Here is a 72,089-nt window from a genome sequence, read left to right as displayed (position 1 = left end):
ACGCGTGACCCCTACAAATAGCCCTACGTTAACAGTATGGGGATATGACTAGTTAACGTCGCTGTGTGAAAAATAACCGGCCAATATTAAAAGTACTCTTCTAAAGTTCTAGAAAATATAGTTTTTAACATGTCCTAAATTTTTAGCTAATTTAGATGTTTGGAAATATTCGTACTTTGGTGTTTTAGTTAATGTTATAGGTAATAGTACATTGCCTAGTTAACAGTAGGGGGTCGTAACAGGTTAGCGTCGCTGTGTGGAAAATAACTGGCCGGTAGTAGAAGCACTCTTCTAAAGTTCTAGAAAATATATTTTTTAACATGTCCTAAATTTTTAGCTAATTTAGATGTTTGGAAATATTCGTACTTTGGTGTTTTAGTTAATGTTATAGGTAATAGTACATTGCCTAGTTAACGTCGCTGTGTGAAAAATAACCGGCCAATATTAAAAGTACTCTTCTAAAATTCTAGACAATATAGTTTTGTAACATGTCCTAAATTTTTAGCTAATTTAGGTGTTTGGAGAGGGTCGTACTTTTGTGTTTTAGGAAGGATATGTAAACGACAGATAACACTAAAAATATGAAGAAATTATTTCCAAACCGTGTTAAGTCAACAATCATTATGTTGCTCATTTTCAAGAATGCTGGTTTACAAAAAGCACGCCATTGTCTCATTTCGTGAACAATGGTACACATACCATTGTTTCCTTTCGTTTCCTTTATAATCGGTTACCCAACTGAAGCTTTAATACAAACTTTATTGCGATATCGCACATGAAAACAGTCACATGTGCACAGCCAGAGAAGATCCGATTTAATCAGTTGAGCTGTTTCAATGAGTGTTATCTTGGTTTAATAGCTTTTAATGGGGTTAAGTCCTGCAAAGGTCGAGATGAATTCTACTGTAGACATGACTGCATCATGCAGGATCCGGAAGACCACGAACTGCTAGATCACAAGTGAATGGTAATAGAGTTAGGCATGTGTTGCATATAAACCCAAAAATCAGCAGCTCAAGACGCAACACCTACCCTTTGCAACATTTCCCAAGCAGGTTGTACTCGAACCATCCGGAAGACAGTTGATTAGACGAATTATAAGAGTTACCATGATTATAAGAGGATGTATCCATACAAACTGCAGCACTGTTATAGAGTTTGCATTTGTATATAGGGCCATACCAATCGAAACACTGCGTGTATGGTAAGTGAAACCGTGTGCAGCTACAAAAATGGGTGGTTTTATTCAAACGAGTATAACTCGAGTTTTGCATAAGCAAATGTACCAATTTGTTTTTTTAATTCAGACTTGCGGATTCATTCCAGTGATATTTTAATTGACATCGGATTCCTTACAGATTTAGCACGAAATCACCACAAGTGTACGTGTACCAAAAGTGTACACATTACGTTTCACTACCTGGAGAGAATTGACCAAAATTGAATCCCCTCCTGAGGTGCGTATCTGTCAATGAGTTGACCAGATCACAATGATGTCATTATAGCTAGAGGCAGCATATAACACAAATGGGTCAATGAGTTTCATAAAAATGACCGTGTGTGGTATTTGGTTCCCAGGAAGTGAGTTTTGCCTGATTCAGTTTGTGGTTAAATGCTGATCCCTCACTACAAGAGTTATTACCATCGCTTTGGTTGAAAAGGGAGGTGAGACATGATCAAATCTCTCCAGGTAACAAAACGTAATGCATGTACCTCGTTTGGAATCAGCCTGTATTTCATTGGACATTCTGCACAATTGAATGAAGTCAAAGTTGTACACCTCGCTGTAGCTTTATTTTAATGTTTCTTACAAACAAACTGGATCATATAGTTAGACTTTCCTTCATATGGTCAATATCCTAGATTCTATTCAATTCATTGTAAAACAGACATTTACATTTTTGTCTGCGCGTTCATTTCGTACGGGCAAAGTATTAACTAGAGCTGCTGTGACTCAAGAGCCACGAATGTAGGTGGTGGCTTCTGATTTTGATGACCTTTGCATGACATTTGGCCCCAACCATTAAAAACAATGCATTACTCTTAATTATGTGCTTGTCCTGATCTATTATAGTAAAGTTTTAAGACCGAATGGGGGACATTTCAACATATGACCCATAACTGACCTCAGATGACCTCAGTTCCATTTTTTATGTTCCACTCATATCCACGAATGTAGGTGGTGGCTTCTGAATTTGATGACCTCTGCATGATTTTTGACATCAACCATTAAAAACAATGCATTACTCTCTATTATGTGTTTGTCCTCATCTATTATGGTTTACTTTTAAGCCCAAAATGGCGGAGATTTCAACATTTGAACCATAACTGACCGTCGACCACAGATGAACTCAGTTCCATTTTTATGTTCCACTCATATCGAGGATTATCTTCACAAAGTTTAAGCCCATTTGGGGCAGGCTTCAACACTTGACCCTCGACCTCAGTGGACCTCAGATTGATTTTTTCATATTCCCCTCATAAATATCAAACCAATCGGCTAATGTTTACCACGTATATGACCTTTGTGATCTTTGACCTTTGATTTTGTTCATGCTCCCCTCATATCAAGGATGATTTGAACCAACTTTAAGCCAAATTGGGCTCAGTTTAACGTTTGACCTCATTTGAGCTTTGACCTCAGGTGACATCAGGTTGACTTTTTCATGTTCTATCACCAATGATGCTTTGAACTAAGCTAAAGCCAAATCGGGCAAAATTTACCCGTGACCTCATCTGACTTTTGGCCTTTCGGCGGGTTTTTTGACTAAATCTAGTGGTCATAGCATGCAATTCAAAGGAGGAGTAGCATTTTTAAGATTTTCACAAAATTACCCCTATTAACCTCTATACGACCTTTGACTCCTATCTCTGTATAACATATATTAAACTTGGTTCTTATAGCCACGTTTAGTCGAAAAGCGCCAGGCACTAGTAGCATTTTGAAGACTTTCACTTAATGACCCCTAACAACCACTGCATGACCTTACACCCCTAACTGTGTATAAATTAGAAGGAGCTTGGGTCATTACTGCTTATGGTCAAGTTTGGTCCATATTGGTACAAGCGTCTTGAACTAAAGTATGTTCAGCTTATATAAGACGGTAAAATAAGACTCATAACATTCATGTATTCACATAGAATGGCATGCACGCAGTTGGGCGCAAGGTTTACGCTAGTTGTGCGTTGCGTAATGCATGACTGGCGCACGCTTATGTCAATTTACGCGTGCCTGATTTGGGACTCGCGTAGTAACAAAAGCCGAATAATTTCCGCCTTATATAAGCCGAAAAAACTTTAGTAGCATTTTAAAAGGTGCTTCGAGGTCTCCACAATATATAGGTGGCTAAATAAGCGACCATAACACGGCACCAGCACACGGCTCTGATTTGGTAACATGATTTTAATAACTTCAAATTTGGATATTTTGAGATAAATCCATATCTTGGGTATAATGTGAGGATGCTCTATCCGTTGGTGACATCGTCAAGTTACCACCGTACTTCGTTTTGAAGATAGCAGAGCTTGCCCGTGTACTTACTATTGTAAAATACCTCCTCAGCCAAGACCCCCTAGAGAGCGAAAGACGAACTCTAACGCATTAATGATAACACGCCAAAACAATCTATAGTCTCAACCCAGAGTTTTTCGGAACTAGAGATAGATGCCGTTGGTGGTGGCGTCTGGCCAGATGAAGAGGGCTATACCCGGCTATCTGTACATATACGGTATTTAGTAGATCCATTAAATTAGAGTTCTGGAACAACATGTATCTGTACATGTATGTATAGACCCGTGACGTCACGCAGACGTCACGGGTCTATTAGATCTGTCGATTAAATGCACTTTTTTGGCCAAGATCTATGCTGTTTCGTATATTTATTAGCGTTTCCAACCCTTTAACCATTCTAAGGCATTCCATGCGCTACAATGTCAAAATTGTGGCTACATCATAGATATCTCGGACATCTCAGAGCATTACCTGGTTTTTCCATATGAAAGTAATTAAAGTGTTCCATCAAAGCTTTCTTCGTGTGCTGCCACCTAGCAGTGGTTCCGGGAACGTTGCGTCCAGCAAACACAAAAACGTTTTAAAAACATTTAAAAAAAGTTATATTTTGGCTTTTGGTTTAGGTAAAAACGTTTTAATAACATTAAAATGTCGGGTTATATAAAGGTCATGAAAACGTTTTAAAACATTTTTATGAAAATACACTACAACAATATTTTTAAAATGTTTTCAAAATTTTATTGTAAACTATTTTTGCAAACATTTTTTGCCAAATATTTTGTCAACACTTAAATAAATTTATGTTAAAATGTTTGCACCCAGCAAACACAGAAATGTTCTTAAAATGTTTTTTTCAAAACGCTTGAATAACTTTTAAATGTCGGGTTATATAAAGGTTATGAAAACGTTTTTAAAACGTTATTGCAAATATTTTGGGCAAACATTTTTGGCAAAATATTTTTTCAACCCCAAAATTCTGTTTAGAATGTTTTGTATCAAGTTTTCAAAAATGTTTTTGGAATGTTAATAAAACGTTTTTATAACCTTTATATAACCCGAAATTGAAACGTTTTCTATCAAACATTTTGTGTTTGCTGGGCAGTAGATTATCAAAAAATGTTTTTAATGTTATGAAAACGTTTTATACCCTTAATTATACCCTTTATATTACCTGACATTTAAACGTTTTCTGACAACCTTTTTGCAACCTTTTGCGAATGATGTCGAAAACATTTTGTGTTTGCTGGGAAGATAGATCATTTTAAGATTCTTGTTGTCTTTATTGGTGTTACGAAGTAAATCAATGTAAAACAATATACCCTCCTAAAAATGGTTGTAATTTCAAAATTACTCACACAAATTAGTGTAAATAGCAAGATTGTTATATTGTCTAAGACGTGATTGTTAATTTATTTCATAAAAAGTCCAAATTTTAAAGCTCTCTTTCTCAAAACAGCGATTTTCAAGTTTAGTTTAGCAAATCAGGGCCGACACGCTGAAGTGTCCCATTGCCCTGCAATAATCCTCTTTCGAGCTCCCCACTTAGGTCTGGCAATATGAATCCAGAAATAAAAGAAACAAGAAACTAGATATATTGCATCCTCAGAAGGCTGCGAAGTCCAGCCGTGACCTTGAAGTGACTTCTTATGACCTTGAAAAGATTTGTAACACAATTGCCTTTTCGTGAAAAATGTTGGCATTACGTTTGATAACAATCTATCTAATAAAATAATTTGACCTTTGTTGACCTTTGATGACCTTGAAATTACCTGCATTTTGTTTGAAATCATATCAATATTACATATTCTAATTTAGACTTAAATTGGACGAATTTTGGAATTTGACCCATTTTGACCTTTGGTTGACCTCTGGTGACCTTGAAATGACCTCCATCATATTTTGAATCCTACCGTGATTACATATAGGCCTACTAATTTTCGTTTGAATTGGGCAAATTTCAAAATGTTACCCCTTTTGACCCCAAAACAGACCCCTCCCCAATGCTATAGTCATTTTGGCATTATTCTGATGATCACAGCAGGAAAAAGTGAAATTTAAGGTGATTTTCAGTAATCCACCATATTTTACCCCTTAATGACCTTGAACTCAAAATCCGTGTCTACCCTATAGACACCAGCTAATGACAGTGCATATGTGTTAATCTCATCTCTGTACTGTGTAATCTGTAGGAAAGGAAGCATTTTGAAAGTATTTGGTTATGTGCAGAAAAAATCCCCTTAATGACCCCAAATCTGTGTTTACCCTAAATCTGTGTTTCCCGCATTTTAAGCCAAAATTACTCATGCGTGACATTTGACCCCAAATGGTTCATGTCAAATGTAAAGACTGGGGTAGTGGAGCTTTTGCCCGAGTTTGATATAAAATTGGATCGATTGAGCCCATATTTATTGGTCGAGCTATGAGTTTAAAAATATTGGACGAGACGTAGTCGAGTCCAATATTTTGTAACTCATAGTGAGACCAATAAATATTGGGCGTAAAGCATCCAATTTTGTCATTATTATGTGTTGGATCCAATATTTTCACACACTTGGACTCATCCAAACATAATAATGGTTATAATCGGTCAAATAATGAAGGAGCTAGAGCTGGACTAACAAATAAATAAATAAGTAAAAAAGTATTAAAAAAAGACAACGGCACGGATTAAGATCAAATTTCATAACACATCTTGATGCCTGGAATTCTAGTAATTTGTTTTGTGTGGAGTGTTTATTGGTAAATACCATAGCATGACATAATATACTGGGAAATACCATGGATTCTGGAGTAATAAATAACGATACGATAAGCCACTCTTTTGCCAATATGAAGGCAGTCACATACTCAATGCACAATCAAGCATGTAGTGGTATGTCCCATCAAACACAACACGTTTTACAGAAAACGTGTAAACCTGGTTTATGCATGGGGTATGCATAAATTTATTATTCGAAAATTTAATGCCAAAAAAACACACACAAAAAAAACCCCATTATGTTATCAAGTGTTGACAAAATAATTTGCTTCAAATGCTTGACAAGATACATTTTGAATTAACATTCTAACAACATTTTTTTAAATGACTTTGTAGTACTTTTTATATTAAACGTTTAAAATATTTTCATGATCTATATAACCCGACATTAAAATGGTATCAAAACGATTTGCCCAAAACCAAACGCGTTTATAACGTTTTAAAATCATGACTATTTGTGTTTGCTGGGATATTGATTTATGGAAGAGGTAATGCACATTTTGTCATTTAAAAAAAATGTAATTGACGAAAAATTACAAACATTTGTAATTTTATCAAATAAAATAGCAGAGGTGTTAGTTCAATGTGCTTAAACAATGCCCCCTTTTCTAGAATTTTACCAATAAAATGTCATAAATAATGCGGAAACTTTCAAATGTCAGCAAATATTTAATATAAATTTGGCAATGACCCCTTTTTTTAATTGCATACCAAGTGACTGCCTTTTTCAAAATTGTATGCAGATTGACCCTTTTTCATTTTGTTACACCCAATGACACACTTTTTTTTTTTAAACAACATTTTATAGTCATATGTGCTATACAGCTTTTTCTCAGACGTCACCAATCAATCGATATTGGGTCCAGCATTCGAGTCATCAGCATCCAAACGCAAATACCGCGCCAGCGCGCGCGATCAACTTTGCGCCACGCTAGGCGTCCTGTGCGGAATTGCCAGCTCGCAGTACGCGTTTAGTTCGTCACGGTGTAAAAAGTAAACAAAAATGTGTAAAACAAAATAAAGATTCATTTTCACATAGCATGGCGGTTTTTCCGTATCTCTTGTATTTTGTGGTATCAAAACAATCTGAAACAAAGATAACCAATATACAGTTCCCTTTAAAAAAATTATTTTATGGAAGCTAATGTGAAAAATGACAAAACAGAGGAGAAAATACGCAGTATTTGGTGTTTTCACACTGTGGGCATGTGGGAAACGCACTTGTTGTTTGTTTACATCTGCTCCCCAATATCGATTAGGTGACGTCATTAGAAAAGGTCTATACTTCCCAACGCCGGTAGCCACATACCCGTCACTTCTAAAGTTGGGTGCTTCCCCCTCTGGTGGATGGGCTGCATTAACGGGTGTTTTAACACCAAACGTGAGACGTATGGAACATCGCCAAATACTGATAGGCTCCTACTTCCCGACGCCGGTATACACATACCCGTCACTTCTAAAGTTGAGTCCCTCCTTCTCTAGGGGAACGGATGCACGAACCATACTGCAGTTACTGTCCGTTTTCCTATACACAATACACAGTGCTCTTTCCCATTGACGCGTGACCTCTACAAATAGCCCTACGTTAAAAGTATGGGGATATGACTAGTTAACGTCGCTGTGTGAAAAATAACCGGCCAATATTAAAAGTACTCTTCTAAAGTTCTAGAAAATATAGTTTTTTTAAATGTCCTAAATTTTTAGCTAATTTAGATGTTTGGAAATATTCGTACTTTGGTGTTTTAGTTAATGTTATAGGTAATAGTACATTGCCTAGTTAACGTCGCTGTGTGAAAAATAACCGGCCAATATTAAAAGTACTCTTCTAAAATTCTAGACAATATAGTTTTGTAACATGTCCTAAATTTTTAGCTAATTTAGGTGTTTGGAGAGGGTCGCACTTTTGTGTTTTAGGAAGGATATGTAAACGACAGATAACACCAAAAATATGAAGAAATTATTTCCAAACCGTGTTAAGTCAACAATCATTATGTTGCTCATTTTCAAGAATGCTGGTTTACAAAAAGCAGACCATTGTCTCATTTCGTGAACAAAGGTACACATACCATTGTTTCCTTTCGTTTCTTTTATAATCGGTTACCCAACTGAAGCTATACTACCATTGAAACAGCTTTATTGCGATATCGCACATGAAAACAGACACTTGTGCACAACCAGAGAAGATCCGATTTAATCAGTTGAGCTGTTTCAATGAGTGTTATCTTGGTTTAATAGCTTTTAATGGGGTTAAGTCCTGTAAAGGTCGAGATGAATTCTACTGTAGACATGACTGCATCATGCGGGCGTTAAGCGTAAGACGTATGTAACATCACAACCGTTCTAGTATCTTCAAATATACGTCTAGCAGTACGTAAACACTCGATGTCACGTTTTATATCACTCATACATAAATTCTAGACAGTTCATTGGTTGATTACCATTTATCATTTTTACTATCACCCTCTCCGTGTGATAGTCTTTACCATCATGTGCTCTGCCGTAGTGCGCCTGCGCCAAACCGTGCGCTGACTCTTGGACTCGCCGATTTAGTTATGGGGTGGACCCCAAAATGTGAAGTATATCACGGCAAAACATGGTGTTATGTTGATGAAAAATGCATTTCCTACCTTAAATAGTATTTTAGAAATAGAATTTATGCATGAGTGATATAAAACAAATATTAACTGTCTTAAATTCGTGTAATGGTCGAAATATAATCACTCGGTGAAAGATGAATTGTTCCATTCCACTCGCCGTTGCGGCTCGTGGAATGGAACAATCCATCTTTCACCTCGTAATTATATTTCGACCATCACACTCATAGACAGTTAATATTTGTATAAAGTCACTATAACCAATCAGCACTCTTGAATGGCACCAAATTGATTTCACGGGGGTGTTCATGGTACATCACCTAGTGCGGTCCAATGCTTCTTCTTCACGTCAGTTGCATACACTGACAACATTTCTTACACCCCCATGCCACACTCCATCCACACACAATTAAAAAAGGCGAAACTATTTGAAATTAAAATTTGCGCAAATTTTATTATAATGGTATAACTAATCCCAAATCTTGCAATGATTTATCGGTTCCAATTCCAGTGACACCTCATGCATACTGTCCTGGGTATGATTATGTCAGGGTTCACTTCCGGCATAAAAAACCAGCACAGCCCTGTTATATTAAAGTGACAATTCGCTGTAGAAGTGACGTAAGGCTACCATAGCAATAGATGAATGCAATTTTTGATCACAACGATCACTACACCGTTCATGCATTGAACCATATCATGCTGATCACTCGGACCTGTAAGATAAGTATCCTTGAAAAGTGCGGTATTGTATTCAATCTATGATTACAGACATACACAGGTGATAAGTGCAACCTGCTTGTAGTGCATGGCGATAGTCAAAAATTGTATAAATCCTTTGCTATGGTAGTTAATCCGATTATGACGTCACTTCTACAACAAATACCTATTACAATACGTATATCCAAAGGTCCAATGGCATTTGAGGTGTCACTGGAGCTGGAACAAATAATAACAAGAAACATTCACACTAAACATTTCAAAAATATTTCTCTTTTTCCCATAATATTGCTTTTGTGACAATACGGTAACACGGAAGGGTACATTCTTTTAAAAAGGCAAGCATGATCGTACATTTTATGTAGGGTGGGGATCAAATGGAAAACTAGTCTCCTCTTAACATTTATATTCATAAGCGCCACAAGACTTATAGAATAGCAAAAAAATAGTAAATTCAGTTATCCGTGGCAAACTTTTAGCATAACTGTTGCCCTTGATATTATTAGAATTAGCGGTCTGCTTTAGGGTTACAATTATGGTAAATGTTAGGATCAAGAGATTTGGGGATATGGGGGAATTATAGGGGAGTGGGGTGGCGACCACTATGTTATAGTTGTTCTGTATCCTAATTGGTTGAGAAAGTTGCAAACACAAACTCGTTTTAAATGTGAAACTGAATTGTCCTCAGTTGGATGAGCCTTCAACAACTTATTAGGATGTAAATGAAACTAATTATGAAATACAATTATTCATTTATGTGCTTTCTTGATCAAATAAAGTTTTTTTTGGCGTCAGTTGAGAGTATCATAATGGCACGTTGTAGACTAACTAGCCTGGTTAACATTCTGTAGGAAAAAGAGAAAGAAACAAGATATTTATTATAAATTGTTAATATTGTATGCAACTTTCATTCACGCACCCTACACACCCCCAACATGCAACATACACACACGCCCACATCTATACAAACGATAAAATAACAATTAATTTGTCCATACATTGAAACGTACATATACATTGAGTTAATCTGAGGGTCTGGGGTTCAAATCGCCGCACAGGCAGGTACGTCTGGTGTTTTTTCCTCAAGTCTTATCTGCATGTGCTTACATTGCTATTTAATGTTTAAAATTGTGCAATATGGAGTTCTTTCATGGTATTGACAAAATTATTGACCTCGTTCGATCCTTTAATGAAGAGTAACCAGGCCGGTTTTAGATCTGAACGCAGCTGTGCTCAGCAAACACACATCTTGAGAAGGATCATGTGGGAGGCATCGAAGAGCAAAAACTGTCACTTTTGTCGACTTCAAGAAAGACTTCGACTCTATCACAACAGCGGACTGATTCGTTCATGCCTGAGGCGATCAGCAGGTCAGTCATGTTTTCAGTGCTCCAACATTACGGCATACCTAAGATTGTGGTCAATGCCATCAGGGTGCCCTACAATGTTCTCTAACAGTACAGTTATGCAAGTGTGCTTTTTTCAAGCATTGTCTTGGGAGGCTACATTCTGGAGAAATCCTCTCCAAAGGCAACTTTACCTCGTAAGACCAAATACACTCACCCCAAAAATTACCTACACACCAAATTACTACACGCAGCCCACACCCCCTGCACACACCCACCTAATCTCCACTTGTCATCCTAAACATCCCACCACACCCACATAAACGTATACAGAATAATCGCTTACCTTAGCAACTAGAAAAGAATCTCTTGTCGTTTGGTGCGTATTTTGCATTGCAGACGCAGTTACTCGCGGGTGGTGGGCACACTAGAAGAAGAGGGAAAAGAAATTATATAGGTTAACCCTCGTGTTACTGACCCGGTTTTTGTATACAAAAAACTACGAAGAGGGGGTTGCTGTACTTATGTCTATTACAAATGTAAATTTCATATGCCATTTTATATGGTACCAATATATAGCTTTTGGGTCTCTTCTATCCAGTGATACCAAAATAAGTACAAATATAATTTCACTATGACGTCATAATGTGAGCGTGGCCGGGAAAATTGGGAAATCCTGGTTATGTAAAAAAGTATAGGTATAGTTGATTATAGGATAAAATAAGTAAAATGTCGATTACTTTTGGAATAATTTTACTAGAGCGAAATGAAAATTATCGATTTTGATGTAGAAACCTATAGTGTGCTTCGCTAACCCCCCTCTATGATCAAAACTATAATATTTAGAACCGTACGATGTGGCTTAGAATAATGTCGATTTCAACATGTATCGTTCGACTTCATGTTAACGGGTTAGGCCATTTTAAATCGACTTTCGAAAAGTTTTTTGATACATTCATTGATTTCTCAAAAAGTAAAAATCGCAGTTTAACAAATAACGGTTCAAATGAAAGCCATTATTGGGGGCTAATTGTTGTATCACTATGAAAGGCCTGACACCAATATAAACACTTATTTCGGTGACCCAAGTTCATGGTCATTTCTGCTCACGCACTTTTTACAGATGGCCTAGAATTTCATATTTCGGTTTCAGCGATTGCCCGAAAAAGGTGGTATGTTTTTGAAAAGCGTTTCCGCTTGGAATGTAGATAGTTGTTGTTGCTATTACTGTTCGCGATTTTAATTTATGCACTTTTTAGCCGACAATTTTCAATGCATTTTACATAATAGAAATGTCGCTGGCATAAATACCGATATTTTTAACAGTATCGTTTTTTTAAATCAAAATACCATCCAAAAGAGTTCCCAATACTTTTATGAAACCGTAGATACCAAATCGGACTGCAGGTGATGAACAGATTTTGAACTAGAATTAAAAGAACCAGCGTAGGCCTTCTCAAAATGTACATTTTAAAAATATCGAGTTGTTTAATTTTGGACTGCTTTTTCCTTGTTTTTTATAACAAGAAAATGCTTTACATACCCCAAACTTCTCACATAGTCTTGGCTAAGTGTCCGTTACTGGTTGATATTATTAGAATTAAACGATTTTCATGATTAACTTACTTTTACCGCAATGTTTTCCCTCGCAATGTTCAAATATATCCCCAAAATGGCGTTGCTTTCTGTCTCACATTAATGACAAGGTTATCCCAAGATGTGTGAGAGTTTCTGACACTATATTCACGGGTATTCTATAGCTATTCAAACATATACAAATTTGGCTGGTTTGCGATAAGCTATACCATTTTCACCCTGATGTGGTAGGCTGGATCCTTCAGTTTTTCAACAACTACGCACGGTCATCGGGTTGTGCTGTTGGTGAATAAGGCAAAGTGACGGATTGTGGGTAAATAAAAGACGCCGTCATTAGAGGCCAGAAGGATTCAGGCTACTGATATGGCAGTGACATCAGCACTGTATGAATTTCATTACACTCCCTAGCGTTCGATCAAAGCGCTGGTGTACACTCGCACGCGCTTAAAGACACCGCATAGATGCGAGAGCGAAACAGCTGCTTCAACGCGTTGACGTCACTGCCACATCGGGGTGAAAACTGGTATAGGTCAGGCTTCCTCAAATAGGTTTGTTGAAGCGCCACATGAAATAAAGACTGAAAAGCGCCACTCAATGGCTGCGAAGCAGCTTTCGCGGTGCTTTAGCACGGCCGGGGGAGTCAGAGGGGTGCCCCCCTGTGAAGTTGAGGTGCAAATGACGCCATTTGGTGCAATATTTTGCACTATTTTAGCCTGTCTTTACACGGAGAACATGGGAATTTATTTATTTATTTATTTATTTATTTATTTATTTATTTATTTATTTATTTATTTATTTATTTATTTATTTATTTATTTATTTATTTATTTATTTATTTATTTATTTATTTTAAATCTAAACGGCGCCTCGCGCCACTCGGGAAGCCACGCTATTTGCGGACCCCTGATATAGGTAATAGATGACTATGAAAACTTTCCGCATACCGAATATGGGTTTAGCCCATATTTAATTGCCTTTAGGCCCTATGATTTATTTTTAGAAAAGAAAGCCTAAGACTGGAGCCTAATCAATTGAGAAGGGAATGGATTTTGTCACAGTAATATCAAAATTAATATCGTCCATAACAAGAAGGAATGCATCACGATTTTTGATATCCAGCTATAGTATTTTAATTGATTTACACTGAACATGAAGCTATAATATCTCTACTATATAGCTTCATGCATGGACATTTGCAGACCGACCTTCTCCATGTAGCGAGTACCACATTAGATTGTGTTTACAAGAAATATATAATAAGCGCCACTTCCACGAAATGTCCTATATGCCAGCAACTTTGATGATAATATATTATCTACAACATCACACCTGTTTTTCACGAACTCTCTTTTATCTATTCACCTCAAAGAAAGGATTACAATTATTATAATAGAATCCCTGACCTGATGCAACGCATTTTTAATGAGTTGCTGAGGGACTAGAAATCTTTTATGGTCGAATGAACAACGTATGACCACTACACAGGTCAATGGCCTTATTGTGTTCTGGCGGGTTATTTAAAAGCACGGTCCCTGAATTTTTCCAGACAAGGAACAATAGGAACAAATTGCCTGGCAATGGGGTCACATATAATCCCAGTCTATAGTGTGATCAGAACATTATAGGCAGGTAATCATTATAGTATAATCCGTACGAAAAGTCCAATGCGATTTTTAATGTATTTTAAAAAATTCAAAGAACCACTTTTTAGCGGGAATTTTTGCAAGTTACACAGCTGAAGTTGTAAAATGGTTGAAATACTACAATATTACGGCGTAAACAAGAATATGTTTGTTTGGTCTTTGTTCCTACAGCCACATCCCTTAAGCACTCCTCTCTTCGCCAAACGCCTTTTTTTTTAAATTTCATAATTTTTTAGGGAAATATGGCTTGGAGAATTTATGCATAGCGTAGGGAGGAGTGCGTGTATAGATAACAATAGAGGGTGGTCAGTAGCGTTATGAGTGTTATAATGGCCTAAAATATAAAAAATACCACGGGTGTCACTCATGCATCCGCGTGATATGGTATGGTATATTTATCAATTGGCGATAAATAAAAGTAAAAGGACACTATTTATAAAAATCTGGAGGGGGGAGTAAAAAGGGAAACTATTGGTTAAAATCGGGGGGGAAGTTGAAAGAAAAAAAATAAGGGGAATTATTAATAAAAGGGGAAATTTGGCAGAATTTAGACTACGTACGATGGTCCTGAAAAAATTGAGCATCCGTGTTTTCCTTTTCAAGAAAAATGTTCCGGCCTTTGCCAATTTTACGCCAAATGCGACTGGGGGAGGGCTGAGAGAGGAACCTTATCTGAATCGACATTGTTTGGCAAATATTGTGTTTAAAATCGCCAAAATTTTTAATTTTTAGAGGGCCTCCCTAGATCCGGTCATAATAATTGTAACAAAAGAAAATATAATAAAGCACTTACGCTGCCACTTGTTCTTGCCCTTGCCCTTGCCTTTGCCCTTCCCAGCACGTTTATCCATCAACTCTTCAAATGCCTCTCCTTCTAGTTCTGCCATCCCGCCACGCTTGTTTGCCAAAAGAAAGTCCATTACATCAAACTCAAAACCACCGTCATCATCTCCTTCCTCGAGAAATGTTGTTGCAACAGTTACGGCAACAAAGAGGCTGAATGCCATCAAAGCGAATAGAAGTTTACTGGCCATCTTCAATGTGTGTCTGTAAGTGTATAAAGTATAAACTCTCCTTGTATTATTCTATATAGTCATAATTAACATACACGAACACGAAATTTCTATAATTCGTCCCTATGCGCTATGACCCATTAAAGCCACATTCTAACATGTCTAAACTTTCCATAAAATGCGTTTTTATTTTTTCCACAAATGTTAGTTCTTGCTATCAGATATGACCCATGTTGCCACTAATTTTGAGTCCAAAGAATTCTTTCTACCAGCGGTTATCGTCAATGTGCGTATTTCGTTAATGAGGTAGATCGGCTTAATTAACATCACATAAATTCTCGCATAGACATAATAAATATGACACATAACATAAAGATTTATAATTTAATAACATACGCATAGTTTATACGTCAATGGTTCACTCAAGGCATGAGACAATTAAGCCAGCAAGTTCTACTAATATTTTGATCATATGAATTAAATATTCGAAAGTACTATGGTCTTGGTTGTTGCACGATATGGTAGTTGAATAGAGCACATTGCATTCGTTGCCCAATTGTAATTTAAAAACAAATTGAGATCGCCCTCCTCAGCAAATATTACACTTTTGCAAATGCAAATAAAAATATAATCTAAAAAGAAAAATGTGCCCTAACCCTATAATTTTTTTTATGGTAATCAGCCATTTTGTGTATCATTTTTGGTAAGTTAATAATATGTCATACAATTTGTTACACCCATTCATTATAGAAATACATACAGAAAATCTTAGTAGAAGAAAAGCCCGGTAGATAAGCTCAAATATCGCTGTGCTATTAAAGCAAGAATCCTTTTCCCTCCTTTTCAGAAAAAAAAGCTATACATCATCAAGTATCAAGACAATCCAAGAAAAATATTACAAATATACACCCTCTCTTTGATCATCCGACTCATGTCAATACAGCTCAACTGATCATACTTTTCCTACATTCGACCTTGCATGATTTTTGAGTTGACACAGTCATGAAAATAACTATAGATACTTGACAGACCATTAGTAGCCCAGTTCTGAACCTTTTCATTGATCATTCATAACAATAGGTATCTGATGGATCAGTGAAGATAAGAAGGGATTATAATATATCCGTAACATTGATATTATAGTACATCTCGAGGAAAAAGTGCAATGGACATGTTTTCATTTTATGTTTCAAATATCCCGCGCATGAAAATTGAGTATTTAACCCAAAATGGAAAATGGAACAATTTATTGGAAATCTGTTTTAACAGATTTTTTTGACATCTTTTTCTGCACTGTATTATACCTAAATTAAGAAATTTGATAAATATTCAAAGAAAATAAAGGAAAACAAAAAAATGTTGATTTTTACACATTTTGGGACAAAAAGGAAAAATAAGCAAAAATATCAAAATCTGTTTAACAGCTTCATTCATCAAGTCATAACAAACGGCCTACATGCTTAATTTCTAATAAAACATTGAAATTGTGAAAAATATAGGTATTTATTGATTTTCATGTTTTTTCTTGCAAATATGCTAATAATATGCAAATTATGAAATTGCAAAATAAAGTTTCTACATAGCATACATGTGTGTCTGTAAGTGTATAAAGTATAAACTCTCCTTGTATTATTCTATATAGTCATAATTAACATACACGAACACGAAATTTCTATAATTCGTCCCTATGCGCTATGACCCATTAAAGCCACATTCTAACATGTCTAAACTTTCCATAAAATGCGTTTTTATTTTTTCCACAAATGTTAGTTCTTGCTATCAGATATGACCCATGTTGCCACTAATTTTGAGTCCAAAGAATTCTTTCTACCAGCGGTTATCGTCAATGTGCGTATTTCGTTAATGAGGTAGATCGGCTTAATTAACATCACATAAATTCTCGCATAGACATAATAAATATGACACATAACATAAAGATTTATAATTTAATAACATACGCATAGTTTATACGTCAATGGTTCACTCAAGGCATGAGACAATTAAGCCAGCAAGTTCTACTAATATTTTGATCATATGAATTAAATATTCGAAAGTACTATGGTCTTGGTTTTTGCAGAATATGTTAGTTCAATAAAGCACATTGCATTCGTTGACCAATCGTAATTTAAAAACAAATTGAGATCGCCCTCCTCAGCAAATATTACACTTTTGCAAATGCAAAATAAAAAATATAATCTAAAAAGAAAAATGTGCCCTAACCCTATAATTTTTTTTTATGGTAATCAGCCATTTTTGTGTATCATTTTTGGTAAGTTAATAATATGTCATACAATTTGTTACACCCATTCATTATAGAAATACATACAGAAAATCTTAGTAGAAGAAAAGCCCGGTAGATAAGCTCAAATATCGCTGTGCTATTAAAGCAAGAATCCTTTTCCCTCCTTTTCAGAAAAAAAAGCTATACATCATCAAGTATCAAGACAATCCAAGAAAAATATTACAAATATACACCCTCTCTTTGATCATCCGACTCATGTCAATACAGCTCAACTGATCATACTTTTCCTACATTCGACCTTGCATGATTTTTGAGTTGACACAGTCATGAAAATAACTATAGATACTTGACAGACCATTAGTAGCCCAGTTCTGAACCTTTTCATTGATCATTCATAACAATAGGTATCTGATGGATCAGTGAAGATAAGAAGGATTATAATATATCCGTAACATTGATATTATAGTACATCTCGAGGAAAAAGTGCAATGGACATGTATTCATTTTATGTTTCAAATATCCCGCGCATGAAAATTGAGTATTTAACCCAAAATGGAAAATGGAACAATTTATTGAAATCTGTTTTAACAGATTTTTTGACATCTTTTTCTGCACTGTATTATACCTAAATTAAGAAATTTGATAAATATTCAAAGAAAATATAGGTCATCCAAAAAAATGTGATTTTTACACATTTTGGGACAAAAAAGGAAAAATAAGCAAAAATATCAAAATCTGTTTAACAGCTTCATTCATCAAGTCATAACAAACGGCCTACATGCTTAATTTCTAATAAAACATTGAAATTGTGAAAAATATAGGTATTTATTGATTTTCATGTTTTTTCTTGCAAATATGCTAATAATATGCAAATTATGAAATTGCAAAATAAAGTTTCTACATAGCATACATCTTTCAAGTGTGATGTTCAAAATGACAGACATCAAAAAGAGATTCGATGAAATGTAAAGGTGTAGTAACAATTTTGGCATGGACTGTCTGGTTAGGCAAAGTACAGTAAATTGAGCTGTAGAAAGAAGAATTACTGACAACAATGGCTTGTACTATCTACATCTGATATGGAAACGCAGGCTTATCTACACATTCTATACTTTTATAAAAATATAATTTGTTCTGAAGAAGAAAACTTTTCCCTCCGTTACAAAAAATGAAAGTCAAATGTACATTTATACATCAGCGTAGGCCTATATCTGAAAAACTTAATATTAAAAATAACACGGGCTCGCTTTGATCACCCGACTCAAATGTCAGTATGGCTTTTATCATCTATACTTCCAAAAATATGGCAAAATCCTGAGTTTGTTATCTTTTTCTTATACTTCGCGTGGTGTTATTTGCATATGTCAGTTTTGACATGTCCAAGTAAAGTAACTGTCACTTAAAGCATCTATGCTTAAAGATAAAAGCTCCAAGTCACACCGAAAAAAAATCCCGCTTGGCCGACAGTTGACACCATTCTATACACTACCAATGAAACAACATTTTCAATATTTCTTTCCTTTAAAATGTTTTTTTTAAATTATAACATTTGTGATCAGGAAAACGTGTGAAAAGCAAGTAAATACAGTACAAGCTTACCTTATTTTCGATTCGTAGAGAAAACGAAGAAATGTCTTTTGTTCTCGTCAATGCCTTAAGTGATACTCAGCTCCAACCACTTTCCCTCATCCTTTTTATATTCTAAAACTCTTCATGGACCACTACTTTTCAAATTAAAGAGTGGTATGGTGATCATGTGGTTAATTAAGAAGATTAATAGTAGGTGTCTTTAATTAAAGATTTTTTGCATATTTCTGACCTTCGTGCGCTTTCGATTATCTCAGAAGTGTAGCATGAGTCACTTGATTGGGATGGGAGGGGGTTACACCGAGCCTGAAGGAGCACTAGCGATTTTTAAATGAGATTTGTCAAAAGTTGTACCACGAGCCCCTATGACGCAACGCCATTGAATTATCTCCTCTTTGCCTGATATAAAAATCGTCAGATAACCCTTTTGATCTTCAAAATGAAGGATAAATAAAGTCAATTGCCCGATTTTCAGCAGGGCCCTGTTTAACGTATAAAACACAGTTTTACATAAATATAGATATTTACATAAACATAATAATCGATCCATAAAAAACATGATTAAGAAACACGTCGATGTAAAAGACATAAAAGATATGTACAGCCTGTCTCAAAAAAGTTGTGCAAGTGAAAAGCCCCCTCTTTGGCAATTAGAAAATACCGTTGTGACATAATGCTTACATCAACGTCACGGGCGCAGTCTTAGCTCTCAAATGCCGTTTGTTCTGTTCAATTTGCTTTTTCCAATTTCGAGATATGTTTATTTAACAACGAAAGGGTAAAATCACAATTGTGCCACTTTTACTAGGGAAGAGAGCTGTACATGTAAATCAATGATAGCTGATGTTGATGCGTCTAATGCACTCCCCCTTTCGGGGCGCATGCATTAGACGCATCAACATCAGCACGCGGGCATTATTTTATCTAAAATCTCTCCCAACAAGTAATACGCTTTCATTAACCTATAACATGTATAAGTGCACAAGATTTGTTTGTCTTTTAACATGTCTTAAACAGTATTTACCATGACAAAATCATTGACACGCACATGCAGAACAGCAAAATGTGAAATCCATTTTTACAGCAGAATGTGAAATATTTATTTATCTTTTAATCTCTTTTAAGTGGAAAAAGAGAATCATCATTCCTGCATCATGATAAAACAGTAAAAACAGTCAAAAATTGTGTGTATTGTGTAATTGATACATTCTTTTGATTTCACGAAGGAACTCTTGATAAACTTGATGCTATCGCTGTTACATGTAAAGCCCTCTTCCATAGTAAAAGTGGCACAATTGTGATTTTACCCTTTCGTCTTTAACTAAACATATCTCGAGATTCAAACAAGCAAATTGAACAGAACAAACGGCATTTGAGAGCTAAGACTACACCCTGGACGTTGATGTAAACATTATTTCACAACGGTATTTTCTAATTGCCAGAGAGGGCACTTTTTACTTGCACAAATTGTTTTTGAGACAGGCTGTATATACATAAATGTGATGCGATCAAGCAAAATCAGTCGGAACTCGGAATATTTATTTTGAGATATAGCCATACAATGGAAATATTTCCTTTTGTTTCCTGTTGTTTTGGAACCTCTTTAATTGCTCATATCTTTGGAACTGGTTGTTCAATTTCAATGGAGTTTTCTGCAAAATTCAGATTTGTACATGCTTTTTATTATCCTACATGTATAAGCAACTGAAAATTTAATATATCCGAGTTCCGACTGATTTTGCTTGATCGCATCACAAATGAAGAGCTCGGTTCCACTCACTCACGCCACCGATTTATTGAGCAACAAGCCAACAATTCATGGAACTTGCATGCTTTTCTTAATCAAATTGAGGAACACAGTGATAATATGCCGTATTCAACAATGAAGAAATAACTTGCAAATTTGACTTATCATTGGCTCGTCACTCAAAGAATCAACAACGCAAATGAGCAACATGGGCCTGTGGACCCAAGGTCTTCAAAAAGAATATTTGATAAAAAGAAACATTAAAAACTTCATAAAAACTACATAGTACATAAGAATATAGATAATGACATAAATATATAATCGAAATGTAAAAAAACCCATAATATTAAGAGACATGCTAATAATGTAAAATACATTATATTATATACATAAATTGAATAATTGATAAGAACACCATTACATGTAGAAAAATACATAAGAATTACAGATTGAGATGCTAAAAAATCTATTTGAAATTATGAAAATAATTTAAGAATACAGAGCAAGATGATGACACTCATGAATGGCAAGATACATTAACATAATTTCAGATCTTTTTTAAAAGCTGTTTTAAAAGACGAAAATGATTTTTCATCTCGGATATCCTTCGAAATAAGATTCCATGTGATATTGAAACTTACTTTTACCATATTAAGTATTAAAATTAGACATGTAAAGATTTCCAGTGTGTATGTACATAATGGATAGAACTAATTTCATGAAATAAATCATTAAGGTAAACAGGTGCCATATCATTTAAAACTTGGTACATCAAACACCCATTATTATATAAAATTCGACTACGAATATCCATGAAGCTTAAAGTCATTGATCGATATCATTACCTTGTTAATTTCATAAGCAGGGCTCTTTTTTTTTTAAAGGACAGTGATTTTTGATGCGTTACGCACAGACATTTAATGAGGAGTCTTGAACTCACCTTCTGTCAGAAAGTATTAGTTCAAGATTCACCACAAGACAAACATATATTTGTTAACGATTCATTTTGGTTAGTGTTGGTTCTACATTGAAAGCATAACATTTTTTGGGGCTATTCCATTTAAAATCCACACTACCCCTGTAGAAGATTTAGCTAAAGTCTTCCACAGAGGGAGTATGAGTTTTGAATCAAATAGACAATTGGGTAACTTCCATTTGAAATCCTCACTCCAGTTGTGGAATATATATGCATAAGACATAATACAGGGGGAGTATGAGTTTCGAAATGAGTAACCCTAACCAATTACTACATTTGAAAAACATACTCCACCTGTAGAAGATATTTCCAAAAGCTTCCACAGGGGTAGTGTGGATTTCAACTGGAATAGCCCAATAACAGAAGGGCAAAGAGTAGTCAAAGATTCACCTTCGCGATTAGTTGTTTGGTTGAAGATTCATCGCATCTGAAAACGTGTGGGGCCAAGTGTAACCCTATCATGTTTTTGTTCAGCAGAGTAAAGATTAGACAATTTTGCATCAAAAAAATGGTTAAGGCTTAAGGAGGGAAAGGTTAATTTTCCCTGTGATACCTGCATAACCCACAAGCCTCGATTCAGCACATGTTACTTTTATACTCATTTATTTTAAACCGAGAGGCAATATCACTCACTTAAAGGCCCATTCAGCGATTTGCTCATCCGGAAGATCGTAAAAATCATCAAAATTCAGATTTTGGTACCGTTGTCATTGTCATAGATGTGCTAACATAGCCTGGGAGTGGTCCAGCTGAAAGCCGTTTATTTAAGACAAAATAAGACATTTTACACGACTCTCTAATTTAGATACTGACAGTATCTAAATTATCTACATGTATTTGAATGGGGCTTCAACTTCGTCAGTACTGCTGTTTTCTTAGTTTTTTGCCAAATTCTTTTCACAAATACCAAATGACAGTGTCAATGACTTATCCTTCACTTTTAAGTAAGTTATAAACAATTTTAATTGTTGTACACTTGCGCTGGGATCACTGAATGGGACTTTAAGTTGAGAACTTCCAGACTTTGAATACCGTATTGCACAAACTGGCTTAAAAGGGCATTTCGTGATCCACAGCCTCATCCCCCCTCTTTTTTCAAAAAAGGTTGAGATTTTTATACCACGGGAAACCTCTGGCTACATAATTTATAGGTACCAAACATTTCTTGAAGATTAATTCGTTTAACAAAAATATCGTTAAATTTAAATTTCGTTCTGGTATACCAAAGAGTAGTCTCTCTCTGTCTGTTGAACATTTTTGATTGTTTATCACTTCAAAAATAACCTTTTTTTGTTGGCTTTTTAATTACGCATATAATAATCGGAGTGGGTACCTGGACGTTTTTGTCGGGGGGGGGCAGAAGCAAATGGCCATTGAGCATTAGTTTGGCCCACTTTTACCGGGATATCTGCTGCGATGGCAAAAAATTTCAGTTTGACAGTATTTGAAGTCACAGCTGATACACATTTGGTTCATTTCACGCGAAGCACGCACAGATGTGCAGTTTGACACTATTTTATGCACAAATCAAGGTGTTTACCGAATGTGTGCATATTTAAAAAGTACTAAGAACAAAGATTATTCTTTTTCTTTTTTCATGAGTTGTTGAGGGGGGGGTCAGGCACGCCACTTTTAAAATGGTTTTGATTGGCATTTTTTAAAGGATTTTTATGTCCTATTTTGCCCTAAAATATAACAAAAATGGCCATAAAACTCTATGAATAGTCAAAATTATTTCTTAAATTTGATTTAGGAACCCGTTATTTAATTTAACTAAAATACTAAAGTTGGAAATTCTACATCTAGTATTGCAAAAATAATTTTTGGAGTAACACATGGGTCAATTTTGGGCCCTCTTTTGTTCACGTTGTAGTCTCTCATCAATTGTATATCTCACTGCAGCATCAATCTTTATGCAGATGACACTGCTGTTTTTACGCGCCAATAACATAAGTGATCAGCGCAAATCTTGAAAAAAATGCAACGTTGACAGAATGGAAAGCAAAAAGACCCTGAATGCCTCAAAGGCGTTCTTTTTCGTAATGAAAACATTACTTTTATATGCATTTGTTGTAATGATAATTTAAAATGTGTTACTTAATATTGGCAGTCTTCTCCTTGTTGTTGATTACACAGTTCTATTGCACTCGCTGTTCAGGACGAGTGATGTATATTATCCTGATTCAAACTGTCCAGCAAAGACCACTGTTGACTTGTGATTAAATGGGTAAATATGTAGAATAATAGAAATAATTGCATAGCGCAATAAAGGTAACATGAATATCATTGCACTACATCAAACTTTTAAAGCCATAATATGTGATTTGTTCCTCAAATTTCTACTTTTTGCATGATTGTAATGGCCAGTGAAAGACTAATCCGGAGATCTTCAGTTTTATTCAGAGTTCATCGATCGAGTGCTTACTAACACGTCTCGTGAATGTCAGCTCATGTGTAGTTTTAGCATTGAATCAGTGACGTATAAATTTTGTGCATATCGCTATTCGTCGTACGTCTTCATACGCCCATCTGCGTGATGCTCCGTGCAATAATACATGTGATAAGTACCACACGCATTGTAGGCGCTGGAATGAAATTTTCTTCGTTTTACCTCATTTGTTTGGCTCGAAATTGAAATGGGACAATGTGATCAGTTATAACTAACATTTAAATATGAATCTAATCTGTATACAAATCATAAATTATTTCTTTTTAAAGAAATAATTTGTGATTTGTATACACTTAAAAGTGTGTTGCTTTTCAAATTAAATAATGTTACAAGCAAACAGCGGTGCCCCTCCGTATTATATATCACTTTTTGCCAGATCATGAATTGAAGAACTTAGCATGCCCTACATATTTTTAAAAAATCAAGGATTCCAATCGTCATCAATTAATTTTGTGTCCTCTCCCTTTATTTTATATAACTGTTTTTTTTTCTCATTGCAACATTAATAGTCAATAAACTTTTTATTCTTGCATTAGCCATTCATTGATGCGTTTAGTGGTAGGTCTACTGTCACTTTCAATTATGATGTTAATTTTATCATCATATTTAATATTGAATGTTGAAGTTTAATGACTTGTATGTTCTGGTCGAAAAAGAATGATTAACCTTGACTAATGATTGTAATAAAAAAATGTGAAACATTAGATTTCTAATTGAGGTAACAGAAATCATATCATGAGCAGCGAAGGGTGGTAAACCGCTTCCTCTCAGTCTGCTAGTTGCGAGGGCCCAGTGGCGGCGCTACGGGGGGATGCCCCGAAAAAATTCCTGGCGCCGCCACTGCGAGGGCCCTAATCCCCTGTTGTTAAGCACATTTTAATTGGATTACGTACCCAACAAACACAAAAATGTTCTAAAACGTTTATTCAAAACGTTTAAATAACATTAAATGCCGGATTATATAAAGATCATGAAAACTATTTTGGCCTAACATTTTTGCAAAATTAAATAATATATTATGATCATGAAAACTATTTTGGGCAAACATATTTGCTAAATTAAATGATATTATGTTACAATGTAAAACGTTGCATGAGTTTGCTGGGTAGCTGACCTGATCCTGTCATTGCACTGAAGCTGAGACAGTACAGTAAAAACAACACATTTTGGAAACAAAATTAAACTATAAAGCAATAAGATGAAATGTTGGTAATTTTGAGTCCCAACTTTAAATCATCGCAATCGACCATATAACGGCCGAAATGCGAATTCGTTTTGTACACAAACCTGCTTATAAATTCGGCATAGAAATAGTGACGAAAACAACGTTCAACAGTCTATAATATCGAATTGATTAATTCGAATTAAACAATTCATTGAGTGGCTATGGGCAGCGCCATTAGACATGTTACAAGACTACCAAGTGACAGGTGATGGACCGTACCCACACAATTGAATAGGCACTTTTTTGATAATTTTCATCAAGGTTACTCAAAACTTACCTAGCTAATTTATTATACATCAGGGGTCTCTGCCTTTTCAATATGTTATGAAAAACTTAATTTTAAAAATATCTACCGACGGAAATAAAAATCCATCGACGGATAGTCTTGTTATGCTCTCACAAACGTAGAAAAAAATCTGAAAAATCCAAAATTTTGGTCTAAAACATGCCCAAGGTTACTATTGTCCCATTCAAAAGTACAGGAAGACCACCTACAGCGTTGAGGTCAACTTTCTAGACTTCCTGTCTACTGGCAGTATTGGCTACTACCCAGTGCTAACATCAATGAATTGTTTAATTCGAATTAATCAATTCGATATTATAGACTGTTCAAAATCACTTTTTCTTTAGGACTGTGCAATAATTATGAGCCATGAGGAAGGGTAAAATGTGGTGGGCAAAGATTTTTGTCAAGCTGAAAGCAATTTTGGTACATATTTACGGGACACCTTTTAAATAGCACACTCTTATATAAAATACTTAGGAAAACTCTAGCTACAGAAACGTTCAAGCAAAGGTTCAAGTATGCAAATTGTCCTGCTCACTACGCGCCTACATCTAAACTAATTAAAGTTTGCAAATTAGGAACCCAAACAAATTTGGCATGTACAAATGGGGGGGGGGCAAAGACTTTTGGCAAGCTGAGAGGTGGGAGGCAAGCAATTGTTGGCAAGCAATTTAAAAATGTTACCCCCGTGGGCTTGTAATTATTGCCACTTACTTGAGGCCCCTATGTTACCCCCGCGGGCTTGTAATTATTGCCACTTACTTGAGGCCCCTCCAGATTTCAAATTTGGGTTGAGAAATGTTTTTTGAAATTCACAGAAAATTGCATGACACTACGTTTTTTGCGAACGACACAGACCCACCTTTTACTATCGATATGGTAAATCTCGGCCCAATAAAATTCAATCGCACGAAGTGAGTTTATAAAACAGTGTAAACTGTAAAAATTGGAATTGTTGTCTTTCTGATATTTTGTGAGTTATTACAAAGATTTCTTTATTGTTGTTGTTGCTGTTGCTGTTTTCAAAATACACACACCTTCTTGAAAGTGTCATCAATTGCGTAGCCAGGGAGTGCCGGGGAAAGTTCCCCAATCGTTTTCAGGGCATTGGGACGGCAAACTGTAAAGTTTCATTTAAATGACTGAAAATGGGACAAAATAGACAAATGGGACACAAATTTGACTTTGCTACCCACATTGGGTAAAAAATTGACAAATCTAACTTTACCCCTCCACTTTTATTCACATGGCGTGAACCCCCAACATAAATTTAAATTGACGTAAGAGACGACAAAAAAATAAAATAAAAAGGGAAATTGAAACTACTTTGATGAATGGTTGTTTGATACTCATTCATTCATGTTTCTACCAAAACATTACCTAATTTTCAATTATTTTAGACCTTCATAATACCAACAGCTAACACTATACACATGATATTTGTAGCCATTTTATATTTCCTTTTCTTTATCAAATTTTTCATCTTAGCGCCATCAGTGTTCAACTTTGCTTAAAAATGAATACGGTTCTACATGCCATCAAACAAGTGTGTATGGTGTTTACATAGCGTAACGGTAATTCGTGGTGCTTGTCAGTCAAAATAAAAACGACCGTCATCCCAGCAAACACAAAAATGTTATTAAAACGTTTATTCAAAACCTTTTAATAACATCTAAATGTCGGGTTATATAAAGATCATTGTAAATATTTTGGGCAAACGTTTTTCCAAAATATTTAGTCAACAGTTGAATAGTATTCTTTTGGAAAGTTTTGCATCACATTTTCAAAAATGTTTTATGAATATTATTAAAACGTTTTTATACCCTTTACATAACCCGACATTTAAACCTTTTCTGTAAAACGTTTTGTGTTTGCTGGGACAATATGATATGGCCCTAGCAACCGGCAGACTGATCATTCATCATCATGTGTCCTTCCAAAAATTATGCTTTGGACGAAGGCACCGAAGCATGTTTAGTTATACCATGCATGCATTATTTTAATCAAATCTTTGGTCATACATACTGACCAGTTGCCAGATGTCACACAAATGTATAAGCTAGAGTATGCCAGTCAAATTAAGAAAAATAGGGGTTAAACCACCCCTAATTGCAATATAATCCATTTAATTACCATTCATTTCAGAAAAGCATATAACATATCAAAAAATCCCCGAAAATCCAAGTAGTGGAACAATGGCCGCTTACGCAGGTGGAATTTAGAAGTTGGTCAATTTTTGTTAAGAACAAATTTTTGCTCTCATCATTAGGATTCAGAAAAATATAGTTTGACCTGTCTCCGACACACAGTTATAGGCAAAAATGTCAAATGTCAAATTTGGGTCCCACTGCTCCAATTTTCATCCAATCGGTCTGAAATTGTTCCTTTGGCAAAAATGAATTAAAACGAGAACAGTTGCATTGTTTGGATGTTTTGTTACACACGTAATGATAAAATAGATCAAGGTCAACAGGATGTAATGGGTCTTGATCTTGTTGGTCATTTTATCAAGGTAACAAATCACCTGAGATATGGCAAACTATTTTTTAATGTTTTTGTAAGCGGAGCAATCTAAGACCATTAAAAAAAAAATTAAAATCAGAGAATTAGATGAAGGCCTTAGATTCTTTGGAGGGGCATGGGATTTTTTGCCGCCGAAGGCGGTGATATGTATATTTTTTTCTTCAATTTTAATGTATCTTTATACAGAATTGGGTGGGATATTTTTTTTACTCATCAGTAAGGCGATTTGTTCCCATCTCGAAGTTTTTTCTTATTATCGATTGTATACACTAAATGAACTGGACTTTCCCGGAACTTTTCAAGCATGGACCTACTTAATTACAAGCAATTTTACCCTTTCTCTTTTTTGTGGTCTCTTTTTTATTATCTTTCTCTCCCTTTCTCTTCAGTCTTTTAAGCCCAAGATCTGTGTTCCATTTGTTTTTGTCTCCTCAATGGGTGGGAGGGGGTCACTAAAGCAAGTAGAATCACTGAATAAGTGGTACACAGACTATGGCGATTGATACCATGCCGAATGAATCGTCCCCCACTAGACATCCACCCACCCCTACACACATACCCCCACTAAATAACATAAATATAATATGGATCTTGATCATTAAGCAATCATAACTAACGATTTTTATCGACTTCGTACCCCTAACTTCCACCCGTCCCCTTGGGATTTTTATCGTCTTCGTAATCCCTAAAATTCCACCCCGTTCCCTTATCCATAACACCGCATGTAATCCGTCCATGTACCTTTTCCTTTCCACCTTGTTCGGACCTCAGCAACAGTTTTCCATATTTTGATGGGTGTCCATGTCAACAGCGAGTGGATAGAACGAATGAACAGCAGCAACATTATTATTATCTTCCAGGCGATAAATTTCATGATATATACAGTAAATCAATAATCCTGATAGATTTCATTATGAAATAACAATAGCAATAAGAACAGCAACAATAACATCAATAATAATAAACTATGAACTTGACTTAATATTTAACAGCCTGACTTTTTTGGTGTTATTGATGCAATTGAGTATACAATTCAATAATTATTATTATATGCTCAAGCTGCAAATCCATTTAGTTCAATTCATTCATTTTGTTGTTCTGCAGTTAAATAAAAATTATTTGCGGCCAAGATTTTTTTTTGCGGGGAGAGTGAGGGTGTTTCAAAAAGTAAACCTTTTCCCTAAATATATTCGCTTACAGGAAAAAGTTAATTTAACCTTCTAAAATTGGGTTGTTTTTTTTTTTTGGGGGGGAGGCTGATTTGATCGGTTCAAAATACAAGAGTTGTCCCTTTGTTATTTTACTTTATAATAAATTAGAACTTCCTTGGGTATATTCTTATTTCTTCTCTGAAACATGTGATAATTAGATAATTTTGTCAATGAGGAGAGGGTACGTCTTTCGGCCTTGTACCATGGCTACGAGTTTGCCTATAACAAAAGAGGAAATGAAACTTATCCATTCAGGAACAACATGGCGTTCGTCTACAAATATGCCTCAAATCCTGCCTCATAAATATTATTTTGTCTCGTCCTGATGCATTTTCTTCCTAACGGATGCTTTCCGGCAAATATGATTGCAAAACTTTGGCCACCATCGAATGATAGCTGATAACTTCTTGAATTCCAGTTTATTTAAGCCATGCAATATAGCGGTATTATCTCCCGCGTTTTCCATTTTAATAGTATTGTAAAACAAATAATAAATAAAATAAAATAATAGCAATGTAGTGATGAAAGCATAATGTGTGCGATCTACAAAGTCAAACTAGAAGTAAAAATACTCATTCGCCTGGATCACCTACTGACAGCTACGGATGATATATGAGTATAAATCACTCATGCTGGGTGTAAGGATGTGCTAACACTTTTGACTTTGACCTCAATATTTGAAAAAACCAAGAATCTAAGCTAATTTGAATGGACAATAGTAGTAGGTTATGCAGTAGTCACAGGGAATCTTGTCCCTACCCTCCTCAAGCATTCACCATTTTCTTGATTCTAATCTTTACTTTGCTGGACAAAACCATAGGCATAAAAAGGTTACACTTGGCCCAACGCGTTTTCAGATGCGATGCATCTTCACCCAAACAAAAGGTGAATCTTTGACTACTCTTTGCCCTTCTGTAGATTGTTATGCTTTCGACATACTTGCAGTGTGGTACATTGTCGTACCCCGACGGTTTTAGAGTAAGATAATTTTGCTTTGACACCACATAACAAATTTAGAATTGTTTGTGAAGATTTCATGATTATGTGTTAATCCAATGGCGACCTCAAAATTGGCGATATCGCCCCCAGGGGTCACTCCCATTGTGGCCTGTACACCATCCGCGATAATCAACTTTTGAAAAGCACCCTAAACAAGGATTTAACCCTTGGCTAAAACGACACCCTAAACAAGGATTTCATTCCTAACATCAAATTTCATATCCTAATTTTCATTTCCGCGTATTTAGGAATTGCAATTTTGCTACCCTTCTTTCCAATTTTTTTTGTCACCCTAAACGCGATACGCGCGTATTGTGCCTACCCACGAAAAACGACCCTTTTTACGCGCTTTGCTTATCGCGGATGGTGTACAGGCAACAATGGGAGTGACCCCCGGGGATATCGCTTCCATCACCGCCTGCATTTTTGAAAAAATCGCTAGTGCTCCTTCAATCAGGCTCTGTGTAACTCACCCCCCCGTTCTCAATCAAGTGACACCTGCTTCTGATATAATCGAAAGCGCGCGAAGGTTAGAAATATGCAAAAATTCTTTAATTAAAGACACCTACTATTAATCTCTTTAATTAAACACATGCGCACAATATCATTCTTTAATTTGAAAAGTAGTGGTCCATGAAGAATTTTAGAATATAAGAAGGATGAGGGAAAGTGGTTGGAGTTGAGTATCACTTAAGTCATTGACGAGATCAAGAGACATTTCTTCGTTTTCTCTACGAATCGAAACTAAGGTAAGCTTGTACTGTATTTACTTGCTTTTTACACGTTTTGCTGATCACAAATGTTACAATTTTAATCTGTAGTGATGGTTTCATCTAAGTTTATTCTTGTTGTATATATATATATATTTTGGAAAGGAAAGAAATATTGAAAATGTTGTTTCCATGAGAATGGTGTTGGCTGTCGGCCAAGCGCGATTTTTTTAGGTGTGACTTGCAGCTTTTATTTTTAAGTGACAGTTACTTTACTTAGACTTGTCAAAACTGACATGGTCCAAATTATATATATAGATTGAGCCATGGGCAATTCAGGGGGTATTGATCACACCACGTGAAGAACATTGTATAAGGAAAAGTGAACAAACTCGGGATTTTCTCTACTACATAAAAATTACCATATTTTTGGAAGTATAGATGATAAAAGCCATACTGACATTTGAGTCGGGTGATCAAAGAGAGCCCGTTATTTTTAATATTTTAATACGCTGATGCATAAACCCAGCAAACACAAAACGTTTTCGACATTATTCGCAAAGGGTTATAAAAGGTTGTCAGAAAACGTTTAAATGTCGGGTTATATAAAGGGTATATGAAGAGAATAAAACGTTTTCATAACCTTAAAAACATTTTTGATAATCTACTGCTCAGCAAACAAAAATGTTTTACAGAAAACGTTTAAATGTCGGGTTATATAAAGGGTATAAAAACGTTTTAATAACATTCCAAAAACATTCTTGAAAACTTGATACAAAACATTCTAAACAGAATGTTATTTTGGGGTTGAAAAATATTTTGCGACAAATGTTTGCACAAAATATTTTCAATAACGTTTTAAAACGTTTTCATGACCTTTATATAACCCGACATTTAAATGTTATTAAAAGGTTTTGAAAAAACATTTTAAGAACATTTCTGTGTTTGCTGGGTTCAAATATTTTAACATAATGTTATTTAAGTATTGACACAATATTTGGCAAAATATTTGCAAAAAATAGTTTACAAAAAAATTTTTGAAAACATTTTAAAATATCGTTGTAGTGTGTTTTCATACAAAACGTTTTAAACCGTTATCATGACTTTTATATAACCCGACCGTTTAATGTTATTAAAACGTTTTTACCTAAACCAAAAGCCAAAATATAACTTTTTTAAAACGTTTTTAAAACGTTTTTGTGTTTGCTGGGAACTAACATTTGACTTTCATTGTTTGCAACGGAGGGAAAAGTTTTCTTCTTCAGCACAATTGTTACAAAAGTATAGAATTTGTAAACAAGCCTGCGTTTCCATATCCATATATATTGTTATCAGTAATTCTTCTTTCTATTGACATGGGTAGGATGATCAAAGAGAGACGGTATATTTGTAATATTTTTTCTTGGAGTTTCTTGATACGCGCTGATGTATATCTTTTTTTTCTGAAAAGGAGGGAAAAGGATTCTTGCTTTAATAGCACCGCGATATATTAAGCTTATCTACCGGGCTTTTCTTCTTCTACTAAGATTCTCTGTATGTATTTCTATAATGAATGTTTTTTTTAAATTTGTATGACACATTATTAACTTACCAAAAATGATACACAAAAATGGCTGATTACCATAAAACATATAGGCTTGAAGCACATATAAAACAAATTTGTATGACATTATTAACTTACCAAAAATGATACACAAAAATGGCTGATTACCATAAAAAAATATAGGCTTGAAGCACATTTTTCTTTTCAGATTTTACTTTTTATTTTGCATTTGCAAAAGTGTAACATTTCCTGGGGGCGATCTCAATTTGTTTTTAAATTACGATTGGTCAACGAATGCAATGTGCTTTATTGAACTAACATATCCTGCAAAAACCAAGACCATAGTACTTACGAATATTTATTTCATCTTAATTGTCTCATTCCTCGAGTGAACCATTGACGTATAAACTATGCGTATGTTATTAAATTATACATATTTATGTTATGTGTCATATATATGTCTATGCGAGAATTTATGTGATGTTAATTAAGCCGATCGACCTCATTAACGAACTACGGATGGATACGCACATTCACGATAAGCGCTGGTAGAAAGAGCGAGTTTCTTTGGACTCAAAATTAGTGGCATAATGGGACGTATCTGATAGCAAGAACTAACATTTTGTGGAAAAAATAAAAACGCATTTTTATGGAAATGTTAGACATGTTAGAATATGGCTTTAATGGGGCATAGCGCATAGGGACGAGTTATAGAAATTTCGTGTTCGTGTATGATTATTATGACTAGAATAATACAAGGAGAGTTTATACTTTCTACACTTACAGACACACATTGAAGATGGCCAGTAAACTTCTATTCGCTGTGATGGCATTCAGCCTCTTTGTTGCCGTAACTGTTGCAACAACATATCTCGAGGAAGGAGACGATGACGGTGGTTTTGAGTTTGATGTAATGGACTTTCTTTTGGCAAACAAGCGTGGCGGGATGGCAGAACTAGAAGGGGAGGCATTTGAGGAGTTGATGGATAAACGTGCCGGAAAGGGCAAAGGCAAGGGCAAGGGCAAAAACAAGTGGCAGCGTAAGTGCTTTATTATATTTTCTTTTGTTACAATTATCATGACGAGATCCACGGAAGCCCTCTAAAAATAAAAATTTGTTGGCGATTTTAAACACAATATTTGCCAACAAAATATCAAATGTCGTTCAGATGAGGCTCCCCTCTCAGCCCCCTCCCCAGTTGCATTTGCCGTTATTCGGAATAACTACAGTCTGTCCACATAGAAGTGCAAACCAAATATGTGGCATCGGGGGTCGATGCTTCGCGTAAAAAATGTGACGCGTAAAGAGCATGGTGCGCTCGGCAGGTACATCGCGCAGCAGTTGGCGCGCCAAAGAAGCATAATTATTCTCATACCTCCACTTTGGCGCGCCAAAGAAGAATAATTATTCTCATACCTCCACTTTCCGAGGTCTATTTACTTTGTACTTCTATGTGGACAGACTGTAGGGTAATAAAAGTTGTAAGCATGCAAGTGAATAAAAACGCGGATTATTGATGTTTTTGAAAAGGAAAAGTCTGAAATCTGCCAAATTTCCCCTTTTATTAATAATATTATTCCCCTTATTTTTTTCTTTTAACTTTTCCCCCGATTTTAACAAACGGTTTCCCTGTTTTACTCCCCCCCACGTTTTTTTTTATAAATAGACCCCTTTTACTTTTATTTATCACCAATTACCATATCATATCACGCGGATGCATGAGTGGCACCCGTGGTATTTTTTATATTTTAGGCTATTATAACACTCAAAACGCTGCTGACCACCCTCTATTGTTATTTATACATGCACTCCTTTCTACGCCATGCATACATTCTCCTAACCACATTTCCCTAATATGAAATTTAAACAATTTGGCGTTGGCGGCTATTCATGCAGTCGTGCTGGAAGTCGATGTTGAAACAATAATGCACGTTTAATTGTTTAAATGGTGGAAAGAAACCTCTTCTCTATAAGTGAGTACTATGGCACTATTCTATTCATTATGAGATCACTATATCTTATTTGCATCTTTGCTTTAAAAGAACCCGAGCACCAATGGGCGTTTTTCCAACCCCTTAAGGTTTTTCATTGGGAAGGACAACTTAAGCTATTCGTAGATCTTTTGAGTTTCTTTTGATGATAAAATTGTTAGCTCAGCATCTTACCCGAAATTGACGATAGATATGGATGGCGGATACCTTCAAAATACCACTAAGATAATACGCATAACCTTAGGAGTTTAAGATGCAATCTTAGACGTCTAAGATGCATTCTTAGATGCAATCTTAGGCGTCTAAGAATTTCGTGGTAGACTTAAATCAACGAATCACAGGACCAGAAATCCCAAACAACCAATTATCTTAGGCGTATTCAATTATTGACCAATGAAATCTTAGACGCCTAAGATTTTGCACGCCTAAGATTTCTGTTAGACGTCCAAGCTTGACCATTTGACCGTGACTAGTGATGGACGGTTTGATCGATCAAAACGTACAACGGACGCTGTGTGTTAGAGAATATTTCGAACAATGGCTGGGTTGTGTGTTTTTAATGAACTAATTTTCTCTCCATATCCATGGGCGTCAATCCCAGAGAGACAGGGGTGATGGGGTGGGAGGGGGGACATGTTCTCCCACAATTCGGCACAATGGGCCATTGTTTAGTTCTTTTCAGCCACTTTTTGACAATTCAGACTGATTCTCTACCCACCTTTCAAGCTGGATTGGCGCCAATGTCCATAGCAATGGAGGGTTATAATTTTCCCCAAGACGCTCCCCCAGAATTGCCACTGATTTTAGAGCATGTTATGGTTATTCAAAAGGTGCCCTGTAAATAAATTGCTTGAGTCCCTTTTCGACCTGCCAAAATTGCTTACAGACCCTGTTTTATAAAAACCTGACCCTCTAACACGCAACAAAAACGGGGGAGGGTGAGGTGTTGGCCAGACCCTGTAGATGATGCTGAAGGCTGTGTTGGTCGTGTTATTTCGTCAACCTGCTCTATAACCTGGTACAAAATGGGGGCGTTGGTTTGCCATTTAGCTGGATTATAATGGCACTTCTATTCGAAACTTATTCCTTTAGATAAACTGAACTGAACCAGAGATGACGGAACTGATTATCCGCATGGTATCTGTAATACGAGCTGCTAGTAGTCTTCCAAGGTGCTTTTGCGAGCTATCACATTGGTGATACCGTCCATCACTAAAATATCAATCTTAGACGTATAAGAATTCTTAGGCGTGTGAAATTTTAGGCGTCTAAGATTTCATTGGTCAAATACGCCTAAGATGATTGGTTGTTTGGAATTTCTGGTCCTGTGACTCGTTGATTTAAGTCTACCGCGAAATTCTTAGACGCCTAAGATTGCATCTTAGACGCCTAAGATTGCATCTTAGACGCCTAAGATTGCATCTTAGACGCCTAAGAATGCGTCTAAGGTTAGATGTATTATCTTAGGCGTATTTCGAAGGTATCCGCCATCTATAGATAGATGGGGTTAGCGAGGCCCACTATAGGATTCTACAGCAAATTCGATGATTTTCATTTCGCTCTAGTAAAATTATTCTAAAAGTAATCGACTTTCTACTTGTAGTTAAGTTAAAAAAAGTCATTTCCTTACATATTTAGGAGAAATTCCAGTTAAAATCGCATAATTTTTCGTAGAATCCTATAATCAACTACGAGCGTATACCTATACTTTGGTACATCCCAGAATTCCCCAATTTTGCCGGCCACACTCACATTATGACGTCATAGTGACATGATGTTTGTACTTATTTTGGTATCACTGGATAGAAGAGACCCAAAAGCTATACATTGGTACCATATAAAATAGCATATGAAATTTACATTTGTAATAGACACATTGCAGCAACCACCTCTTCGTAGTTTTTTTTAAATACAAAAACCGGGTCAGTAGTACAAGGGTTAACCTATATGATTTCTTTTCCCTCTTCTTCTAGTTTGCCCACCACCCGCGAGTAACTGCGTCTGCAATGCAAAATACGCACCAAACGACAAGAGATTCTTTTCTAGTTGCTAAGGTAAGCGATTATTATGTATACGTTTGTGTGGGTGTAGCGGGGATGTGTAGGATGACAAGTGGGGCTTAGTTGGGAGTGTGTGCAAAGGGTGTGGGCTGTGTGTAGTATTTTGGTGTGTAGGTATTTTTGGGGTGAGTGTACTTGGTCTTACGGGGTAAATAAGTTGCGTATGAAAAGGATTTCTCCAGACGGTAGCCTCCCAGGATAATGCTTGAAAACGCACACTTGCAGAACGGTACTGTTAGAGTACATTGTAGATCACCTCGATCCCGTAACTTTGGAGCACTGAAAACATGAAAACATGGCCTGTCTGTCTCAGGCATAAAAGAAGCCATCCGCTATTGTGATGGAGTCGAAGTCTTTCTTGAAGTCGACAAAAGTGACTGTCAGTGGCAGTTTTTACTCTTTGATACCTCCCACATGATCTTTCTCAAGGTGTGTGTTTGCTGATCTAAACCAACCTGGTTGCTCCTCAAAAAAGGATCATACGAGGTCAATAATTTTGGTCAATACCATGAAAGAACCACATATCACACACTAAATAAAGCATTTTAAACATTGAATTACAATGTAAGTGCAGGCAGATAAGACCTGGGGAAAATGCCAGACGTGAACTGAGCCTCAAACCCATGAAACCCTCAGATTAACTCAATGTATGTTTGAATGTATCGGTAATTTAATTATTTGATCGCTTGTGTAGATGTGGGGGAGTGTGTATATGTTGCATATTGAGGTGTGCAGGGTGCGTGAAGGCGTGAATGCAAGTTGCATACACTATTTGTAACAATTTTATAATAAATATCTTGTTTCTTTTGTTTCTTTCTCTTTTTCCTCCAGAATAGCCGAGGCTAGTTTATAGTCTTCAACGTGCCATTATGATACTCTCAACCGACGCCAACAATCCTTTATTATTTTGATAAAGATACCGTAAACGTTTGTCTACTGGCGCTATGGGCTCCCTTGACATAAATGGAATTTTAGACACAAACTTAAAGTGTCCTGCCGTTAAAATCCCACCAGCAAATAGGGGCACATGTCCTTTATTCTTGTTGGGATTTTTAGAGGAGGGAGCTCACTATTTGTACATGAAATTTACTCCAGAGCAAAGGATCCCAGGTGCGCCATTAGGCGAACGTTTACGGTAGCACATAAATGACTAATAAATGCTTCATAATTAGTTATAACGATCATCCAACTGAGGGCAATTTATCAGTTTCACCTTTACAACGAGCTTGTGTTTGCAACTTTCTCAACAAATTTGGATAGAGCAACTATAGCACAGTGGACGACGCTCAATCCCCTATAATTCCTAACATTAACCCTAATTCTAACCCTAAAGCAGACCACTAATTCTAATAATATCATGGGAAGGCGACAGTTATGCTAAAAGTTTGCCAAGGATACCTGAATTTCAATTCTATTCTGCTATTCCATAAGTCTTGTGGCGCTTAAGAATATACATAGGTTAAGAGCAAACTTGTTTTCAATGTTGATTCATACCGTACATAAAATGTACGACCATACTGGACCTTTTTAATAGAATGTACCATTTCGTGTTACCTATTGTCACAATAGCAAAGGAAAAAGAAAAATATTTTTGAAATATTTAGTGTGAGTACGTGTATCTTGCTATTATCTGTTCCAGCTTCAGTGACACCTCATCGATGCCCCCTGAACCTTTGGATGTACGTATTCGCTATAGAAGTGACGTCTTAATCGGATTAACTACCATAGCAGTAGATGAATACAATATTTGACTATATCGCCCTGCACTACAAGCAGGTTGCACTTATCACCTGTGTATGTATGTGTAATACAATACCGCTCTTTTCAAAGATACTAATCTTAAAGGTACGAGTGATCAGCATGATATTGTTCAATGCATAGGTATCGCGTGAACGTTGTAGTGCATGGCGATATAGTCACAAATTGTATTCATCTATTGCTACGGTAGCCTTACGTCACTTCTACAGCGAAGTGTAATAGGTATTAGAATTTTACTTTGAAAAATAAATATAACAGGCCTGTGCTGGTTTTTATGCCCCTCCAGTGAACCCTGTCATAATCATACCCAGGACAATATGCATGACGTGTCACAGGAATTGGAACAAAAATTAATGATACCATTATAATAAAATGTGCGTAAATTTTAATTTCAAAGAGTTTCGCCTTTTTCATTGTGTGTGGATGTGGAGTGGTATGGGAGTGTAAGAAACATTGTCAGTGTATGCAACTGACGTGAAGAAGAACCATTGGACCGCACTAGGTGATGTACATGTACCATGAACGCACCCGTGAAGTCAATTTGGTGCCATTCAAGAATATCGAATGCCGGTTGGTTATAGTGCCATCACGTGACATCCAGTGTTTACGTACCGCGTTCATGTTCGTTCCGCTAATGTTGTCTATTATGTTTAGTCAGATTCTGTGGTCAGATGTTGTTTATAAAAAATTGTCATTTGGTATAACAAAATGAAAAAAGGGGACATTGAGTAAACAATTTTGAAAAAGATATGCAATTTGGTCATTTGCCAAATAAACAATACAAGTTTACTGAAATAATTTTTTTTAAAGTTTCCGCATTATTTTATGGCATTTTAATGATAGAATTCTAGAAAAAAGGTTATTGTTTAAGCATATTGAACACCTCAGCCATATATTACAGTAATGGAAAAAATTGCAAATGTTTGTCATTATACATTCATAAGGAAATGTATATAAATGTGAAGCTGCACAACACATTAATGCTGCAAAGAGACAATTTTCCCTGTTGAAATTGACTGACACTTTTTCTACCAAACTTTAGTGTGTCCCACCAGCTTCTCGGAAAATCAAGAACTTCTGCATTACCAACTAACATTCCTCCAAACGACCTACAAGAATATTTTTGTCAATTCTTTTCTAATAATATCATCAATCTACGGGAGGACCTAGATTCTTGGCACTCTCTTCCACCATCATACGTGTGTATGAAGGTCCGATTTTCGATCAATTTGCTCTTGTCTCTGAAGACGAAATCTCCGATTTCATACAGAGTATGTCCACAAAAAGCTGTATCTTAGATCTGCTGCCGACTGACCTTGTGAAACAGTGTGCCGATGATCTAGCTCCCCTGCATTATAATGAGTCCTTTGTATCTGGTATTGTAAATTGTCCTGTCAAGCAGGCCATTATTGTTCCTATTCTTAAAGAAAGGTGGTCTTGATTGTAACGATCTTGAGAATTTTAGACCAGTTTTGAACTTACCATTCATTTCAAAAATTCTTGAAAAGTGGTTCTTTGACAACTACAGGAACACCTATTTGACAATAACTTGTGGAGACCGCAGTTCTGAGTGTCATGGACAATTTGGTAACCAATTCTGATGACGGAGATGACGTTAACTTCACTCCTTGACCTCAGCGCTACGTTCGACATACTGAACCATTCAATCTTCCTGAGGCGCCTTGAATGTAGTTTTAGTATCAGAGGCAATGTACTATTGATCCTACGTTTCCCGACGCTTCCAATCTGTCATTGTCAATGGATCGATTTCCAATCCACACCCTCTTTGTACGGGGTCCCTCAAGGCTCCGTACTTGTGTCAGTTTTGTTTACATTATATTTTAAACCATATTCTGACTTTATCATCCAGTACAATAATTGCCAATGGTACCGAAATATCTCAATGTAGTATGCCTCAGGACTTTGATTCAACTAAGCTATCCAATCAAGAGTATATAAATGCTGTTTTGTGTTGGATGGATAGTAATAGGCTCGTGCTCAAAACAGATACGACGGAGCTATACAGATTCTGGACTCTGATACCCCCTTTCAAAAATTGGTTAAGTACCTCGATTACATCGAACTTTGTCTATGTCTGAACAGTGATATCTGCCGTTCCTCATTTCTATCTTTGAGACGTATTGGCTGCATTCGATCGACCTTATTGTCCGATAAAGCTACATCATGTCTGGACAATTCTATAATTCTTTTGCAGCTCGATTTCTGCAATTCCATCTTGGCAGGTATCACTGCTGATCAAATCAACCGTCATCAACGAATTCAAAATTGTGCTGCCCTTCTTATTGTCAAGAAAAGAAAGCATAAGCAATATTACACCAATCCGCTCACAGCTTCACTGACTGCCTGTCGAATTACGCATCCAAGTTGTTTTGACTACCACACCTGTCATCTGTGCTTTACACTTATCCAGCTGTTTGGAACTCCCTTCCAAACAACCTTCGTAACATCTCCAAAATGTTCTCAATTTAAATGCCAGCTTCAAAACCAATCTCTTTGCTAAGCATTTCCAGATTCATAGAATATATTGCTTTTTAATTTCTTTGTTATTTTCATGTTTTTCATATTTCAATACTGGGGGCAATACTCTATGACCTGAAGGCTGTTGGAGCAGTCTGAAAGGTATTAGAGTATTGCTTGCTTGCTGTAGTGACATCTTACAGTTTCAAGAAATGTTGAATGTAGATGTCTTGAAACTGTAAGATGTAGGGAGAGAAGTCAAGGTCCTTCGCCCTACCATGGTAAAAGACCACTGAAGCCGAAAAACCATGAAGAAATCCAATAGCACTCGGGTTAAAGCCCCGACTAATAGACTGACTCCACGACCTCAGAGCCTGCAAGAAGCAGAGCATCATGATGCATCAGCCCCAAACGTAATCGGAAGGAATGATGGTCCTCCTACAGCAGGGCCAACACCATTCCGAGCCCCAATTAGAAGGGCTGCTGCTGACAAACCTGATGGGAATATAGCCTTATTAAATGCGAAAATAAAACCCATATGTATAGGTACGTGGAATGTAAGGACACTCCACCAAGAGGGAAACTTGGAACACCTTTTACATGAGTTAGATCATCTGCAATGGGAAATATTTGGGATTTCAGAAACCCACTGGTGCGACTCAGGGGAGTATACGAAAGTTGGGTATCAAATATTGAGCTCAGGAAATGATTCCATCCACAGAAAAGGAGTTGCTATCATCCTCAACAAGACAGCCCAACGATCACTAATGGGTTATAACCCAATCTCAGAGAGACTGATATCAGCCAGACTTCGCACACAAATTGGTGCAGCGACAATTATTCAAGCATATGCTCCAACTTCCTCATCAACCGAGGAAGAAGCGGATCAATTTACGATCAGCTTCAACAAACTATTGACAATACACCTTCACAAGACATCTTGATCACAATGGGAGATTTTAATTCCGAAGTAGGAACTGACTGGGAATCATGGAATGGAATACTTGCTAAATTTGGATACGGAGAGTCCAATGAAACAGGAGAAAGGCTGCTAAACTTTTGTGCACAAAATGACCTGTGTATTTCTAACACCTTCTTCAAGCAGAAAAAGGAAAGCAGAGAGTGGACGGATGGTAAAACCAAGAACAAGATTGATTTCATCCTGATAAAGCAAAGGTGGAAAAGTAGCATTTCTATGGCCAGAAGTTTTACCAGTGTAGACACAGGTTCCGACCACCAATTGGTACTCGCCAATTTCAAGCTTAGACTTAAAGTCAAGCCCAAGCCATTAAGACAAAAATAAATATGATATTCAAAAACTTCAGGATTCTACAACCAGAAGTTCATTTGAGATCCAAATAGGGGCAGATTTGAACCGCTTCTAAATGTATCAGACACAGACCTGGAGGTGGAAGACATATGGGACTCAATAAAACATAGCTTCAAGGAAACATCTGAAAATGTACTTGGCCTCGAGAAACCAAAGCCACGAAAGCCTTGGATTGCAGCAGAAGTACTCAAATTATGTGATGAAAGGAGAGAGACTAATCAACAAAAGCTTACAGACAACTCAAAAAACAGTAGATACAACTTCCTGAACAGAGAGATCAAAAGACAGTCAAAAGGACACTTGGATCAACAATCTATGCAAGGAGGTAGATCATTGCCACCAAGCCTCTACACCTAGACAGGTCTACCAAACAATCAAAACTCTAACAGGGAAACAAACTCTCCGGATGAAAAGTGTAAAAGATAAAGCAGGAAATTTTCTCACTGACGAAGAAAAAATCAAGGATAGATGGAGAGAAAATTATGCTGACTTAAATAATATGGCAGGTCCAACTGACCCAACCATTCTGCAGACATTATCCAATACTCAAGGAAGGGAAAGCAGATGGACATGATGGTATCACAGCTGCTGGTGATACAGGAATAAACATGATACATAAATTATGCCGAAGGATCTGGGAATCCGAATGTGTACCAGAGGACTGGGGCAAAGCAATCATTGTCCCCATTTTTAAAAAGAAGGACAAATTAGACTGTGCCAATTATAGAGGCATAAGCCTACTGAGCCTCGCAGGGAAAGTCTTTTGCAGCATACTTCACAGCCGGATGAAAAAGCAAACCGAGGAGATACTCTCCGAATCACAAGCAGGGTTTAGACCAGGCCGTAGCACTGTTGACCAGCTTTTTTACACTAAGGCAAATAACAGAAAAATACACTGAAATAGACAGGGTAAGGTATCTCTGCTACATAGATTACCAGAAGGCCTTTGACACCGTGTGGCAAGACGGACTATGGGCAGCAATGAAGCACCTAGGTTACCCGGACAAGATAGTTCGACTCTTACAGGCTTTTGTATGGCACATCGAAAAGTGCAGTGAGGGTGGACAAAGATATCACAGAGTGGTTCAGGACTGCCACAGGAGTACGGCAAGGTTGCATCCTATCGCCACATCTATTTAACATACTACTGGAATTAGTCATCAGTTTAGCAATCCAGGACCTGGACACTGGCATCAAAATTCAAGGCGAGACCCTCAACAACCTGCGGTTTGCCGACGACATTGTTTTAATGGCAGATTCATAGGAAGATCTTCAATCACTTGTAACTCTAGTCCACACTCAAAGCAAGAAATTTGGCCTCACTATAAACAAGGGGAAAACTGAAGTACAGATCATCAACAAAGTCAGCCACCCAATAACCATCTTCATAGAAAGTGACCAACTGAAGCAAGTCCAAACCTTCACCTACCTGGGAGGAGTTATCACAGAGAATTCAACCAGTACGGAAGACATCAATCGGAGGATTGGACTGGCAATAGGAAGCATGCGGAAGTTAACCACAATATGGAAGTCAAAAGAAATTAATATCGACACAAAATTGGAACTCTACCAGGTGCTAATCTTGTCAATAGCAACATATGGGGCAGAAGTTTGGACGCTCAAGAAAAGAGTCGAGAAGAGATTGTTGGTGTTCGAGATGTCTTGTTTAAGATGGATAATGGGAGTCTCCAGAAGAAATAGAGAGGCAACAAGCAGCCAGGTCACAATACTAGACAAAATCAAAGCCAAACAACTGTTCTACTTTGGACACATCGTACGGATGCCAAAGGACAGATACCCTAAACATGCCCTTGAAGGTAGAATAGCTGGACACAGGCCTAGAGGTAGACCCCTAAAAAAAGCGATGGCTTGACAACATAAAAAGCAGCTGCCAAGAACTATGTACAATGCAAGGAGTATGGTCACAAACAGAGGCATATGGATTTCCATGGTGAAACTGCTGCTAGCTCCAAGGTTCCCAGGATCCGAGGGAGGAAAGCAATAAGTCCAAAAAGTCCGTATTTCAATTTTTCTTTTTGATTTCATTTTTGAGCATTTCCGAAGCTACAAGTTTTCTTTGTTATCTGCGAGTACATTCCGTACGGGTAAAGTAAAAAATACTGGCTAAATAAGCGACCGCGCACCGTCATAGGAGGGTGGTTTATAGTCAGATTAGCGTACGATCATGTGAATGGGAATCGCAACCTCTATAGTGTTGAATAAAAACATTGTGAAGTGTCCCTGCAATAATCCCCTCCCGAGCTCCCCTTCTAGCCCTGGCAATATAAATCCAGAAAATGAAATAAAAGAAAAGGAAAACAAAGAAACAAACCAAAAAATAAGTAAAAATGAGAAATGCCTGGAATCCTAGTTATCAGGAAGATTGAATTGTCCAATATGTCGAACGGAGCGCTGAGGTCAAGGAGTAAAGTTAGTCATCAGAATTGATTAGCAAATTATCCATGACAATCAGAACTGTAGCCTTTCCTATACATATTCCTATATATATTGGTAAATTTCAAACAAGTTATTGCCAAATAGGTATTCCTATAGTTGTCAAAGAAGCACCTTTTCAAGAAATTTTGAGATGAATGGTAAGTTCCAAACTTGTCTAAAATTCTTAATGTCGTTACAACCAAGCCTACTTTTCTTTAGAATAGGAACAACAATATGGCCTGCTTGAATCAGGAACAATACCAGATATAAGAGACTCATTAATTTAGGGATTCAATCATGTTTCACCGTTATTCATCACCGTTTAACAACGATGCGGCCGCGTGGTCTGGGTGGTTTACTTCGCGAGGGCAGCTTTAGTTGCCCGAGTGAAGTAAACCACGCAGACGCGCCTGTCGCCAGTTGGTAAACAGTGATGAACAACGGTGAAACATGACAGAAAAGGAAAACAAAGAAACAAACAAAAAAATAAGTAAAATAGAGAAATGCCTGGAATACTAGTTATATGTTTTGTGTGGAATAACTTACAGGGAGGGAAACATCTGTGTTAATTGGTAAATACCATAGCATGGCATACTGGGAAATGCCAAGGATTCTGGAGCAATAATGAACCACCCGTTTGCGCAAATGAAGTCCCGGCAAATACAAAACGTTTTACAGAAAATGTTTAAACGTCGGCTTATATAAAGGGTATAAAACGTTTTAATAACATTTTGGAAAACTTAAGGGATGGGGTATGAACGTTTGGACAGTATTTATTGTGGGACATTAGAGCACATCAGACATATCGAATTGCATTCTGAATACGAAGAATGTCAAATAATGTCAAATAAAAAAAGCCAACGATCAATTAAAAATTTGAACCTTTCGTATTGAAGATATGGATTGTTTTCCCAAAACACCAAAAAAAATTAGGTCTTTTTGGAACAAAAATCCATATCTTCAATATGAAAGGTCCAAATGTTCCATTGATTGTCGGCTTTTCCTCCCAGCTACATACACTTTAACAATATATCATTAGATTTATAAAATTTACTTCGAGGACTGTTATATATCAAAAACTCGTATTCAGAATGCAATTCGATATGTCTGATGTGCTCTCATGTCCCACACAAAATACTGTCGAAACGCTCAAAACGCTCATTCCAGATCCCTTAATGCAAAACATTCTAACATATTGTTATTAATTTTTGACAAAAATATTTGATAAAAATGTTAATGAAATAAAATTTTGACAACATTTTGAAAATGATGTCGTAATGGTTTTGCTTTATATAAAACGTTTTGTAAATGAAGACCTGAGCGCAAGAAGAATGTAAGTCCACTTGGCCCCTCAACATGTATACACTAAAGTTACGTATAGTTTCGTAGGGTTTTATAATGTTTAATACATGTTCCAGTGTGAAAACATTATAAAAGGTTGTGAAAGATTTGATTTGGCCCCAGAACATGTATAAAACATTACCAAACAGTATGAAACTATACGCAACTTTAGTGTATACATGTTGAGGGGCAAAGTGGACTTACAGTCTTCTTGCGCTCAGGTCTTTTTAATGCTTCCATGATCTATAGAACCCGACATTTAAATGATATTAGAACGTTTTGCCCAAAACCGAAACGCATTTATAACACGTGTAAGTGGGAGAGATAATGCATATTTTGTCATTATTTTTGATATAATTGACGAAAAATAATAATGATAATAAATGGTTCTTCACAGGAACTCAGAGCGCCCCAAAACATAAAAATAACAAAGAAATTAAAAAAGCAATATATTCTGTGAATCTGGAAATGCTTGTCAAAAGAGATTGGTTTTAAGCTGGCGTTTAAATTGAGAAAATTTTGGGGATGTTACGAAGGTTGTTTGGAAGGGAGATCCAAACAGCTGGATATGTGTAAAGCACAAATGACAGGTATGGTGGTCAAAACAGCAAATTATAACTTGGATGCGTAATTCGACAGGAAGCCAGTGAAGCTCTATGAGGATTGGTGTATTATGCTCATGACATCTTTTCTTGACAATAAAACGGAAAGGGCAATTTTGAATTCGTTGGTGACGATTGAGTTGATCAGCATGTGATACCTGCCAAGATGGAACTGCAATAATCGAGCCGCAACAGAATTATCGAATTGACCAGACATGATGTTGCTTTATCGGACAATAAGGTCGAACGCAGCCAAATACGTCTCAAAGATAGAAATGAGGAACGGCACATATCACTCTTCAGACATAGGCAAAGTTTGATCTAATCGAACACCGAGTCAACTTTTGAAAGAGTCATCAGAATAGATTCATCAGGATTGTATAAAGTCATAAAGTTCATTAATTACGTAGACAAATCCAATTTTCTACTCACGGTTAGACAGTTTCGTCAACCAGGTCGGTTGACTTCTTCAGTAATGCGATGATCCACCTACACTCCCGCGAAATTTCTTCTTAACAGTGGATCATACATGTGATTTAGAGAGTAGATGCCCTCGTCACGGTTTATGGTCTGGGTGCCCCTCTTTCTCATCCAAAGTGCTTCACACAGCTATAAAGCCACATAATACTTTGAAACGGTTGCTGGTCCATCCGAAAGATAAGATCGACACTTTACAAACATGCGACTGTGTGTATGAGATCCCGTGCCTAACGTGCAACAAAACTTACATTGGCGAAACGGGAAGGAAATTCCAAACAAGACTTAATGAGCATAGGAAAGACGTAGAAAAAGTCAAGGACATCAAATACACTAGGTCAAAAAGACATGAATCTGTTTCGGAACAGCATAAATCGGCCATTACGGACCACGTAGCTCAAGAGAATCATGTCATCAATTGGGAGGGGGCAAGCATAATTGACAAGGACACTAACAAATAAACCAGATGGATGCGTGAAGCACTTTGGATTAGAAACAGGGGCACCCAGACCATCAACCGTTAAGTTAACAGGGGAACTACAGCCTGTCTCAAAAAAAAGTGAAAAGCGCCCTCTCTGGCAATTAGAAAATACCGTTGTGATTTGATGCTTACATCAACGTCAAGGGCACAGACTTAGCTCTCCAATACCGTTTGTTCTGTTCAATTTGCTCATTTTAATCTCGAGATATGTTTAGTTAACAACGAAAGGGCAAAATCACAATTATGCCACTTTTACTAGGGAATAGGGCTGTACAGTGTACATGTAAATCAATGATAGCTGATGTTGATGCGTCTAATGCACTCCCCCTTCGGGGCTCGTGCATTAGACGCATCAACACCATGCGCGCGTACATTATTTTGTCTAATTTCATTAATTTGTCAAATTTCTTGAACTTGTCAAAGTTCATTAACCTATAAGTGTGCAATATTTGTTTGTCTTTTAACATGTCTTGAATGACAAAGAGAACATTATTTACCATGGTAAAATCATTGACATGCACATGTATTTAATTTTACAGGAGAATGTGAAATATTTATTTATCGTTTAATTTGTCGGAAGTGGAAAAAGAGCATCATTATACCATTATCATGATAAAACATTAAAAACAATTTTGTATTGTATTTCACGAAGGAACTCTTGATAAACTTGATGCTACATGTATCATTGATTTACACGTACAGCCCTCTTCCCTAGTAAAAGTGGCACAATTGTGATTTTACCCTTTCGTTGTTAAGTAAGCATATCTCGAGATTAAAACAAGCAAATTGAACAGACTAAACGGCATTTGAGAGCTAAGACTATGCCCTTGAAGTTGATGCAAGCATTATGTCACAATGGTATTTTTTAATTGCCACAGAGGGCGCTTTTCACATGCACACTTTTTTTTGAGACAGGCTGTTTTGAGTCGGGGCAGCAGATCTAAGATTTTTGTGGACATACTCTATATCAAATCGGAGAATTCGTCTTCAGAGACAAGAGCAAATTGATCGAAAACCGGACCTGCATACACACTAATGATGGTGGAAGAGAGTGTCGAGAATCTAGTTCCTCCCGTAGATTGATGATATATTAGAAAATAATGGACATAAATGTTCTATGTTAGTTGTTAATGCAGAAGTTCTTGATTTTCCGAAAAGCTGGTTGGACACACTAAAAAGCTGCTTGGTAGAAAAAGTGCCAAAATCAATTTCAAATTCTTTTATTTCAATAAACCTGTATTGTATTTTTGGCAAATGGCCCCTTTTTCAAACTGCACATCTTTTTCAAAATTGTTTACTCAATATCCCTTTTTTATTTTGGTTATAGCCAATGACACACTTTTTAAAGGACATATCTATTGCAAAAAGAAGTTTAACTCCATTCGAAGAAAATAATTATTACATTACAAGTTGCGTATTTCTCCTGAAAAAGAAAATAGTAAAAATTCTGGTTCGTTGATCGTACGACGAAATATTGAGTTCCAATGCAACAGACTAGTGACGTCATTATATGAATAAAAAGTCTCATCCGCAGCCAGTTTAGTGCAACTTGGGTCTTTTAACCTTACAATAATGTTATTATAAAGGGTAAATTTCGGCAAATAAAAAATATCATACACATAAGCATTAGAAATAGGAGAACTCTTTTGATGTTCATTGATGTATGTAAAGCGCGACCTGCAACAAACCGATTAGTTCCCGACAGATGCACACAGTTCTATGGGTCATTGAAATTGGTTATTTTCATAAAAAATGCTCAAATTCTGATCGTACGGTGAAATTGATCTAAACAATTGTTTTCATTTTTTAGTTTAAGTATTTCTCATCAAGTTAATATACATATGAATTTTAATACCACATCTTACTAATAAAGAAGCGGCCTGATTTTATCCACATGTGTAAAAACCATTAGATTTGTAATACTTGATTCAAATGTGTTTTTTCTGATAGAAACACCAGCATACGTCATGTGCATTGACAGTGTTGGCAGTCCTTTCTCTCATAGCTGGATATGTATATCATGACATCACTGCAATTTCTAGGTCAAATCTGTCTCGTTCGAAGGAACTCACCGCTTACGGTTGATTTTTGCGGAATATCAATTTTCAACACATTAGCGAAACGAACGTGAACGCGCTAGGTAAACACTGGGTGTCACGTGATGTCACTATAACCAATCGGCTCTCTTGAATGGCACCAAATTGACATCACGGATGCGTTTACGGTAGACCACCTAGTGCGGTCCAATGGTTCTTCACAGGTGCATACACATTTCTTACACCCCATACCACACCCTATCCACACACAATGAAAATAAGGCGGCGAAACTCTTTGAAATTAAAATTTGCGCAAATTTTATTACATAAATTGTATCATTAATCACAAATCTTGTAATGGTTTATCTATTCCAATTCCAGTGACACTTCATGCATACTGTCCTGGGTATGATGGTTAAGACGGTGTTCTCTGAAGGGGCATAAAAACCAGCACAGCCCTATTACAAGGCCCAGGGGCATCGATGAGGTGTCACTGAAGCTGGATCAGATAATAACAATATACACGTACTCACACTAAACATTTCAAAAATATTTCTCTTTTTTCCATAATACTACTTTTGTGACCATACGGTAACACGAAATGGTACATTCTATTAAAAAGGCAAGCATGGTCGTACATTTTGTGTACGATATGAATCAAAATTGAAAGCAGGTTTGTTCTTAAAGAGGAAGCCTCGCCAGAGCAGTTCTTCTCAGATGAACCAAACCTGCCTGGTTATCAAATTAATCGGTGACATATTTCTAAATTTGACAAGTTCCAATTGTTTTAATGTTATTGCATTAATTAGCACCTGTCAAATTCATAGATAACAATTAATTTGATAACCAGGCAGGTTTGGTTCACCCCAGAAGAACTGTTCTGACGGGACTTCCTCTTTAACCTTGTTCTTAAATATGTGTATTCATAAGCGCCACAGGACTTATGGAAGAGCAAAAAAGAATTGAAATCCAGGTATCCGTGGTAAACTTTTAGCATTAACTGTCACCTTCCCATGATGTTTTTAGAATTAGGATTAGTGTTGGGATGGGTCTAAGATCAAGAGATTTGGGGAATATGGGAGGATTATAGTGGAGGGGCGGGTTTTGGCGACCACTATGCTATAGTTGCTCTATATCCTATTTGTTGAGAAAGTTGCAAACACAAACTCGTTTTAAAGATGAAACTGATGTTCGATGAGCGTTATAATATCTCAGCAACTTATAAGGATGTAAGTGTACTAATTATGAAATATAATTATTCGTTTATGTGCTTTCTTGATCAGATAATTTTTGTTTTGCTTTTGGCGTCAGTTTAGAGTATCATAATGGCACGTTGTAGACTAACTAGCCTGGTTAACATTCTGTAGGAAAAAGAGAGAGAAACAAGATATTTATTATAAAATTGTTACAAATAGTGTATGCAACTTGCATTCAAGCACCCTACACACCGGTGACCCCAACACGAAACATACACACACGCCCACCCTTACACAAACGATGAAATAACAATTAGTTTGCCCATACATTGAAACAGACATTGTTAATCTGAGGGTGTGGGGTTCAAGTCGCCGCACAGGCAGGTACGTCTGGTGTTTTTCCTCAAGTCTTATCTGCATAATGAAGAGCTTATTTCCAAACCGTTTAAGTCCACAACCGCAAGTTTCTCATTTACTTGTGCAATACAATCACAATTTATTCTTTGACAAGTTTGACATTAGCAACAATGAGTTGTACCATCAACAAGCCATTATTTACAACAATAATGCTGGTTAACAATATGCAGACTATTGTTCTCATTTGGGAATCAAAGGCCTCACACGGTTATTGTGCGTCCATCCATTGTTTTGCTTTGTAATGGTGCATCCAGCTGAAATTATAATACCTATTAATAATAGCATCACAACCCATAGCAATATCGAACGGGTAAATCAGACACGTGTGTGTGTGTGTGGACTTAACACGGTTTGGAAATAAGCTCTTCATATGTTCTTACATTGCAATTTAATGTTTAAAATATTTTAGTGTGCAATATGGGGTTCTTTCATGGTATTGAGAAACATTATTAACCTCGTTCGATCCTTTATTAATGAGGAGCAACCAGACCGGTTTTAGATCTGAACGCAGGTGTCCTCAGTAAACACACATCTTGAGAACATGTGGGAGGCATCAAAGAGCAAAAACTGTTACTTTTGTTGACTTCAAGAAAGACTTCGACTCTATCACAGCAGCGGACTGATTCTTTCATGCCTGAGGCGATCAACAGGTCGATCATGTTTTCAGTGCGCCAACATTACGGCATACCTAAGTTGTGGCCAATGCCATCCAGGTCCTCTACAATGACTCTAACAATAACGTTCTGCATGTGGTAAATGGAAGTATCTCTGGGCCGTTTTGAGTAAACAACTGCAGTTCCTCAGGATGATGTGTAGGCGCCATTGCTGTTCATTGTCCTGGGAGACTACCTTCTGGAGAAATCCTCTTCAGAGGCAACTTATTTACCTCGTAAGACCAAAACACACTCACTCCTAATACATACACACCAAAACATTACACACAGCCCACACCCCCTGCACACACCCCACCTAATCTCAGTCACATAAATCCCCTTGTCATCCCATACATCTCCATCACACCCACACAAATGTATTTATATTTATCACGTACCTTAGCAACTGGAAAAGAATCTCTTGTCGTTTGGTGCGTATTTTGCATTGCAGACGCAGTTACTCGCGGGTGGTGGGCAAACTAGAAGAAGAGGGAAAAGAAATTATATAGGTTAACCTTCGTGGCACTGACCCGTTTGAAGAGGGAAGATGTTACAACCCCCTAATTTTCTATTACAAATGTAAATGTCTTATGCCATTTATTTGATACCAATGTAAAGCGTGGTCTCTTCTATCCATTGATACCAAAATAAGTACAAATATAGTCACTATGACGTCATAATGTGAGCGTGCTCTCGCAAAATTGGGGAATTCTGGCTATGTACAAAAGTATAGGTATAGTTGATTATAGGCGAAAAAGTCTACGAATATGCGATTTTAACTGGATTTTCTCCTAAATATGTCATTTTGGCATTTCGTGATCCACAACATCATCCCTCTCCCCACTTTTCTCAAAAAAAGTTGAGATTTTTATATCACTGGAAACCTCTGTCTACATAATGTTTATGTACAAAAAATTTCTTGCAGATTAATTCGTTTAGCAAAGATATCGTGAAATTCGAATTTCGTTCTGGTATACCAGAACAAAATTACAACACATTGTCTATCATGCATAAAAATGTCATAAAAAGAGCATGAAAGAGCAGGATCACGAAATACTCCTTTAATTAGGCTCTGGAACCGATCATATTCGGTGTTGAAATGGGCAACATTGTGAGTTTTTCACTTTGAAATTAATTTTCTCGGCTAAATGAAAAGCAGTAATGCTCATTTTTTCCCGTAAACGTCAGATTTTGTTTTCTTCTATGTAAGATTTTCGATTTTGACAGGCTTCAACTTGGACCGTCAGTTTTTTTTTTCAACTTTTTAGCTTTTCAAAGTAATATAATATAGTTCGCTAATGAAGGATTTTCTCAACTCTCTAACGCACATCATAGGGGCTGTATCATAATTTTGTCAGAACTCCATGGCTAATTTTAACATCAGGATTTTTTTTTAAAGGCATATCAAAGCACTATGATTTTATCTGACATTACTGAAAAAACATAATATACGATTATTGGTTTCTATTTGACCGAGAAAATTAATTTCAAAATAAAAGGTGGATCTCAGAATTGCGTCGATTTCAACATATATCGATCGACTTCCAGCACGACTATACATTAGGAAATGAATTTGGAGAAAACCTTCTGTTAATAAAATACCATGCTGAGCCACCAGCCTGGGTGGCTCACGCTCCAGTAATTTCAGATGATTGAGCTCAGTAATACATCAAAGAATGTCTTCCAATTCATGAAAACAAATAGATAATCAGCTTATCGGATTGAAAGCTTAGAGGGAAGGTCTTGCTGCTCAGCGAGTGTTTGTAATTATCAGAAGGTTTTCTCCAACTTCATTCTCTAATGATGTATATGATTTAGATAACAATAGAGAGTGGTCAGTAGCGTTATGAGTGTTATAATAGCTTAAAATATATTTTGAAAAATACCACGGGTACCTATCTGAATCGACATTTTTTGGCAAATATTGTGTTTAAAATCGTCAACAATTTTTAATTTTTAGAGGGCCTCCCTGGATCCGGCCATAATCATTTTAACAAAATAAAATATAATAAAACACTTACGCTGCCACTTGTTCTTGCCCTTGCCCTTGCCTTTGCCCTTCCCAGCACGTTTATCCATCAACTCTTCAAATGCTTCTCCTTCTAGTTCTGCCATCCCGCCACGCTTGTTTGCCAAAAGAAAGTCCATTACATCAAACTGAAAACCACCGTCATCGTCTCCTTCCTCAAGAAATGTTGTTGCAACAGTTACGGCAACAAAGAGGCTGAATGCCATCAAAGCGAATAGAAGTTTACTGGCCATCTTCAATGTGTGTCTGTAAGTGTATAAAATAAAAACTCCTCTTGTATCACTCTAGTCATAATTATCAGCATGATTTACTCATGCACGAACACAAATTACTACAACTCATATGACCCATAAAATGTCTAACATTTCCAAAAACAATAGGTTATTATTTTTTCCCACAAAATGTTAGTTTTTTCTGTAATTATCATCATGTCCGATTTTTACCATTAATTTTGAGCTGAACAAAAAACTCGCAATTTCTACCCCCGTACCCAGCAAACACAAAAACGTTTTTAAAACGTTTTAAATAAGTTATATTTTGGCTTTTGGTTTAGGTAAAAACGTTTTAATAACATTAAAATGTCGGGTTATATAAAGGTCATGATAACATTTTAAAACGTTTTGTATGAAAACACACAACAACAAATTTTTTTTAATGTTTTCAAAAAATGTTATTTAAAACTATTTTTGCACACATTTTTGCCAAATATTTTGTCAATACTTAAATAACATTATGTTAAAATATTTGAACCCAACAAACACAGAAATGTTCTTAAAATGGTTTTTTTCAAAACCTTTTAATAACATTTAAATGTCGGGTTATATAAAGGTCAAGAAAACGTTTTCAAAACGTTATTGCAAATATTTTGGGCAAACATTTTGCACAAAATATTTTTTCAACCCCAAAATAACATTCTGTTTAGAATGTTTTGTATCAAGTTTTCAAGAATCTTTTTGGAATGTTATTAAAACGTTTTTATACCCTTTATATAACCCGACATTTAAACGTTTTCTGTAAAACATTTTGTTTGCTGAGTAGTAGATTATCAAAAATGTTTTTTAAGGTTATGAAAACGTTTTATACTCTTAATATACCCTTTATATAACCCGACATTTAATCGTTTTCTGACAACCTTTTATAACTTTTTGCGAATGATGTCGAAAACGTTTTGTGTTTGCTGGGTACCTACAAGCGCTTATAGACAATATCCGTCCATAGTTCGTTAATGAGATCGATCGGCTTAATTAACATCACATAAATTCTCGCATGGACATATAAATAAGACGTGTAACGTAAAGACGTATGATTTAATAACATACGCATAGTTTATACGTCAATGATTCACTCGAGCAACGTTCGATTAATATTTTGATCGTATGAACTAAATCTCCAAAAGCATACAAGGTCTTGGTTTTTGCAGGCTATGTTATTTCAGTACATTGCATTTGTTGAAGAATAGTCCTTTAAAAATGAGTTCGCCCTCCTCGGCAAATGTTACACTATTACAATATACAATTACAATGGAATAAAAAAAATGATGCTAATCAGTCGTTTTTTGTAATCGTTTTTGGGAGAATTGTATGCCATACAATATTTTTAATTTCTTTCTTACCCCTTTCATTATAGAAACGAATATACTTATTATACCTTTTTCTTTATAGTAGAAAACCCGATAGAAAAGTTCAAATATCTAAACAAGAAACCATTTCCTTCCTTTTCAGAATTTTTCTAAGAACGATATATTGAAAATATACGGACTATTCACCTGACTCATAATACTAATAGAAAGAAGAATAATTACTCATAACAATGGCTTTTATCATCTACATCCAAAGATATGTAAACGCAGGCTTGTTTACACATTCTATACTTTGGTAACAAAATCTTAGCAATAGAAAATCTCAAAACATCTTTGTGCTGAAGAAGAAAACTTTTCCCTCCGTTGCAGAAAATGAAATGTTCGTTTATACATCAGCGTATATCTCAAAAACATAATATTAAAAATATATGGGCTCCCTTTGATTACCCGACTCAAATGTCAGTAAAAAGCAGAATAAAAACTTATCACAGTTGCTTTTATCAACTACTTCCAAACATAATGTAATTTTTATATAGTTGAGAAAATCCTGAGTCAGTTCACTTTTCCCTATACTTAGCGTGGTGTGATTATGACTAAAATGTATTGAAATTGAACAATGTGAGTTTGGCATGCCCAAGTAAATTAACGGTCACTGTAAAATAAAAGCGCCAAGTCTCCTTCACTATGGTCACACTGAAAAATCCCGACTTGGCCGACACCATTCTATCATCTATGATTCTAAACACCACCAATGAAACAGTATTTTTAAAATTTCTCTCCTTTTCAGTCAAAAAATATTTCAAATTGAACATTTTTATCAACATAAACGTGTACAAAAGTAAGTAAATACAGTACGAGCTTACCTTAGTTTCGATTCGTAGAGAAAACGAAGAAGTGTCTCTTGTTCTCGTTAATGCCTTAAGTGATACTCAGCTACAACCACTTTCCCTCATCCTACTTATATCCTAAAACTCTTCATGGACCACTTACCTTTCCAATTAAAGATTATTTTGGTACACATGTGTTTAATTAAAGAGATTAATAGTAGGTGTCTTTAATTAAAGATTTAAGACATAATTATTGACCTTCGTGCGCTTTCGATTATCTCAGCAGCGTAGCATGAGTCACTTGATTGGGAGAGGGGGGCACCGAGCCTGATTGAGAGAGCCACTTTTCGAAAATGTTCAGTGGGATTTGAAAAAAAGTTGCACCGCGAACCCCTATTTGCCTAAAATAAAAAGAAACGGAATAACCTCGTGATCTTAAAAACGGAGGATATAAAGCATGTAAAATAAGTTAATCATTACCGTGCCAATTTAATAAGCAGAGCTCCCTTTTTTTTTTTTTAAAAGGGCAATGATTTATAGTGCGTTACGCACAGGCTTAAAATGCAGGAGTGCAAAGGGAATCTTGAACCTATCCTCCTCAAGCCCTTCGCTTTTAGGCAAAGATTCACATTTTGTCCAAAGAAATTAGTTCAAGATTCACCACAAGAAAGAATATTTGTTAAAGATTCGCTTGGTAGGTGATTGTTGGTTCTAAGAAGTCAAAGCGTAGTCAAGGATTCACAAGTTTGCGATTATTTGTTTTGTTGAATATGGTTTTGTCTAGCAAGGTAAAGATTAGACACTTTTGGATCGAATCTTCAAGGCTCTATGTATGTTAAAATTAAAATTATTTTTAAATTGCGTTTTTTAATTATGTCGCTTTTGTCGGGGGAACAAAGGAAAAAACTTTCCCAGTTAGCATTAATTTTAAGTTGCCGAGATATCGGTAAAAGATACCGGCAAAAATGTCAGTTTCATATTGTTTGAAGTCAACGCTGATAGACATTGGGTTCAAATTAACATTTTTCACGTTGAGATGTTTTTTAATGTTTTAAAGATGTCTTGGATCAAGAAATTAAACAATTCTAGTATTTCTTGCTGGAAAAAGATTCCACTTTATTATGTCAACAAGTTTGAGTAGCGTTTTAAGGGGTCTTGGGGTCCAGGACTCCTTGATTTGGCAGGTCCCCGTGATTTGGACCCCTTAATTTTGTACATCTGTGTAGAATTAGAGGCCTGGACCCCTTTATTTGCCAATTTGGACCCCCGGACTCAGCAGGTCAACGCTAACCCTGTTGATATGGGTATAAATGTATTTAATTGCAATTGGTGAGTTCTTGGCGCTGTCATTTTCCTTAAGGGCTGGGGTATGAACGTTTGGACAGTATTTATTTTGGGACATTAGAGCACATCAGACATATCGAATTGCATTCTGAATACGAAGAATGTCATTCTGATATCAAATAATTTTGGTTTTTGAAATTCGCAATTTAATACACATTTTATGGCAAATCATTAAAATTGATATTTTTGATATTTAACAGTACTCGAAGTAAACTTTATAAATCTGATGATTTATACTTAACGTGTATGTAGGTGGGATGAAATGCCGACGATCAATTGAAAATTTTGACCTTTCGTATTGAAGATATGGATTTTTTTCCCCAAAACATCAACAAAAAAAAGGTCTTTTTGGGAAAAAAATCTATATCTTCAATATGAAAGGTCAAAATTTTCAATTGACTGTCGGCTTTTCCTCCCTGCTACATACACTTTAAGAATATATCATTAGATTTATATAATTTACTTCGAGGACTGTTATATATCAAAAATTTGAAAAATATCTAATTTTTATAATTTGTCATTAAATTGGTATTATATTGTGATTTTCAAAAAATGAAAATTATTTGAGATCAGAAAGACATGCTTCGTATTCAGAATGCAATTCGATAGGTCTGAGGTGCTCTCATGTCCTCAAAAAATACTGTCGAAACGCAATAAACGCTCATTTTAGATCCCTTAAATTATCTGTTTGATTTTCTTATTTTATGTGTGAATTTGTTTATAATATCTAATATATAAAAAGGCATACATGTCAAAAGATAAATAAAATAAAAATCCGGTCAATTGTGTTTCACTGCAACATCTCACTATGATAGGCTAATTTATAATTTTTTTTCTTCATCTTGTTGTTCATTACAAAGTTCTGTTGCACTCACTATTCCGGACGACTGATGTATAGAAACATTTAATATTCTGCATGATTAAAAAACTACACAGCGAAGACCACTTTGACTTGTAAATAATAGGTAAATATGTAGTGTGCATGATAAATAAATCCCGGAAATAAATTACCCAATAATATCAGGTAACATATATTTGATAACTACTATCATCACACAAGACTACATTTGAAACTTAAAAATCTTTTGCTTTTCAAATAATGCTACAAGCAAACAGCTGTGACTCTGCGTATCATATACCACTTTTGCCAAGTCATGGATTAATATTTTAATTTGAAGAAATAAATAAAGGTCATACCCAGCAAACACAAAAACGTTTTAAAAACGTTTTAAATAAGTTATAATGTTGGCTATTGGTTTAGATAAAAACGTTTTAATAACATTAAAATGTCGGGTTATATAAAGGTCATGATAACGTTTTAAAACGTTTTGTATAAAAACACACTACAACAATATTTTAAAATGTTTTCAAAAAATGTTATTGAAAACTATTTTTGCAAACATTTTTGCCAAATATTGTGTCAATATTTAAATAACATTATGTTAAAATATTTGAACCCAGCAAACACAGAAATGTTCTTAAAATGTTTTTTTTCTAAACCTTTTAATAACATTTAAATGTCGGTTATATAAAGGTCATGAAAACGTTTTTAAAACGTTATTGAAAATATTTTGGGCAAACATTTTTCGCAAAGTATTTTTTCAACCCCAAAATAACATTTTGTTTAGAATGTTTTGCATCAAGTTTTCAAGAATGATTTGGGAATGTTATTAAAACGTTTTATACCCTTTATATAACCCGACATTTAAACGTTTTCTGTAAAACATTTTTGTTTGCTGAGCACTAGATTATCAAAAATGGTTTTTTAAGGTTATGAAAACGTTTTATACTCTTAATATACCCTTTATATAACCCGACATTTAAACGTTTTCTGACAACCTTTCATAACCTTTTTCGAATGATGTCGAAAACGTTTTGTGTTTGCTGGGTATACATATTTTGAAATAAATCAAGGATTGCAATCGTCATTAATATTACCTTTGTAACCACTCCCTTAATGTTATAGCTGGTTTTTGCTCATTGCAACATTAATAGTCAATAAACCTTTTCTTTGCATTACACATTCATTGATGCCTTCACTTATACGTAGGTCTGCTGTCACTTTCAATTATCATGATGATGATGTTACTTTTATCATCATCATAACATTGAATGTTAAAATTGAAGTTTAATTATTTTTATGTCCTGATCGGAAAAGAATGACTAACCTTAATTGTCTCATAATCCCAGTGGCGTAACTACACATTTTCATTGGGGGGGCAAGCGGGGCAAACATAATAAATGAGGGGGCAGGAATGCAGCACCTTTTGGCGACAAAAGAAGTGTTTGGTACACATTTTTGGCATATTGAAGCTAAAGCTAAAGCTAAATTTGTGTTTTTAAGGTTAAAATGACCAGATATGAGGTTAATTAATAACTCTCAGAAGTAGGCCTACTTTAACCTTTTTCATTTGGGGGGGCAAGCAGGGGGCAAGGGTTCAAAATGGGGGGGGGCCCAGCCCCCCACTTCCCTGCTGGTTACGCCACTGCATAATCCCCTCATTTGAATTATAATTGGCATGAACTTAACATGATTGTAATAAAAAGGTGAAAACCAAGATTTTTAATTGAGGAAACAGGAATCATATCGTGAGCAGCGAAGGGTGGCAAACCGCTTCCTCATCCATCATCATGTGTCCTTCCAAAAATTATGCTTTTGCTATGGTGAAGGCACCGAAGCATGTTTGGTCATACCATGCATAGAAAAACCTAAATTGCACTTTTTTAATAAAATCTTTGTCATACAATACTGACCAGTGCATATAAAAACTTAAATTACAATTTTTTAATAAAATCTTTGGTCATACAATACTGACCAGTTGCCAGATGTCACGAAAGTGTAAAAGCTGGAGGGTCATTTCGTGAAGATGAAGGACCTAAGGGATGCAACATTATTTTGATTATCAAGAGGGGGCGGGGGAGTGTGGATCAGGCGGAACTTTATTTTTACGCCGATTTTGTTTTTCAATTTTAATGTATGCCTTTATCGGGGCCTTTATAGATTTTTTTACTCATCAGTGAGGCGATGTTTTTGTTTCCATGCCCCTTCCCCCTGAAAATAAAGTGTTGTGCCCTTAAAGCCATTTGATGCACCATGTTATTGTTTATTTTTTGAACATTATTGATTGTATACATTTAATCAACTGGATTTGCATTATTAGGCCCCACCTTTCAAGCATGAACCTACACCCTATTCTAGAAAAATACACTGCTATAAATATATTGGAATTAAAAAATTATTTTCTCGTTTTGCCAAGTGAAACATGGCTAAATCCTAATAGTTCTAGTTCTAACTGCATGGCAATAAAAGTCAAATTTTAATATTTGGGCAATTTGAGGGGAAATGGGGCAAAAAACCTGCCATTTTGCATATTTTCTTACACTTGTAGTCACAAATTTCGAAGACTTGGCACAAGTCTAAGCATTCAAAATCTTGATTATAGGCTAAAGAGTGAGCTCAAAATATTAACATTTTATGTTATTTTTGATAATTGGTTATGGAACATTATATTAGAAAATGTGTTTTCCAAAAGTTAGAATGCATATCTTGAAATTAGTCTTTGTACAAGTCTTTGGGCTTGATTGTCACAGCATACAAAAAACACTCTAAAAAGGCATGTTTTTAGAATACTAAAAATGTGACCAAATATTAAAATTTAACTTTCATTGCCAGTTAGAACTTGAGTAAATAAAGGATATGGATTTAGCTGTGTTTCATTTGGCAAAACAAGATAATATTTTTTCAATTAAAAAAAAAAATAGTGCTGTATTTTTCTGGAATGGGGAGTACCGGTACTCAATTACGAGCAATTTTACCCTTTCTCTTTTTTGTTTTTTTTTTTATTCTCTTTCACTCACTTTCTCTTCAGTCTTTTATGCCTTGTGGGTTTATGCATTAAAATCACCAATATTTTAAATAGGAATTGGGAAGGTAAAAATAATATAGACTTCATATTATAACTTCCTTTTTAAGAAGCATGAGGTTACTCTGTCGACGGTTTAGGTAAATAAGAGATAATTCAGTGGCGAAGCGTCATGGGGAAACGGGGGTGGGTTGGTGTGTGTGTGTGTGGGGGGGGTGTGCCCCCAATCGAAGTGAAATTAAAAAAAATAATAATAACAAGACGGTTCCTCCTCATCAAGCTCGCAGATGACCCCACCCGTTTCCCCATCGAATGACTCACGAATCACGATGAGCATCTTTAATTAAGGGATGGGGTATGAACGTTTGGACAGTATTTATTGTGGGACATTAGAGCACATCAGACATATCGATTTGCATTCTGAATACGAAGAATGTCCTTCTGATATCAAGTAATTTTGATTTTTTTTGACATTCGCAATGTAATACACATTTTATGGCAAATGATTAAAAATTGATATTTTTAATATATAACAGTACTCGAAGTAAAATTTATAAATCTGATGATTTATACTTAAAGTGTATAGGTGGGATGAAAAGCCGACGATCAATTGAAAACTTTGACCTTTCGTATTGAAGATACGGATTTTTTCCCCAAAACACCAACAAAATTCGGTCTTTTGGGGAAAAATCCATATCTTCAATATGAAAGGTCAAAATTTTCAATTGATCGTCGGCTTTTCCTCCCAGCTACATACACTAAGAATATATCATTAGATTTATAAAATTTATTTCGAGGACTGTTATATATCAAAAATGTGAAGAAAAATCAAATTTTAATAATTTGTCATAAAATTTGTACTATATCGTAAATTTCAAAAAATGAAAATCATTTGATATCAGAAAGACATTCTTCGTATTCAGAATGCAATTCGATATGTCTGATGTGCTCTCATGTCCCACAAAAAATACTGTCGAAACGTTCATTCCAGGTCCCTTAAGGTTACGGAGGGTGAAAATTCCACTCAACTTGTCTTTTGTTTTTTAATTTTTATTTATGAAGTATATGTATATATTAAACATCTCAGAGATGTAGATTGAAAAAATTGTATCAACAAAGTATTTTTGAAATTATTTTTGTGTATCAATATTTGCTCTAGATATCCCACAGCACTAATTCTTTTTTAAAGACAGTTCTTGTTTTAAGGGGACACTACACTAAATCCTTCCGCATTTGGTGTAACTCATGGAAGAAAGAGAAGGTGTGAGGGCTATCATTTTCTTTGGAAGGGGAATCCCAAATATACATGGGGGCCCGTGGGTTAGATTTTAAAAGGTATGCCAACATTTCCTGTCATCCTCCCTGGCCCTGCTCTCGGCCAGCCTAACTTTGCCAATGTGGAAACTTTAAATGGCCCCTAGATATTATGATGCAGATTTGAATGTTTCTGTAGTGTTTCCTAAGCCTTATAAAGATGCACTGTAAATGTTTGCCAAAAACTGCTCCCCCTCCCCATTCTACCCCCCCAGGACTCATAATTATTATGCACCTAGTTACTTTATTGTATTTTCACATGTATTTCAATGGGACATTTATTTAGTGATGTCCCCCTTATAGTGATTATTATTCCAGCGCATGAACTGGCAACCCTATCATTTTCATTTGATTGCTAAAATCACTGAAGCATATGCACAGTGGAGCATGAGTATTCAACCAGCACTATACTAGACAAAATCAATAAAATAAGTACTATCACCTTGGCCCTGGCAACATTAACTAGCATTGTAAACAAGTTAGCACATGGTTTGAACATGATATTGATAGTGTGGAAGTTTTGGCAGAAATTTGTCAATTTCTGCAAGTTTTGTGAAAATCAATTGATACTTCCCATGCAGTAAGGATTATCAGTAGTAATACAGGAGCACTGCACCTGGAATATTATGGGATTGTGAATTGATACTGTGAAATAGCAGAAAATGTGAGTACTTGAAACTAAATGTGTGGATATCTCAGAACTCCATTTTGGACCATTTGGCCTGATATGCTGAGATGAAATAAATTATTTTTAATGTTTCCCGTAGCTGATTCATAAACTTTTGATATGCATGTGTTAGCTGATACTTCAAAGAAATAATGTAGGGAATAATTGTGTCAATATATTGGCACACTAAATTAATATTGTTGTAGCAAAAAAGTCGCCATTTACCCCATCATTTTCATTGACATTCTGTGAACATGTAAGCTTACTGTTTTAAATCAGGAGGACCTATCGAAAGAATAAATAGGTACATTATTTCATTGGTTTGTTTGTAACACATATGTGAAATCGCAATGAAATCGGACCCTCTCCCCATATTTTCCTGGCCTCTTTCCCAAAAAACCTCATGCTCATGAAATTGAACACAAATTGAAACACTTACAAAGTACATTTGTGTATGAGCAATGACGTTAAAAGTATTACAATAATAATCATTAGAGTGTCAACTTTAAGATGAAGTATGATTTTAGGCCTGCCATGTTTATTTTTGAAAAACAAAATATTTTAGGTGGCTACGTGCAGCCAATTTGCCTACACAAAATGTCAAAATCCTGTATAACCTTAAAGACACCTACTGTTAATTTCATTATAATAAAACACATGTGTAAATACTATTAATTTGAAAGGTAGTGATCCATGGTGAAGACTTAGAATATAAATGGGATGAGGTAAGGGTTGAAACTGATTTCAACCAACGGGAACACAGAAGAGGCAAATGATCTACGTTTACTCTACGTAACGCAACTGAGGTAAGCTTATTTGCTTTTCAATAATATCCTACATTTAATATGTTGATAGATCATGTACCAAAAACTAAAATTTGGCTTTATTTTTCTGATTCGGATATTCAAATTAATAATAAATCATATGATTTTGTCATGTTTTGTGATACCGATAACTGCCGGAGCCGAAAGACGAAATGGCCATCAGAGATCGCTTGAATTAAAGAGATTGGATGTCGGGCATCCAAACCTCTTGGTCCGTATGCACAAAAGAGCTAGACCGGGTCTAAAGTTAGATCTTTTCTAAGTGGAATTTAGCCCGGGGGGGCACTTCAATATGAACAGGGCCGCCGCTAGAGGGCGGGTATGGGGGTGTGACTGTCGGCAAATGTAGTCAAAGGTATGTGTGATTGTCGGCAAATTGTGAGAGCCATATAACAGATTAATCATGTGTTACGTAATTGTGTTGTTTTCACGTAAAAGACCTACGGTGAATGGTATAGTAGTTACTATATTTAAAAAAAATTGTTTTGAAAAATTTTTTTCATTCCCCCACTTGGTTATTTTTTTCAAAATAAGTAACAAAATCAGTGATGAATGAAAGTTGCTGACTTAAATTGAACTTGTAAGGGTCTTTGGGTGACAGATCAAATGGAAAAATAGGGGTCTTCGGGTGACAGAGCATGTGTTCGTAAAAAATATGGGGTCTTTGTGTGACAGCGATGCTGAAAAAGGGGTCTTAACAGCCCTACATACGCGTCACCTCCAAAGTTGAGTGCCCCCCGGAAATTTAGTACCAGGAGAAAGTACATTTTCCTTACCATTTTCTTATGTTATTTTGTATTATTTTTGAACTTTGCATCTTTAAAATTTGCTAGCGACTCTAGGAAGGAAATAATAGTAAAGAACCATTCCTGATGGAACTAAATTCCACTTAGACCAGGTTTAACTTTAGACCCGGTCTAACTCTTTTGTGTATATGGACCCTTAACTCTTGTGGCCACATTATGATTGTTACGCATTTATCCAAGAAATCCATCACTTTAGTTCAAGATGCAAGATGCTTCAGCCTATATACCCATTTATTATGTCGGTAAATGTTCACCTTTTGGTCAAAATGTAGGCCTATGCATGGATACCAGATTTACCCTCCCTAGTGATTTTATCATTTTGAAACAACTGCTAATTAAAAACTTCCAAGAAATCCTCATTCGTATCAAAATTAATTGGGTAACTGAGGGATCAGAAACAGAAAGGTAAAGGAAAAGAAACCAATTAAATCAATCATAAAATTTGATAACGAGAACGTTTTGTAAATATATGGGATGATGAAAATTGCAACTTTTTCTGAAAGCATCATTTTTGGAAAATGTGATTTTTTTACCAACGATATTGTTTTTGGAAAAGGGACACCTTAGGGAGGGTAGCAAAACGATTCTTCTATTCACAGTTAGAAGACAATGAGGTTGCTACGTCGGCACGCATAGTAGGTGATAAAAGTGGTTTTCCAAGTAAAGTGTTTGGATGCGAGCCGTTAGACCAATAGGCCTATAAAATAAACGCCGTGTCAGACAAAAGTCTTTGAACATGGCAAAAGTTCGAAGTCAGCAAAAACATCTAAATCCAGCGATGCTGAGGTCTTCATCAGTGCTCGGGCCCCAGTAAAAATTAGAAATACTCCCAAATCAACAAAATGTACGTCAAGTTATGCAAAGAAAGATCTTGGTGTAGATTATTCATCCAGTAGTTCAAAACATTAGATTTAATTTACGAAATAATATGAAAAGAAATGTTTTGTATTATTTTAAGGGGGAGTTATTTCTTACGAATGTATTCTGTTAAGGACTGTGCAATAATTTTGAACCCCAATATTTTTTGTCAAGCAAACAACAACAACAACAACAAAACACAGGGGGAGGAGGGAGGCAAGCCAGTTTTGGTGGGTCGAAAGGAGGCGGAGGTAATTGTTTTGGCGCACATTTAGAGAAAACGCTCTAAAAAGTCTTTGGAGACATTAAGGGATCTAAAATGAGCGTTTATTGCGTTTCGACAGTATTTTTTATGGGACATGAGAGCACCTCAGACCTATCAATTGCATTCTGAATACGAAGCATGTCTTTCTGATATCAAATAATTTTCATTTTTGAAAATCACAATATAAAATTTTATGGCAAATTATAAAAATTTGATATTTTTCAAATTTTTGATATATAACAGTCCTCGAAGTAAATTATATAAATCTAATGATATATTCTTAAAGTGTATGTAGCAGGGAGGAAAAGCCGACGGTCAATTGAAAATTTGACCTTTCATATTGAAGATATGGATGTTTTTCCCAAAAAGACCTTTTTTTTTTTGGTGTTTTTGGAAAAAAAATCCATATCTTCAATACGAAAGGTCAACATTTTCAATTGATCGTCGGCTTTTCATCCCACCTACATACACTTTAAGTATAAATCATCAGATTTATAAAGTTTACTTCGAGTACTGTTAAATATCAAAAATATCAATTTTAATGATTTGCCATAAAATGTGTATTAAATTGCGAATTTCAAAAATCAAAATTATTTGATATCAGAATGACATTCTTCGTATTCAGAATGCAATTCGATATGTCTGATGTGCTCTAATGTCCCAAAATAAATACTGTCCAAACGTTCATACCCCAGCCCTTAAGGAAACATTCAAATAGGCAAACAAATTTTGCATATGTGCAAAGGAGAGGAATATGGGCAAGAATTTTTTGGGAGGGCGAGGAGGTGAATGCAAGCAATTTTTGGCAGGCTGCAAGGGACGGGGGGGCATGCAAATGGAAATTAAGATGACTATAAGAATGATACACATAATGTTCTTACTTTATACATTTACAGACACACATTGAAGATGGCCAGTAAACTTCTATTCGCTTTGATGGCATTAAACCTCTTTGTTGCCGTAGCTGTTGCAATACCATTTTTTCTTGAGGCAGCAGACGATGGTGACGATGACGGTGATTTTGATGTGATGGATTTCTTACTGGCAAATAAGCGTGGCGGATTAGAAGAAGAGGCATTAGAAGATGAAATGGATAAACGTGGTGGGAGGCGCAGGAGGAACAAATGGCTGCGTAAGTGTATTATTAGATTTTCATTAAATAATTATAAAATTATATGTACTGTTTAAAAGGTTGCCACAAACTGAAAATGATGGAATTAAATTTACTTTTTTGACTAAAATATGTGTTATAGCCTAGTAGCTTTAACTTTTGTATTTTATCTAAAAGCACAGCTAGAAAGGTCACGCTGTAGAGATGAACACTATGCTGATTATCATTACCTGAGATGTTACAAGATATCCTTCCAAAAATTGGAATTCTGGGTAATTTCTGTCCATCAAAATTTTTCTTTTTCAATCACAGATGATGTTTTGGACTGTAAGGTGTATATTCATTCAAAAATTATATTGTTACTAATATGATTTTTTTTTGTATAAAGAGGGAAGTTCGTACATTGGCTGCACGCATGTTTTCAAGTGCATTATATCCAAAGATGCGTCACCGTTTTCGGTGTACCATATCTTACTGTGTTTTTCAGGTCACCTACAAAACTATGAAAATGGTCTGGACATGATTTTTTCACCACCTGTAGGTGACATTACGAACTATATGTATGGACATTTCCAAGTAGCTACTTTTAACAAAACAAAAGTTATGACCCAACAGGTAGAACTTTTTGAATGACCCTCGTATGTACAAATTTTCTCCAATTTTACTTCACCTACAGCAACTAAAAAAAGATCTTGAAACCTTATTTTCTCACAAGCTAGATAAGGCTATACACCAATCCGACTTCGCCATTACTGCGGTGTCCCCGATGTAAAACTGCGGTGTCCCGAGGTCGGGGGTTCCACCTACCATCCATTATTTATTGCGTGCTACACAGAATTGTATCCGGGAATTGTACACAACAGTGATATTCAATACACGATCATAAGTATTGAATTACGAATTAAATCTCCCGCTCTGGTACATCTGTGTTACCGTCAATAGAGGGCCAAATACAGTAAACGCTTCTCGGATTGGTGTATAGACGAATCCAACGAGCCAAGTGATGGTCAGAATTTAGTCGGCCATGACTGGGTCCCCGGCCTTTCATCATTCTATTGTCTTCGTGTAATACGGGTGCTGAAATGCAGTTTAAAATACCCGCCAATACGCATCATTTCATATTTTAGGTGGGATATACACGACGGGGACCCAGCTTTGGCTGCCATTGAGGTGTAGGAATGCGTGAAATTGGATTCGTCTATAGGTTATAATCATGGAAAATATCAAAATATGGCTACTACGTACAGAAGCTGAGATAATGAGGTGGAGGTAGAACTTTCTAAATGACCCTCGTATGATTAGTTAAAATTTCAAGAAAAATATAAATCATTTTGAAGCATCAAGAACAATTATGCGTCCATTTTTCTACCAGGTGCTTTGTAGCGATAATGCAGTCAAACAATTCGTTCATTTAATTTTCGTGCATTGTCGGATCCAGGCGCATAGCAAGGAGGTGAAAAAAAAAATGGGGCGCCCAAAGTTACGCGAAGCTGCAAAAAGGGGCATAAAAGTGCAAAAAAATAATAAAATTGCAAAAAGTGCTTGCGACGCTCCTGGTCGGGGGCCGCTAACATATGACGTAGAAAAGTTGTAAGCATGTGTGTAAACGAAAACGGGTATTATGGGTAGTTCTGAAAAGTAAAACGCGGATCGACCCGCTTCGAGGGCATTTTATTCCAGCTTTGTACCATACGGTATGTCACCAGTTTAGCTTCAATATGCCAACATTTTGGTGAAGCGCGCATGTACCATAAACTTCTTTTGTTGCCAAAAAAAAAGGTGCTGGATTCACTTTACTTCAAGACAATTTTTCCAACCCCATCCCCTAATGTCAAAAAGAAATCTACGTCACTGTTCCGGGGCCCGGTTCCGGTGACACATTCCAAGCAGATCCCAAGACTCAACAGCCCCCCCCGTGTCGCCCAGTACGACGAGGGTATTGACGCGCTTACAAAACCAAACAGCATGACCGATGCCTGCCCCCTCATTTGCTATGTTTGCCCCAGCTTGTCCCCCCCATGAAAATGTCTATTTACGCCACTCCTCCCATTGAACATCACAGCTCCCATTATTTATAGGATTTTTTAAAATCAAGCGATAACTATGTGTAATTTCTTTGCCATCTTCTTCTAGTTTGCCCACCACCCTTCCCGACTAACTGTGTCTGCAATGCAAAATACAAAAAAGACGACTACAAATATTTCTCCCACTGCTAAGGTACGTCAGTATTTATATAGTTTGGGCTGTGTTGGGGTGTGTGTGGAGAGGGGGGTCAGGCATCCGGTGGTGCGAGAGTGGGTGATAGAGTAACGTGTTCTATAATGCGTTAAGTTGTCTTTCGTTAGCAGTCAATGCTTTCAAAATTAATGGAGTGTGTGTTTGTGGGGTGTGGGGGGTGTATTCTATAATACAGCCCGTCTAAAAAATTGTGCAAGTGAAAAGCGCCCTCTTTGGCAATTAGAATTTAAAGGAACATTCCATATTTCACCTCATGAAAATATTCTTACCATTGAACTCCTAAACATTCAATATTTGTATACTAATCCTACAAATGCATGTTCTTTTATTAACTGTTATGTCAAGGTATTTGGATATAACAGACTATTTTCTAAAAAGTGGCACAAAGGGGTTTTCTTACATTTGTGTTTAGTGCAGTAGATCTCTGGATTGCCGAAACCAAAATGAATTAAACAAACAGTATTTGAAAGCATCATGTCACAACAGTATTTTCTTATTGCCAAAGATGGCACTTCCACTTGCACAATTTTTTTTTTAGACAGGCTGTATTGCATGTTTGGTGCGTTTGTATGATGTGTGTGGGGTGTAGAGGTACATGCTGTTATTACAAGTTTCATATTAATAAACTTCTGAAAAGATAACGTACATATATAAATAACCGTCTTGTTTCATTCTCTATTTTCTTCCAGAATTTTAACCAGGCTATAGCATCCAACACGCCAATCCGAATCTCTCTCAACCGACGCCTAAAATAAATAAATATCATAATTCAATAATTATATTTATTTCCCAGAGCTGCCAACATTGGAATACTAATATGTAAATGCAGACGATTTCTGCCAAGTATAAAAAAGTTTAGGATGTGGCGCTCTCGTGCCATGGGCAGCGGCCCTTGCGTGGGATCAGCGCTCCCGGAAGCTCCTGGATGTTAGCTTTTTGAGACCCTTAAAATGCCTTTTTTTTTTTTTTTTTTTTTTGGCAAAAGGACAGGACAGTGGGCGTATAATTGATTTTGTTTGATTTTATAGCCAGATGGCTGTAAATGCAGAAGATTTAGCCAGATGGCTGTAAATGCAGAAGATTTAATATGTTTTGCAGAAGACAGAAGATTATCAGCAAATGATGAAGTCTTCTGCAGGATCAAGAAGGGTTGGCAGCTCTATTAAAAAAAACATTAATGTAAAATGTTTAAGTGAGCTTGTTGTTGTTGACATTCTCCATGCAGTTTCCTGGCGGTAATCATGATTATAACTCACGCTCATTCAACCGAAATAATCAGTTTAAAACCATCATATATGATCTTATAATATGAAATTGGTTAATGTTTTTTCAAACGTGTTTTATGGCATACTTTAGTATTTGTAACGTTTACACACAATGTCCCAGCTTATACCTAAATGGAAATAATTTGGACACAAAGTCATAAATGTCTTTCAACACCCCCCCATAGAACTGTGTTAAACAGCCAAAATAGCCAGTGGGGTTGCTTTCAATTTAGCTTCTTAAATTCAGTTTAAAAAGGACAAAAACCCTTCCTAGCAGGTATTATTAATATTATTTCAGCATTTTGGGTAAAGAAAAAAATTGAAATTGGACAGAAATCATACATTTCGGCTTCAACTTTAAAACGACTTGTGTGTCTGTATGTGTCTCAACAAATCAGAATATAGAGCAACTAGCAGAGCCCGGTAGCATAGTGGTCCCTCAAACCCTATATCTTATCCCCATCCCAATCTCTTGATCCAATCCCTAATCCTAACTCCAACCCTAATTATTCTAATTATAACCATAAAATCTAACTATAATCCAAATTATTTCATGGAATGATGACAGTTATGTTAAAGGTTTCCCGCGAGGATAGATCCTATTTAATAACTGAATTTCAATATTTTTGTGGCTATTCCATAGGTATTGTAGCGCTATACGCTTAGAGCAAATTAAAAAATAAATTTGTTTTCGATTTTGATCCATACCCTATGCCCATACTTTACTTTCTGATAAAATGCCCCATTTTGTGTTATCGTACTGTCAAAAGACCTGTTTTATTAAAAAAAAAAAAAAAAAAGAAAGAGGAATATTTTTGAAATATTATAAATACGTTGTAAATTACAAGATTTGTAATTAATGATGATTAAAATAAAATGTTCGCAAATTTTAATTTGAAAGAGTAATGCCATTCTCATTGTATTGTCTATGATGAAATTACAAATTGTTAGCGTGTGTCTTCACGGACCAACCATGTTAAACAAACAAAAACACAAACAAGTAAATGGAGCTCTCGTGCCATACAACCAGGGGTTCAGGAGCCCGCTTTTTTTTAATACAAAATCAGAATTTTTGGAGAAATACTAAAAAAATCAGAATTCTGATTAAAATCGAAAACTGGCATCTCTGGATCAAATAAATAGACCTCGAAAACTTGAGGTAT

The 72,089-nt window shown here is 36.0% G+C and overlaps 3 protein-coding genes and 1 long non-coding RNA gene across 5 annotated transcripts; 2 read left to right on the top strand and 2 right to left on the bottom strand.

Moving 5' to 3' along the window:
- Window positions 1–9,297: 9,297 nt before the first annotated feature.
- LOC140157053 (uncharacterized) lies at window positions 9,298–19,107 on the bottom strand. Its single transcript, XM_072180117.1, has 4 exons — window positions 19,023–19,107; window positions 14,962–15,215; window positions 11,276–11,356; window positions 9,298–10,428 (listed from the first exon to the last, which is right to left on the bottom strand). The coding sequence occupies exons 2-3, from the start codon at window positions 15,200–15,202 to the stop codon at window positions 11,277–11,279; spliced, it is 321 nt and encodes a 106-aa protein (XP_072036218.1). The 5' UTR covers window positions 15,203–15,215; window positions 19,023–19,107; the 3' UTR covers window positions 9,298–10,428; window position 11,276.
- An 11,973-nt stretch (window positions 19,108–31,080) lies between these two features.
- On the top strand, window positions 31,081–38,878 carry LOC140157055 (uncharacterized). 2 transcript variants are annotated; one of them, XM_072180121.1, is made up of 4 exons: window positions 31,081–31,175; window positions 33,466–33,719; window positions 36,645–36,725; window positions 37,568–38,878. In XM_072180121.1, the coding sequence occupies exons 2-3, from the start codon at window positions 33,479–33,481 to the stop codon at window positions 36,722–36,724; spliced, it is 321 nt and encodes a 106-aa protein (XP_072036222.1). In that variant the 5' UTR covers window positions 31,081–31,175; window positions 33,466–33,478; the 3' UTR covers window position 36,725; window positions 37,568–38,878. The 2 variants fall into 2 exon arrangements, with proteins under 2 accessions (XP_072036222.1, XP_072036221.1); XM_072180120.1 differs by having other exon boundaries at window positions 37,563–38,878.
- An 11,086-nt stretch (window positions 38,879–49,964) lies between these two features.
- On the bottom strand, window positions 49,965–56,508 carry LOC140156346 (uncharacterized). Its single transcript, XM_072179317.1, has 4 exons — window positions 56,408–56,508; window positions 53,958–54,211; window positions 52,335–52,415; window positions 49,965–51,031 (listed from the first exon to the last, which is right to left on the bottom strand). The coding sequence occupies exons 2-3, from the start codon at window positions 54,196–54,198 to the stop codon at window positions 52,336–52,338; spliced, it is 321 nt and encodes a 106-aa protein (XP_072035418.1). The 5' UTR covers window positions 54,199–54,211; window positions 56,408–56,508; the 3' UTR covers window positions 49,965–51,031; window position 52,335.
- A 7,764-nt stretch (window positions 56,509–64,272) lies between these two features.
- On the top strand, window positions 64,273–70,628 carry LOC140157056 (uncharacterized). The gene is made up of 4 exons (XR_011859625.1): window positions 64,273–64,365; window positions 67,209–67,444; window positions 69,557–69,640; window positions 70,351–70,628. It is a non-coding gene; the product is annotated as an uncharacterized lncRNA (long non-coding RNA).
- The last annotated feature ends 1,461 nt before the right edge of the window (window positions 70,629–72,089 follow it).

This window comes from Amphiura filiformis, chromosome 7 (assembly GCF_039555335.1).
Source record: "Amphiura filiformis chromosome 7, Afil_fr2py, whole genome shotgun sequence".
Lineage (NCBI taxonomy): Eukaryota > Metazoa > Echinodermata > Ophiuroidea > Amphilepidida > Amphiuridae > Amphiura > Amphiura filiformis.
The sequence above is the reverse complement of the archived record's forward strand: the minus strand, read 5'-3'. Positions and strand labels throughout refer to the sequence as shown.

Bases quoted from the DNA above. Each gene is read 5' to 3' on its own strand.
- LOC140157053 (XM_072180117.1), bottom strand. From the start codon at position 15,202: ATGGCCAGTAAACTTCTATTCGCTTTGATGGCATTCAGCCTCTTTGTT. The intron at 11,357-14,961 runs GTAAGTGCTTTA...CTCTTCTTCTAG, and splicing joins GGGCAAGAACAAGTGGCAGC to TGTGCCCACCACCCGCGAGT.
- LOC140156346 (XM_072179317.1), bottom strand. From the start codon at position 54,198: ATGGCCAGTAAACTTCTATTCGCTTTGATGGCATTCAGCCTCTTTGTT. The intron at 52,416-53,957 runs GTAAGTGTTTTA...CTCTTCTTCTAG, and splicing joins GGGCAAGAACAAGTGGCAGC to TTTGCCCACCACCCGCGAGT.
- LOC140157055 (XM_072180121.1), top strand. From the start codon at position 33,479: ATGGCCAGTAAACTTCTATTCGCTGTGATGGCATTCAGCCTCTTTGTT. The intron at 33,720-36,644 runs GTAAGTGCTTTA...CTCTTCTTCTAG, and splicing joins GGGCAAAAACAAGTGGCAGC to TTTGCCCACCACCCGCGAGT.